We start from the raw sequence: 51,189 nt of genomic DNA, 5'->3' as shown, positions 1-51,189 counted from the left end.
TAAACTAGACAAAGAGGGAAGAGGCCTTTAAGATAGAAATTTGGTATGCAAAACAAAATTTGAAGGTGAGAAGGAACCTTGCAGGGGGGAGATGCACATGTATTGGGAATGGAGAGTGGGGAAGAAGGTGAAAGTAAATATGTCATATAAAACAGCACAGTGCCTGTCACACGTGGAATTATTAACATCACCCTTATTATTACTATTGTTACTATCATTAATTAAAACATATAGTTTGGAAGTTTCATTTCTGAACTCATTAGATCTTCCATGTGAAAGAAGAAGACTCCTTTACTCCTTCTCATCCTGTCATTAATTTGTTTTTTTCTTTTTAAAGTCAGTTTACATTAGTAGTTAATTTCCATTCATTATTTACTAGGAAGTGGTAGTTACAGGCTAGCAACTGACTGAGGCCGGGTGGGCAATTTACAGAGGACATCCAAGCTGGGTCCGAAAACGGTAGTTCTCAAGCTCAGTTGCACAGTAGAATGAGCCGGGGAGTTTTAAAAACCTTGATGTCCACAGGCTGCACCTCAGACCCATTAAATCCAAATGTCTGGGGGTAAGAGCCAAACATCAGTAGTTTTAAAGCTGTTCTTCAATAAAACAAGAAAGAAGCAAGCAGCCAAGGCTGAGAACCCTTGCGTGTCGAGGAGTCATCACGTGTTCATGGGAACAGGTGTGTAACAAAGCAAAAAGGGCAGCCACGGTAGGGTTTATCTGTGTTATCTCATTAAGCCTGACCAGGGACCTCTTCGGGTTTGCTTTATGAGTCCCATGTCACGGCGAAGGAAACTGAGGCTTGGCAAGGTTGAGCCTCATGGTCAGCCAGGGTTTGAATGCAGTGCAAGAGGCCAGTGCTCCCCACCTTTGCTCTATGATGTCCATCAGTGCGGGGACTCACAGGATGGTGTGTGGGCTGCGGGGGAGAGGCGAGGAAGCTCCTTCTGGGGTAAATCGAGTCATCTAGGCGGGAGATGACAACGCTAGGGTTAAGCAGGTGCCTGGATCACCTGTGAGCCAAAACCACCATCTGAGCCATGCCGCCTTCCTGTCGCCAGAGCCGGAGAACCAAGGCCAGCATCTGCCCCCCACCTCCAAGGATGCTGCATCTCCAGCAGTTTCAGAAATCACAATACACTGGCAGGGCAGTTTCAGAGGCAGCAACCCCTCCCCAGATCAGTGCCTTTCCCTCTTCAAGAATGCCTGGCTCTCACCAAGCAAAAGGCATAAACTCGTCAAATGTATTTTCCCTCAGGTCCTTTCAGGAGACCTATAATCTACGGCTTTATAGGTAGCAGATGTAAAAACACGGCTTAAAGATATAATCTTCAGCTTGACAAGGTGTCTTTTGGAAAGTAAATTAATGACAGACCGAGAGGCAATAAGGAGAGGCTTCTTTTCGCTTTTTCTTCTTTGAGAGAGAGGAAGATCTAAAGAGTTCACTCAATGAATCTCTTCTGAACTGTATATGCCTTTAGGGTGAAGAGAACGGACAGAGAGGAAGGATAGGCTGCAAAAACCGCGCTGCAGAAATGCAGCCGTCGGGAGTCAGGAAGGGAAGGGGATGTGATGTGTATTAGCGAAGGGCACCCCCCTTCACGAAGGCAATCAGGGCTGCTACCCCTTCGCTTGGGAAATAGGCGAAGCACCCGGAGGAGCTCAGGGTGCTAGGCCCCTTGCCAGAGATGCAGAAGTGAATCGGATGTGGTTCTGACTGCAAGAACCCCAGTCTGGTGCAGGAGGCCAGGGATGGCTATAGGTCCCGTGCCAGTGGGAAGCCCAGAGGGCTGCGGGGGCTAGCCCGGCTGGGGGAGCAGGGAGGACAGCCCGGAGGAGGAGAGGATGGCCAGTGGAGTCTAGGAAATGAGCGGGAGTTAGATAAGCAAGGAAAGGTGGAGAAAGGGCAGAGGAAACAGCATGTACAAAGTCACAGGGGTGGGAACCCATGGGGTGGGGTGGCAGGGGTGGCAATTTACTGCTCAGCTCCTTGTTTTGGATGCTGGTCCTTCTCAGGCTGGGGATTTCTGAGTTCAGACCTTTGGTTTTGTCACTGAGCCTTTCCTGAGGGCAGCTGGTGCTTGGTCCTGGGGAAATTTCTGTAGATGCCACTTCCCTGTCACTTCCCTGCTCATCTCGGGCACTCCTGGTGGTTAGTACCCCAGAGCCCAAGTGCTTTTAACTGGATTCATAAGGTTCTCTAGGATCTGATGCCAACATGCCACTCCATCTTCAGCTCCTTTTTTAGGTTCTATGAGTGACTTATACTAAAAATCTATTGCCCTTACAGGAAGTACAAAACCCTATATGTCTAGCTTTTGGCTCTCTTTGTTTTCTTCTATTTACTCCCTCCCTCGATCATGTTGCTCTAGCCACGAAAGCCTGTTTGTGGTTCCTCACACATGCCAAGCTCTCTCATGCCTCAGAACCTTTGCATCTGCTGTCCCCACTGCCTGAAATGCTCATCCACTAAATGAGCTCATCTAAGACTCATGCCCTTGTTTCATTCAAGTCTCTGCTCAAATATTACCCCTCCAAGGGCCTTACTCCTATTTATTTTTCTTGTATGGCCCTTAGCACTACCGGAGATTATAGATTTGCTTATTCTTCTATTTTTCTTGGTATGCCTCCCCCATTAATACATAAATTTTTTCATGCCTAGATCCAAGGTGCCTAGAATAGCATTTGCCCTTAATGGCAGGGGTGGGTGGGGGGGTCAACAAATATTTGTTGAATGAATGATTTCCCATTTAGTTCCTCAAACATCTCAAGCTTTTTGTCCCCTGCAGGTCTTTGCACGTACTGCCCCGAATGAAGCACCCTACCTGCCAACTCCCCCTTCTCCTAGCTCTTTGCCAGTAATCTTCAGGCTAGAGGTTAGGTGTCAACTCCGACCCCTCCCATTTGCCTGCACTTCATCAGGTGCCACTCCTTCCTATGGCTCTGTATTCCAGCACTTTCCAGTCTATCACTATGGCTTACTTGTCTGTCTCCCTCACCTAGTAGCATTTGTACTTTTGGAACCTCAGTACCTAGCATAGTGCCGGGCATGTAGGAGCTTCCTAGTCAAAGTTTATTGGATGCTGTTCTCTCTCTGTTCTGTGCTAGAAGCAAGGGCTCTGAAATGACCTTAGCATGTAAGGTTAAGAATTTGTGGGAGAGAACCCCACGGAAGATATTCTCATAGGACTTCCAGGTCCTGCAACCCTCCTGGTGTATCAGAGGAGAGCCCACACCATTCCAAGAGGCTGTGTAAACTTGAGACAGAGACCACCTTTTCAACCTTAGTGAAGAAAAGCCCATCAAATCGAGTTAAAAATTCTGCATTAGTGGCCTTGGGGGTTCTCCCCTCCCCTGGGAGAGATAAAGGAAACTGCTTCCCTTCTACATTAGCAGCTTAAAATGTGAGATAAATCCTCCCGCCTAACCAGTTTTTAACAAATGGACTTTGCTGTCCAGTGGCATGATACATGTCTGATGGATCTATTTATCCATTCTATTTCTTTAGAGATAGCAGCTAAGAAGTTTTATCTATTATTCGCCTCCCTCCTCCATTCCTATTTTCCTAACCAAGCATGTAGAGCCAGCAGTTGATGGATGGATGGTGTTTGGGATAAAAGGGACCAGAATCAGATAGTTCTCAGGATATGAACAAACTGGCTTATTAACAAGGAGGCCCGTCAGGCAGGAGGCAGTGGGGGGAAGAAGGAGTGGATACCAGACAATGGCCAGTGATGGATGAAGGAACACCTGGGGTTGCAAGGTGGAGACGCGAGATAACCGGTGGGTGCAACCACGGATAATGGCAGTGCCCGGGCGCTGCAGCGGCCTCCCGCACAGAGGTGAATGTCAGACCAGCCATTTGACTCTCTTCGACAATCCTCCAAGAATTTCCTACCGCAAATGCAATCCCTGTTTCTTCCCCTTTTCCTTTCTGTAAAATGCAACCTACATGCCCCCAAAAGAGACAGATGCTAGGCAGGGTGAGAAGAGGCAGACGGTAGACAGGGTTTGTTTGTTTAGCACCCAAGAATGGAAAGGCGGTTGAGCAGTGGCCATGTGCCACGCCCCTGGGTGATGGCCGTCCCTCTGCTCATGCCATGTCATTCAATTCTCACATTGGGCCATGAGGACGCCTGGCCCCATGTTCTTTTTTTTTTTTTTTTTAAGATTTTATTTATCCATGATAGATGAGAGAGAGAGAGAGAGAGAGAGGCAGAAACACAGGCAGAGAGAGAAGCAGGCTCCATGCAGGGAGCCCAACGCGGGACTTGATCCCAGGTCTCCAGGATCAGGCCCTAGGCCAAAGACAGGTGCTAAACCGCTGAGCCACTCTGGGATCCCCTGGCCCCATATTCTGATGAGGACACCAAGGCACACAGGATAAGTGACTTGATCATGACCACTCATCTAGGAAGTGGTGGCACTGAGTTTTATACCTCTGTCTGCCTGCAAGTCCTCCGAAACAGCTCTGCTTCCCTGCTGCAGGGAAGCCAGACTGGGGGCCTCTCTCTACCTCTTCTATGCAGTGGGCAGGTGGTCAGGCACCTGCTGCATAATGCAGCTGGGTCTGCTTCTGTTGTGGCAAGAAACTGGGGTGCAGCCATGAGACTGAGGCAGGTCTGCCACTTTGCAGCTGTGTGGTCTTGGGCAAATTGCTCAGTCTCTCCGAGGCTCCTTCTCATCACCTGTCAAAGGCAGATAATAAATCCTTCCTCTTGTAGCCATTGAGAGGATTAAGCTGGATTAGGTATGTGAAAGTTCTTTGTAGCTGGTAATGCCCTCTGCAAATATTAGTTATTATGCTGTTACATTTTCCCTTAATAACCCAGAGCTTGGGATACAAAAGCCTTCCATGTCCTTTATGAAGACATCTCCTAGGAGCTAAGTGATTTTACATCTTTCTTGTTCTCATGGTTATAGTGGGTTTAGCACTGAAATGTTTTTAGAGTAGTCTTAAATGACTTTTAAAAAACAAACCAACAAACCATCAAACCACTGCCCTTGTTGATGTTTTGAGAATCCCCAGAAACAACAACGTCAGTGACATAGCTAACTATGGAGTGCTGACTTTGTGCGCGTTCACATATGCTCCCCAAGCCCGAGGAGGTTGCTGCTGTAACCATCCCCATCTTACAGATGAAGAAATGAAAGCACGCAGATGGGTACCAAGCTTGCACCAAGCCACAAAGCTAATAAGCCGCAGAGCCAGACAATGCCTCAGAGGCAGGCAGCGCGGCACCAGAGCACACGCTCCCATAAACCAGGGCACTCGGCTTCTCTTCCTCTGTGTCTCCAGTTTGGCCCAAGAGGTTGTGCCTTTCCCTGGGCAGCTCAGTAAACTCTAAATTTCTGAATGCCTCTGTATGGAATCTGGCCTGCCATTCGTGAAAGATAGCTCGAAGAGGAAAACACTATACAGAAAAATCTGATTTTGTGACAGCAACATTGAATAAACAGGGAATCCTGAAGACTTACGGTGGGGGCTACTCCAGTGTGTGGCTGTTGGGTTTTTAGGTGCGCGTTCCAGGTTTCAAATGAATCCATAGAGGAAAAAATGAGGGGGAAGCAGAATACCAGAAGACAACATGTTGAGAGGGTTACTCTTTGTTCATTTCCCACCTCCACCACCTGCCAGGCCGGCCTTTAACCCCCTGGAGCCTTGGCTTGGCATCCACTCGAAATGTGCTTCTTAGATTCACCCCACCAATGGTTGCAGAGTTTTCTGCTCTCTTCCTCAATAAACTTGCCCTGAAGGTTTCTGGCGGTCCCCAGCGGGTGTCACTGACACCCCTACCTGAGGATCATAAGCCCCAATCTGTTTTTCTCTCTCTTCTTTTTCTAACTCTTTTATATTGCTGCCCACAAAGCTGGCTGAGGATGCCTCCCACAGCCACTGCTATGGGGGTTGTCCCTCCCCTCTGGGTTGCTGTACACCAAATTTCATGATGCTGCCGTCATGTGCCACGAATTCACTCAAGTTTCTCACCAGCCTGGGAACGTTCTGCCCTCGGCCCACTCACACTCCTATTTGTAGTTAATTAATTCATGCAACAATGATTTATTGTTGCCTGCTGTGCCAGGCACTGCGCTGGGTACTTGAGATCTCAAAGTGCAGTAGATACTATCCCTCCTTCATGGACATTATATTTGAGAAAGATTAGGAGATGGTACATGAGTAAATTATAACACAATGTCCTCAAAGCCTAGAGATGTTGGCAAGGAGACATAATGCCATTAAAGACATCTTCAATCCATAAAACAAAATAGTTCTCCACCATGAGGCTAATCAGAAGGTCCCCAGGGAGACCTGGCTGGTGTCCCAAGGGCTTTCTGCTGCAGGCTCACTCTTTCCCAAGAGCTTTTCGAATAAGTGCTTGGGAACAGGCCAAAGTCCTCTTCTTTAAAATAAAGATGGCATGTGCCTCTGGATTCAGCATCAGCAGATGCTCTTTCTCCCAACTTCAGCAGCCCACCTTGACTTCCACAGTGAGCCCATTCATGGTAAGGATCTTGCTTCCCTGTGAAGCTCTCTCTACACATCACCTGATGATTGTATTATCTCCACCCCATCAAATTCAGATAAAGATGTACTGAGATCATGCAGGTTAAAAGACTCCATAAACTGAACAGCACTGTCTAATTGGCAGCTGTTATTATTATTACTATTGTTAAAATAATTATAATAATGATTATTCCCATAGAAGTTATGTGATTAGGCCAAGGTCACACAGGGAGCAAGCAGAGGTGGAGAGCCCCCGCCCCGACATCAAGTGCACAGCATCGCTCATGGCGTTTCAGAGATTCATGCTCTTGGATGCAAAACTCTCCCACATCCAGGTATCTGGTGGCGTGTTCAAGCTTCCAGGACCACTGCCAAACTACACTGCCTGGACTGTGCCCCATGGACACTGCAGTTCTGTCTCGGGTACGCCAGCGTGAGCTACAGTTGCCGAGGGTTGCCAAAAACACAGCCTGCATTTATTTTGTTTAATTCTTACACTATGTTTCAGCCTCCTCTTAAATGCATTTGTTTGCAAAAAGAGCCACGAGGGGAAGTTCAGCCCACAAATAAGAATATAATTATTACACAGTTTAGCAGTACCTGGGCGTCACCCGGGTATTCACCGGCACTCCAAAATTCAATTGTTTCTCCTTCAAGACCGTATTTAATAGGATAAACAATTTCTGCTAAATGCAATAAACGTGAACCTGGGCTGTCATCTCCATAATCAACTTAAATTTCCCATTAGAAGCGGTGGCTGTGATTGAGATTCAGAATTTAATTTGGCAGCGCTGGCTTCAACGTGCTAGCACAGGCTTCCTGGGAGCCTCCCATCAACCAAAGACAGAACCACTCTTTCCCGTCTCTGGGGAACCTTAAAAGAAGATAGATTATAACTCAAGAAAATTATACAGCTTCGGTATAATGAAAGAGATAAAACATTATTGAATTAGCTTGTTGAAATAACAGCAGACGGCAAAGCAATAATATCAAGGCAAACAAGCCCAGGCCCATCAGCTCAGGGGCAGGGCTGTGGGGGACAAGAGAGGGGACAGGGCAGGGAACCCACATGCTTGCTGCAACAACCCCCAGAGGTCAGGACTGGGCTCCGGATTCTTCTATGGACTCGACTCCAGATGACCGGGTGGGCCAGACTGGTGGGTGGCCGTGACCCACACTTTGGTGCCATGGATGTGTGAAGGTCTTAGGCACCAGCCACATAGCCCAGAGGCAAACGGAAGCAGATGACACGGCTGAAAACAAATTGGTTGAAAAAGAATAGGATGAACCAATTCACCTTCAACCACTGTCTCCCCCGCCCCCCAGCCAATTTGATTTTGAAAACTCACATGAACTTCTGCAACCAGACAGGGAGCATCCAAACACAAACAGATCCTAAGGGCTGTTTCAGTGTGATGGAATGGATGAGAGCAAGAAAGCCTGAATGCCTCGGTGTCCATCAAAAGATGAATGGATAAAGAAGATGTGGTTTATGTATACAATGGAATATTCCTCAGCCATTAGAAACGACAAATACCCACCATTTGCCTCAACGTGGATGGAACTGGAGGGTATTATGCTGAGTGAAGTAAGTCAATCGGAGAAGGACAGACATTATATGTTCTCATTCATTTGGGGAATATAAATAATAGTGAAAGGGAATAGAAGGGAAGGGAGAAGAAATGGGTAGGAAATATCAGAAAGGGAGACAGAACATAAAGACTCCTAACTCTGGGAAACGAACTAGGGGTGGTGGAAGGGGAGGAGGGTGGGGGAGGGGGTGAATGGGTGACAGGCACTGAGGGGGGCACTTGACGGGATGAGCACTGGGTGTTATTCTGTATGTTGGTAAATTGAACATCAATAAAAAATAAATTTATTATAAAAAAAAAAAGAAAGCCTGAATGATCACCTTGACTCAGTCTAAGAAACCAAAGTATTTTGTTTTTTAGTGACTTGAACATCAACAAACTGCCCTCTTATTCTCTCTGCTCAAGTACCTCCCTCACCCAGGTGGGATTCGGACAAGCACAAGTGAGCAAAGTGAGACGTACAGAGGTCGGGGAAGGTGCACATTGCTCATTGCTCGACCCATCAAATTGAACTTTTCCTTGATGTTCCTTCTTCCAGCCACTACATCTTCCTTCCTTCCTCCTTCTTCCCTTCCTCTCTTTCTCCCTCCCTCCCCACTCTGTCCCTTCCTTCCTCCTTTCCCCATTCCTCCTTTCTCCTTCCTTCCTTCCTTCCTTCCTTCCTTCCTTCCTTCCTTCCTTCCTTCCTTCCTTCCTTCCTTCCTTCCTTCCCTCCTCTTCCATTCAGTGATCAGTATCCCTTGCTCTTTTCTCCAGCTCAGGACCTCCTCTGGGCACCCACTCACATCACAATAATTGAACTCTGTCCCAGAACTCTTGCTTCTGACATGCCCAACCTCGCCCTTCCTTTGCTCAGCCTCAACAGGAGCAGAGGAGCCAGGATCACTCTCCTCAGGACGCAGTGGGTGAAGACTGTCAATACCACACACATACACCACACACCACACACACTACTTTCTTCTACAATTTATTTCATAAAAAATTCTTTGTCAGTAAATGCCCATTTACTGAGAGGAAGGGAACATTACAGTTACAAGTCTAAACTTCCAGAGCCCAAGTGCTTGGGCTTGCAGCCCAGCTTTGCCACTTCCTAACTACACAACCCTGGACAAGCCACTTGGCTGTCCCTCAGTTCCCTCAGCTGTTGGATAGGGCCCCTACAGCAACCACCTCATAAGGCCGGCTTGAGGATGGGATGAATTAATACTGAGCAGTGTGGCTGGCATAGTAATCATTCAATATGTAGTCACCACCATTGTCACTGAATGAGACCATGTTGTCCTCAACGGAAGAACAACTGAATAGCCATTCACTGATTCACTCCTGGGTACCTACTCTGTGCCTATCACTGCTGGATAGTAGGACTTCAGTGTGAACAACTCTAGCACAGTTCCTGGCTGGTTAGTACATGGGAGAGGCATAAAACTACACACATGAGAGAAGTGAGCATTTCCAAGATTCTTAAGCCTTTAAGGAAACTGTAGTTTATGTTTAACTCATTATTTGTTCAAATCAATGTGCATTTTGCAAGTAACAGCTTTATTTCAAACACCCTGAATGGCACAGTCCTCTACCCTTGGGCTGGCCCCAGGTGGGAATTGGTATGAGGTATCTGGGCCGGAGTTCCTAAGGGCTCAGAGCTTTTGCAGTGAGCAGCCCACAGAAGTATCTACTAGAAGCTCTTCTTCCTTAACAGTTAAGTGTTTCTGAAGCAGGGCCCAAGCAGGGGCTGCCTTCATTTTGAGGAGGTGGATTGTTGCACTGCCTTTGTCTTGTTTTATGTCCTCCAGAACACGGAGACCAGTTTGACCAGCAATTCCACCTCCCATCAATGGCGACATCTAGAAGAAAGAAGATCAGCGAACATTAATTAGCCCTTGTTACACCCTGGTGCCCTATGGAGGGGTGAGGCCTGTAAGCCAAAAGTCTCTGGGAGTCAGCTCTGATCTCCCTCCCATCAGCTGTCCTTGCATACCACTGTACTTGCATGCTCCCTTCCACCACGGGGCCTTTGCAGATACTGTTTCCCTAGCCCAGAATACTCTTTCCTCCTCTGTTCATCTGGTCAATCCCATTTACCCTCCAGATCTCAGTCCTCTAACCCCCCACCAATTCTTCATATTTCAAGCTTTCGAGCATTTTATAGCAGTTACAACTAAAACTTTAAATGTATTTCAGAGGCAATTCAAATGATATAGGTCTTTTCTTTCTGAACAGCAGTCTCCATGATGATTGGATGACTGGATTTGCCCACCACTGAACCCTAGCACTTAAGCTGGCACATATGAGGCCTTTGGTAAACATCTGTTGAATGAACGGCTCTCCACTTAGTCATTTCCCAGCCACAGGATGCTGGGTAGTTTACTTCTTGTCAATGTATAACCTGGCAGCTCCGTTATCTACCTATCTATCTGTGGGCGTTGTGTGTCATATGAAATAATAACAAACAATGCATTCTCCCCTCCCTGACATTTGTCTTTACCTTGAAGATTTTTTGGTTGTTGATGAGATTGACATGTAATTGATTCCATCCACCACATATATCATGTGTCTGGCTGAGCCTCTGATGGGCAGTACAATTCCACATGCATTACTTAGTATCTCTGGGCCTACCCACTGGTAAAATGAGAAGGCTACAGTAGGAGGTGTCCAAGGTCTCCTCCAACCAGGAGAAATCCTATGGTTGTGCACCACACGCTCAGGGGGCACAGCACTGTGTGGGGCCTGGTTGCATTGTAAGGCTGGAGGTGGGTCAGGACAATCCTGAGCATTTCACTAGGGAGGAGAATAGTGCAGGCAGGAGTTGAAAGCAAAGGCTGTGACAGACCCATTGGACCTGAACCTGGGGCCCTACATTCACTGTGCAACCACTGAGGAAACTAGTTAGTGACCCACCACACCTCAGTTTCTTCATCAATACAGTGGGGATATGGATGGTACCTATTTTGCGATGATATTGTGAGGACCAAAAGGATCTGATATGTGTAAAATACAAAGTAACGCTGTTCATTTTTCCCTAAAACAAACTAACCAACACTGATTTTGCCCTTATTATGTGTTAGGCATTATTCCAAGGGTTTTATATGTTTCATGAGAAACTCAAGACAGCTCTAGGAGGTAGTTCGTATCATCATCTCCATTTTACTGATGAGGAAATTGAGGCACCAAGAGGTCACTTAAGTTGCTCAAGATCACAGTTACTGAATGATAGAGATGAAACCCCAACCCATGCTGAGTCTGAGCACTCAGCAAGGTGCCCGATACACAGTACAGTGCCTCCTTGTTTCTACTGGGTGTGTCATTTCCTTTTTTAATGGTACCACCGAAAAGAAAAGAGAAAGGGAGGGGAGGCGGGCAGAGAGAAGGGAAGGGAGGTGAGGGGAGGGGAAGGGAGGGGAGCAGAGGGGAGGGAAGGGAAGAGAAGGGAGCATGTTGAGAACTCAGATAATAAACTGGCCAAAGAATTTGAGAGCTGGAGGGGATCTTGATGATAGTCCAGTCTTTCGTTTGTTAATTCAGCAGCTACCACTGAGCAGGAACTATGCTGGGCCATGGGGACACAGAGATAAATGGAAGACGATCTCTGCTCACACACATAGGGGAGACAGACACACATAATCCAAAATATAATGTACTAAGTACTATAAAAGCATATGTTCAAAGTGCTACGGGAGCACATAGGAGGAATTCACTAATTTTACTCAGGGGCAGAGGGTTAGAACTTTTACAAAAGAAGGTGATTCTGTGCTGGATTTTGAGGGTTGAATAAAAGTTCAGTTTAAAAAAAAAAGGAAGGTAAGCATTCCAGAATGACTCAAAGAAATGACTTGTAAATGACACACATTAATAGTCCTGTGACATGAAGCACTCTTGGCTGTGAGAACAACAAAATATAAAATCAAGAGCCAGGATGTATCTCAAATGTCATAGCACCCAGGTCCCAACCTGACATCCCCAGGTTGGGGATGTCCTTCTGAATGATCCTCTGGAATTCCCTAGATTTTCCTTTTTTTGACCAACTGTCAGTCTCCTTACTTTTCTCATAGGTGACCTCGCAGGCTGGGCCCCGGGATCCAATAGGACAGATGCAGTCACAGCGTGATTCTGGAAAAGATGATGTACAGTGAGTGTGAATCATACCCTGTGAAGCACAGCTCCTGAGCTCAGCCCTCCACAGCAAAGTGGTGACACTGTGCCATTAAATTAAAGTAGGAGAAACATTTAGTTCAATGGTTTTAGTGCCAAGGATACCTCCTCCTTCCTTGAGCGCCTTTTGCTCATGAAGGGCATCTATTGCCATCATGGGGAATCACACAGCATTGTTGAGAATTACTCGTGAGCTGACATTTGACCCACCCAGCATGGTAAGTTTCTAGCATCAGAAGTGATGTGAGTGTTCACTGAGGCCCCTGATCATTGGTGCTCAAGTTCACCACGAGGCATTTAATTGTCCTGCCTCTGCTTGAACACTCCTAGTGTTGGGGTGGGGGTGGGGGGAATCTCACTGTCCTTAGATGTCTCATCCTATCTTTGGCCAATTTTGACCCTTTGGAAGTTATTCTTTATGTTAATCTGCAACAGGTCATCCTGGAGCTACTCTCATCTGGATCACACAGATTACTTTCGCAGGATTATCCTTTCTAGGCGAGGCCCATGAACACCCCAGTCTCTGCCTTCACAGTCTCCCTCATACCAGTGCACCTTCTCAGGTGGCTCCAATTCTCACACAAGGGGATTTCAGCAACCTTAGATCAAGCCCTTGGGCTGATGGGCCGATCCGACTTCTTGCTCACTTCATCCCCACTTAGGTGTCCCTATTCCAATGGCAGAACTTCCCAGCCTTAGGCTCTCACTTATGTCTGCTTTGCTCCTATCCACTCTGTCCAAGAGTCTCAGTCTCTTTTGGGAAGAGGTCTCTGTGTCCCCTCTGTTGAGCTGGCTCTGTCCACATAGGCTAAGTCCAGGTTGGACCCTCCCTGGGTGGGGATCTGCTGCATCCAATTGCTCATGACACCTTGTTTTGGCTTTATGCTGGACTGGACTCTTCCTCAGCCATCATGACAGGAGCTTAAGGTCCCAAGGCTTAGCAAATGCCAAATTTGCTGTGTCCATTGCAGTGGCCCTGGATATGGCCCTTAAGTTAGGAATCAAGTTCAAGTGGCTCATCCTTGCTGCCAATCCTCCCTCCCATCCCCCAATCTTCTCACCAGGTATTGGTCAGGACACGCACTGCCCAGGGCCTCTTATTTGGCCCAAAGAGATTTCCCACATCCATCCCCACCCCTTGTTACAGACCTCACAGTCTCAGCCTGCTCCTTTGGTTTTATGGGCTGCCCTGTGACGCACAGTGAGTGTGCATCATACCCTGTGATGTATCATACCATCTGTTTTTAGATGAGACATCTAAGGACAGATGGGTTTTACTGTGTCCCCGCGACTGGAACTTAGGTATTCTGGTGGCCAGAGCAGCAGGACCTAGTTGCCCACATTCTGTCCTCTTAGGAAATAGAATAACACTTGTTCTAAATTACACTTCAGTGTGACTCTTTGGTCAGGCCCAGCTCTCCCACTAGCTTGTAAGCTGGGGAAATCATGGATCCTGTGTGTCAGTGAATTCAGCTGTAGAGCAGCTTCTCAGCCCTGACTCTACGGTGCAATCATCTGGAAGGGTTTTTCAAAGACCAGTCCCAGTGATTCACTTTAGCTGTTCTGGGTTGAGGCCCAGGACTTTGTGTTTGTGATAAAGTTCCCCGGGTGGTTCTCACATGCAGCCTGGGCTGGGGTCTGCCTTAGAGGCACATAATGCTCTTTGCACCTGAGCTGCACCTGAGTGTGTGTGGGGGCAACTTGGTCCCATGCCACCTCATTGTGGGACTTTAGCAGTTGTGAGTCACACCCCAGCTGCAGATTAGAACTACTTGGAGATGGTTTACCCATCCTGATGAGGGGCCTTCTGGAGAGTCACACGATCCAGATGGGGCCTGAGCATCAGTAGCTCTGAAGGCATCAGGTAGTTCTAATGCTTAATGAGAGTGGAGGAGGTCAGTTTAGGAGGCTCTGAGTGGCCAGGGGGCTCTTTTTTTTCCCTCTGAGAAAATAAAGAGGGCTTTATGATAGTCCCTGGGACCCCAGATAGAGACCTTAGGACTGACCTAGAATTCTTCTGGAGATACCCTGGGCGGTATGTGGATTTGAAGACATGTTCTGGCCCCCAGCATCAGCCCCTCCAGATGATGTCTTCCACAGAGACACCAGATGCCTGGAAATGGTACCTTTCAGAACTGGGACTCCATTCCCTTGGCAAGGAGCACAGCGGCAAGAGCTGACTTCCTTCTGGAACTCCTCCAGAGCCCGCTTCATGTTCTGTCTTACTGTGCTAGAGTAGGCAAAGTCCGTGGCTGTCACCAGTTCATACAGAGGCTCTGCCTGGGGAGAGGAAAGGCATGGATTTCAACAGAAAACCTCCAACAGAAGGATGGAGCACGGTTCCAAAGGGGTGAGCAAAGGGCCGGTGCATGGAGACAAGTGGGTTGATCAGGAACTGGCTGGATGCCCCAGTATGTAGATGGATGCTCCATCCTCTAGCTGTCCCATCCCACTCAATATCCACAAATAAATTCATTCGAGTTCAGGTCAACTCTTACTGAATACCTCCTAAGTGTCAAGCATTAAGCATAAGGAATGAGTAAGATAAAATCCACACTCTCAAGAAACTCGGTATCCAGAGGGAAAGAGACACAGTAACAAGTTCTTACACCATCGCAGTTAGAGCATGAGTGCAAACTTGGAATGGGGGCAGAGGAGCAGGTGGTCAGTCTGTCTTTGATGGAGGAGAGGAAGTGATTTTCAAGCTGCTCTTTGAAACTCTTATGGAGCTTTGTCCCAACATCGCTCCCCTCTCCAAATTTGGCAAAATCATTCACATCATGCAAACACCACCATCATGAAGCCTTTCCTGAGCTCCAAAGCTCACAGAACACCTTCTCACCATGAAGTGTTCAGGATACAGTCCAGTGCTCATCTGATACAAATTCTCTTTGCTCCTTTGTGGTCATTAATTTTTTTTTTTAAATGTGTTGAAATCTCCTTGTTTCCCTTCTTGAGTTAGAAGGTAAGCTGCTGGAGATCAGGACTGTATCCTGCTCAGCCCTGTGTCTCTGGGCTCTAGCCCCAAGCTTAGTGAGAACAGCTAATAAAAGTGGATGGGAGAATGAGTGGGGGATGGGAGACCTCATCAAGGCAATAGCCGGGGGAGAGGAGCTGGACAGGAGACATGTAGACAAAGAGAGAGTGATGCTGGTCTCCCCTGGGCATGGCAGTGTTCCACAAGAGGAAGTCACAGGCCAGTGTGGTGATGTTGACAGGCTAGGAAAAGCCTGAGGCAAAGTGCAAAGAGGTAGTTAAAAATGTTCAGAGCCTCTTGGCCCTACTTTCAGCTCCAGGGCCAGGTTCCTCTCCAGATTTTGTTTGTGATCCTGCCCTAATCCAGCTCTGGAGAGTTTAGGGTCTGTCTAAATGCAGGCAATCATGCCTAATAGAAGCCTCCAGTGGGAAGAAAATTGCTTCCATTTCTTAATGCATCTGACGCTGACCTTCGCTCCAGTGGGCAAAGCAAGGTCCCTTGGTGGTCCCATTGTCTCACCGTTTTGTGGTCAATGAATTGATCCAGAGGCGGTTTGCAGAACCGTCCAGCCTGCTGGCCACACGTGGGGGAGGGATGGTAGAGAAGTGGGGGGTTTGCTGTACACCAGTGTGAGCTCCTCCAACAATCTGCATTCCCTGCCACAGCGCCTTGAAAGGCTGCCTTTAGCCCCCTAGGCATTCTCCTACCAGCACTGAGATTTGCTCCAGGACAGAGAGCAAGTCGGTGGCAAAACCAGAATAAACCTCCTACGTGAATTGTGTGCCGGCAGCTGTGCTGGTGGTTGACAAATGTGATCCCACTCCATCCTCACAAGGTAGCAATGACTAGCCTTGTTTTCAGATGGGGTTAAGTGACTTGAACAAAGTCAAAGAATTCATGCAACAGTATTGCCAAGATTCTGAACCAAAGCGTTCGTTTTTCTTACTAGTTTATAATAATTCTTGATAAAAATGGCTTAATTATTCCCATTTCCAATTTCGATGTCAGTGTTCTCCAAGTTTTGCAGACTGCAGTTTGCCTTGGGATTGAGCAGCACCTCCTAGACTCCCCAGCTGCCTTTTATTCTCAGTCAGTAGGGCATAATTGTCCCTTCATTTTCTGGGCTTTCCCTCCTTTCTTTCTCCTCTTCTCTCTCTCTCTCTCTCTCTCTCTCTCTCTTCCTTATTTCTCCCCCAACACACAGTCTTGCCTACTCATATTGACCATTGGGTCCTAAGCACACTTACCCTTGTGAAAACTTTATCATATCATGGCAAAAGGATGGTGCTCACTACTTATTAAACTCCATGCTGGTTCCCTGTAATGGACCCTGGTAATTACCATTCTTTTGCTTGGAGGGCAGAGCAGAGGGAGAGGGAGAGAGAGAGAGAATCCTCAAGTGGGCTCTACACCCAGCATGGAGCCCAATGTAGGGCTTGATCTCGTGAACCTGACTTCCTGACCCCAGATGTAATCAAGAGTCAGATGTTTAACCAACTGAGCCACCCAGGCTCCCCAGGTGATCACCATTCTTAATGATAATAACTAACCATTGCACTGGCAGCAGTTATTAGCTGCTGAACCAAGTACATACATTATCTAACTTAATCTTTACAACAATCCTATGAGGTGGTAGTCTTTTGTAGCCCCATTTTACATATGAAAAGGGTCAAACACAAAAAAGTTAAATGGATATACCAAAGGCAAACAGTCAGTAAATGGAAGAAAAGGATTCAAACTGTTAGCATTGTGGTTTGTGTCCTTTCAGGTGTATATTTTTGGATAGTTAAATGGACAGATATTTATACCAAATTGGTGGCATAAGAAAGCACAGTTTTCCATTACCTCACTTAATATCCTATTATGAGCATTTTCCCATGCCATTCAATATCCTTTGATAAAATGATTTTTTAGGGTTGGATAGAACCCTGTTGTATCAATGGACTACAATGTAGTCACCTCTTCCCCTGTTGTTATGTCTGTTTCCTTTTTTTTTTTTAAGATTTTTATTTATTTATTCATGAGAGACACACAGAGAGAGGCAGAGACACAGGCAGAAGGAGAAGCAGGCTCCATGAGGGGAGCCTGATGGGGGACTCGATCCCAGGACTCCAGGATCACAACCTGAGCCAAAGGCAGATGCTCAACCACTGAGCCACTCAGATGCCCCTGTTTCCTTTTTTTTGCTACTGCAAACAACATAAAAGAAGGCATGTTTTTATACATACATCTTTAGCAACTTTTAAAATTATTCCTTTAGGGGGATCCCTGGCTGGCTCAGCGGTTTAGTGCCTGCCTTTGGCCCAGAGGCGTGATGCTGGAGACCCGGGATTGAGTTCCGCATCGGGCTCCCTGCATGGAGACTGCTTCTCCCTCTGCCTGTGTCTCTGCCTCTCTCTCTCTCTCTGTGTGTCTGTCATGATAAATAAATAAAATCTTAAAAAAATAAAAAAAATAAAACGACTCCTTTAGTTGATTATTGCATTTAAGACTGGATCAAAAACTATAAACATTTCTAATGTTATGGGTATAATTACATTCTTTTACTAATGTGTTGTATCAACTTCTGTTCTCATTTTGTTTTATAAAAGTGCCCATCTCATCACTCTCATTGACACTGAGTATTGTAGATTTTTAATCATTATCAACTTGATAGGTAAAAAACATTATGCAGTTACTTTAATTTTTTATTCCTAGAAAAGTGAAACACTTTGCATATTTATTCACCATTGTAGTTCTGAAAGTTGTCTATTTCCTTTGAAATGTGTCTTTTGTATAAATTGTGTCATTCATTCCTTACACATTAAGGATTTCATTTGTGGCAAAATTATTTTATTTGCGTGTCATCTGCCACTTAATTATTATTCATGGTTTCCTTATTTGGAATTCAGAATTTATTTTTGGAGGTGAGATCAGTAGCCCAAGTCAGACATTATCTTAGCACGGAATGCTACCACAACATCTGTATTTTAAACCTTTTTCGGGCAGAGTAATTTGCCTTTAGAGAATCTGTGAGTACATTGCTTTAGAAAGGTATGATGGTCACATCTTTAGAAAGGTGTGATTATCACTGCTTACCAACTGATCAGCTGCTTTTCTCTCTGGGTACATAGCAGGGATGCCATTCCCTGACATCCTTAAGGGCAGGTTTACAACGTGACTTGTTTTGAGCAATGCAAAGTAAGCAGAGGGTAAAGCTTTCAGAGCAGAGTGAGGTGACATTTCCCCTTCCTTTACCACTGCTTTGGTGATTTCAGGAGCACATGATCACATAAAGCCTCCTCCATCTCCTGGATCCCTGAGGGGCAGTTCAAACAGCCCCCTCCCCAATATGCTTTGGACATGTTGTGTGATTGAGAAATAAACTTTTGTTGTATTAAATTGCTAAGATTTGGAAGTTTTCCAAATCTTAATTGCAGCATAATTGAGGCTTTCCTGGCCTCTATATGAGCACCATTCACAACTCTATCTTTTCCTTCTACCCTAGGCAAAGCCTGAGCTCTGTACAATAGCTTCTCCATCAGCTTGGACCTCAGACCACAACCTAGCCACCCTGACTACTTATAGAAATGTACCTGGATGGTAGAGTTTGTGACTAGCATTGCCAGTCAAATACAGAATGCCCCAGCTAAAGCTGAATTTTAGATAAACAACAAATAATTGTGTAGTACAAGCATTTCCCATGAAATATTTGAGGGATGCTTATACTTTAAAAGTTATCCATTGTTTGTCTAAAATTCAAATTTAACTGGACACCATGCATCTTCCTTTGCCAAATCTGGCAACTCTTTATGTGACTCCCTTACTAATTAGAAAATGTCTTTGGGATTGTTCATCCATCAGTGACCATTTCACTGGGCTATGAGTCTTTCCTTCACAATCATGATTGTCACTCCACTAGGTCTTTCAGGCATTTAGTGTTTTGAAGAATTCTAAGACCAGTACAACTTTTATTTTTGTAGGATTATATTTGTTTCTAAAAGTAAAAAAAAAAATTACAAGGATGTGCTTCAGTATTGTTTTGTTTTCCGTACTTTTGACTCCTTTTCAATGAGTTCTTCATGTTGCATTATCAGCTCAGGGAAGTCTCTCTTATTACGTCCAGGATTAATGCATCTTCAAATTTAATCTTGTCCCCTTCTCAGGAAGAAGTCCTTGAGTTTTAGATTTCTCCTTCTGTCCTCTCTTTCCATCATATTTCTTTTACATCATTGTTTTAATCTCTTTGTCTTTTGCTTCTACATTATAAGAACATTTTTATGGCACCTTCCACATCACTGACTCAATTTTCTGAAGTGTCAATTCTGTTCTTTACAGTTTCCAATGTAGGCTTTCATCATCCGCCTTTGTGCCTGTGGTTTCCTATAGTCAGCCACTTCCTTTTTCATCTGATGAGTGCTCACTATCTCAGCTTCTATTTTTTACTTCCTAACTTCTTTGTTTTCTTAAATCTCATTATCATCACTAAGCAATGCATCCTAAAATTTACTTTTATTTTTCCACTTTTCGATATAGGCTGGTCTCCTGCATCTTCAATGTAATTTCAACCTTTTGTGTTTGGGACTCTCTTTACAAGACAGTCACTGCTATTTTTTAACCCTGAGCAAAGAGCCATTTCTCTGAGTCTAGAGTTTACTAGTAAACAGTGAGAGTGGGCTCTTCGGTGCTCTTCTTTCCTGTCCACCTCGCTCTTATGGGAATCGTGCTGCAAGTCTCTACCTTCCAGAATGGTTTATGTATGTAACCTTGGCCAACACTCTATTCTGTATCTAGGAACGGCTTACCCAGTGGCCTCTGCCGTCCTGGAAAGCAATCACTCCTCCAACTACTTGGTGAGCTGACTTTGCAGAGAATTATGGTGAGATAATATGAAGCCATCTGCAGTTTTCTCTTGCCAGAAAGAGTGTGTGCAAGAGTGGGATGCCCAGAATGTGTTTCCAACTCAGGTCCGAGACTTGCAAAGGGAAGGTTTCAAAGCCTTCAGTAATCTCACCTCCCCAGCTCCTGGAAACATTTCTAATTCTTTCATGCTTTCCCCTGGATAGCCCACACAGCCCTTCACAACACTGCACTGACAGTGGCTGTGATACTTTCCACTACATCACATGCAGGCCGGGAAGTCACTGGCCTTTGGTAGAGTGTAGTATTTCTGAGGTTGTTTGCAGGTCTGATCAAGATGTTTAGCACGGTAACCTGCCCTATCTCTCTTCCTCTCTCCCTCCCTCAATCTCTCTCTCTCTCTCTCTCTCTCTCTCTCTCTCACACACACACACACACACACACACACCATATCATACCACATGCTTGGCACTTGACACTCCCAAAGCCCAGTTTGGCATATCCAACCTATTTAGGTGGGTAACCAGGGAAAACTCTCTTAAGTCTCAGTTGTAGAAAAAAGATGCAGGTAAAATATAAGTGTTAAGTAAAGGCCAGGGATCTGCTTTCCCTTGAGCTCTGTTCATTCCCATGCCCCTCTGTGATACCAAATGATGTCACCACACCAACAGCCAATCCCAGATTTCTCTGGATCTGCCTACAACCTACAGCTGACTTTATCCTCCTTGATGCTCGTTAACATAGTGACACTGACAGTGTCACTATGGAACACACAGCAGAGGAGAGAATTTGAATGGCAGCCTTCTTGTTCCATAGAAACTATGTATTTGACATACAAGTAAAGACACCATGGGCAACTGCCAGGGCTGGGAACTGCAGAGCCTTCTGTCAAGAGCTCCAGTCCCTTGTTGTCCCTCCTTGGCGGCAAGACTAAATCTCTGGGGGTGGTGGGGGGTGGATGCCAGACAACCCATGACTGTACAGATAACGACAAGAAGAAGATGGCCAAGGATGGAACACAGACACCGTGCAGAAGTTCCCATAGGCAAGGACCCACTCTTGGTGCTGTTTATGACAATCTTGTTCAAGCAAACATCTATTTAGTTTAAGGTTGCAAAACTGCTCTTGTGTGGGTGACAGGTGGTTTTTATTCACCAAACCCACAGGAAAGTCTGGAGGGGAGGCAAGAGGTCACTTGGGTCCAGACCTAATGGAGGCTCTCAAGCAGCCACAGACGGATGTATCACCTTCATGACCTTGATTTTCATCAGCCACAGAATGGAGATCAACATATGCAATCTGCAGACTCATGAGGATTAGATTGAAATAACACTTCTAAAGTCACTGGCAGAGTGTTATGAATCTAGTGGTGCTCGAAATGTTAGTGATCTCCATGAGGTATTACCCTGTCCTGTAAGACGGTTGTGCCTGGATGTGTCTTACTGCTCAGCACAGACCATATGCTTCATCCTTAGAGCTCCTTGTGTTTTCCTCCAGTGTTTTAGCTCCTGTCATATTGCAGGAACTTAACTATTTGCTGGTTGAATGAATGAATGCTAAAATAAATAAATAATGGAATGAGCAATTCTCTGATGAAATGGAAACATTATCAATTTAAGAAGCTGGAATTAGAAGCTGATGATTAATTTCTTTTAGCAAGTTGGGTGCTTGAGTAAGGCGGACTCACGGTTCTCTAGCTCATGCTGAACAGTATATTGCAATTGGTCCACTCCAGATATATTATCCACTATAATGTGTGTGCCTTGAAATTAGGGTGTGGGTCTTAGTGAGCTCTGTATCCCATACCCTGGCTCCTAGTAGCCCCTCATAAGCTGTTTTCTGAATAGAGGAAAGGGTGGGTGGAGCAGCTTCCCAGCTGTACCTTAATCTTGATGATGTCTGGGTTGTACTGCACCGCATCTCCCCACTCCTGCATCAGGTCCGCTGTTGGCAGCTCCTTATATGCCAGGGTAGTGATGTGCTCACTTGCCCCTCCTCGTACAAGGACCACCAAGTCCTCCACCATTGTGTTCCTCTTGTTTCTGTCTGGAATGGACACAGAGACCTGGCATGTCGAGGGATTCTTTGGCATTGTGGCACCTGGCATGTCAAGGGATCTACTTTGGCACAGCAACTCAACCAACAACCTCATTACCACAATATTCACTAAGCTCATTTGCAAGTGCCGGTAGACAAGATGCATTCCTGCTGTCGAGGAATTCATGGCGAGAGGAGCAAAAGGCAGCTCAGCTAATCACATAGGACACGAGTGACAAGGAAGGGAGCAGGACAAGGAAGGGGCATCTCTAAATGCCAGTCACTGAACACTGAATCTACGAAAGATAGACAGCTGATGGACAGATAAATATATATATATATATATATAGAGAGAGAGAGAGAGAGAGAGAGACAGGTGAATAGGATGATAGGGATTTGGGTTACGGATTACTTATGTGTCAGCCAGTAATCTAATTATTGTACATGTATTAACTCACTTATCTTCACTATGAAATAAGAACTATCTAATCCTCATTTTGCAGATAAGAAATCTTAGGCGCTAGGGGTGAAAGGCCTATCCAGCTAGCTCTAAGTTATAGTTCTTCTTTCTATGCAATAACAGAGGTAGGAAATTTGTAAAGGCTGAGCTTTGCATGTGATAGATATCCACTAAAGGGTGTCTAGGATAAAACGATTATTATTTTGACTTCTCACGGAGCTTCCTAGAAAGTCCTGAATCAAATCAGTGAGTGCTTCCCATTCTAATTTGTTCATGTACCCGATGCCAAAAGAAGTGGTGTCAAGTGACCATTTAGCCCTGAGCCTGCAATACCTGAGGACCATGGAGAGGGAGTCTTGTACACTGCTGACTGGGGTGTATAGTGGTACAACCATTTTAGAAAACAGCTTTGTAGGAACTAGTCCTTAAAAAGTACACATCTCCAACCCAAAATCCCACTCCTGGTGCATTACCTGAGAAACCTTTGCATGTGTGTACCAGACTGCTGCATAAGCATATTCATAGTCCCAGTGATTGCACTTGCTCAGAACAGGAACTAACCCAAATTCAACAGTGGCATGGACAAAGACAAAGAGCTACATTCATAGAATAAAATACTATGTAGCAATGGAAACTATAGTTATACACAAAAACATGATATTGGATGAAAAAAACAACCAGCCAACACCCAGAACTGAAAAGATTACATTCCATCCATATAAAGTTCAAAAACAAGCAACACTAAGCTGTATTTATTAGTGACACATACGGTGGTAAGATGGAAGGATGTGTTTAACATAGAAGCAAGGATGATGTTATCTCCCAAAGGGAGGAGGAGCTGTAGTTAGCAAGGGTTCCAGGGTCCTGGGCAATGTTTCATCTAGTGACCTGCATGGGATGTTACTTTACAAGTCTTAATTTTTTAGATTTTAAATTTTTTTAAAAAGATTTTATTTTTAAGTCATATCTCCACCCAACATGGGACTCGAACTTATAACCCCAAGATTAAGAGTTGCCTGTTCCACTGACTAAGTCAGCTAGGTGCCCCTATGAGTCTTCTTTAAAGAGCACCTATATTCTATGGACGCCTCTCTTACAGGACATATCTTGCAACCCAGCCAGAATGAACAAATAAACAATATCAACCATATATCATTCACAAAAGCAAGGGATTGTTCTAGACCAGTAGTTAAATTTTGGTTGTTTTATTTTGTTTTGTTTCAGCTCCATGTACTATCCCAGGCATAAGCTGAGTAAGTGGAACAGGTAGAGGATTGCTGCTCAGGGTGCAGCAGAGGTCAGGGACTGGGTCCCTGCTGGTTGGCCTCTCTTTCCTACTCCACTTGCTGTGTTGATTCCCAGTTCCCTTGAATGACCTCCAGGTTTCCTGCTCCCAGACACTTGGCTTTGGTACTCCCTTCCGATCTGGTCTCCCCTGCTGTGTGGGCTCTAGTACATGACTTAGGTCTTTGCCTGCTCTTCTAGTCTGTCCCCCCATTGTCTCAGGTAAGGACTAGTCTCCTCACCTGCCTCCCCCACCTCTTCCACCTGCTCCTGACCCCTACCTGTTACCTCCAGCCGGGCCAACTCTCAAGCCCCATTGTCATTTTTCTCCTGCTTTAAAAACAACCTTGCTGGGACACCTAGGTGGCACAGTGGTTGAGCATCTGCCTTTGGCTCAGGGCGTGATCTTAGAGTCCTGGAACCGAGTCCTGGATCAGGCTCCCCGCAGAGAGCCTGCTTCTCCCTCTGCCTGTGTCTCTGCCTCTCTCCTTGTGTGTCTCTCATGAATAAATAAATAAAAATCTTAAAAGAAAAGAACAAAAAACCCCACAACCTTGCTGCTTTACTCTTTGAGCAGCAATCCCAATGTTCCCTCCCTTAGGAAGCCTGTCCTGATGCTCCAGACCAGGTTTGGTGCTTATTGCTATCTCATCATGGCATCTTTAATTGTTTTCCTGCTTCAGGTGAGCACCATGAGGGTAGAAATACAATTTTATTTGTTTCTGTATGCCCAGAATATAGTAGGAGCTAAATAAGTTTTATTGAATGAATTATTATTTTAATTGAAATGCCTTAGAATAGCCAGTCTTTGGCTTAAAGAGAGACTCAGTTCTGGGGATGTTAGGAAGGGAAAGATAATGTACATAAAAGTCACAAGCCCCTGCTACTCACCTCCTATTTCCCTCAGAATATGCTCGCACGTGTCCACTGACACACCCAGGTTGACGTAGATCTTCTTAATGGCAGCACCGATTTTAAAATCATTCTGGGCACAGGTTTGGATAGCCTTAAGAGAGTAATCTGATGGAAGCAAGAAAGAGGCCCATGACCTTGGGGTAGTTCACCCTTGTCCCTTTTCCTGTCATCAACTCCAAAGGCCTTGCTCTTTCTGGATGTCATGGGGCCCCCAGGGTTGCAGGTTCAAGTGAAAGGGTGGCCAGCCTGGTGACCACAATGCAGGCATCCACTGACACCAGGGTGGAGACCTCATGAGGAATCTACACCAGCTTCCCCTTTAGGGTCCTCAGAGGCTCTGAGGCTCTTTGCTGCCCTCCAAAGAGCAGAAGTGCTCAGAGTCACTTCCTAAAAATGTGGCTCTTTATCGAACCTCTAGGGATTGATTCAGTGAATTGAATCCCCTTACCCTGACCCACTCTTTTAAAATCTTTGCTATAGAAGAGAGAGCTTGTTCATTAATTAATTGAGGTGATGCATTTAAAATGTGGGTCTAGGACCTGGCAAAGAGAAGGGGCCAATTTTCTTTCATTTCTTGGCTCCTTTCCTTCTTGTTCCTCCCTAGTCCTCCCCAAAGCATCCTCCTCTCCTGGGCTTGCTCAGAACTCAGTGTGACTTGTGGGCACTCTGAGGCCAGGCAAGCGGAGGAGAGCACTTCTGACTACTGGGCTGTCCAGTGGTATTAGTGCACATCAGTATTTCCCCCAAAGCATGTTCCTTGAAATACAAATCTCATGATAATATATCTTGTAATTTTTGTACTAGTAAGTATTATGAGAAGAAGTGCTTCTGTAGTCAAGTAAGTGTGACCAATGTTGTTTCAGAGGAGGTGGAGAGGTCATTTTATGGCAGAAGGCTTGTGGAATGCTAAAAGTGGGATCCATTATATGTTTCCCCAATTAATTTGATAACCGAGTCCCTCTGCAGGAAGCAGTTTGAGGGAAGATGAAAAGTTCTTTTGAAACCAGTGGTATGGAGGAAGCTATCCTCGACCTTAGTGAGACTGAGGCCACATGGGCTTAAATGTACATATATCAGATACCATGTATCCTCTTGCAAGTATAATGGACTTATAACTGAGCCCTGGTTCTGCCACTGTCAACTGTGTGACCCAGGTCATGTCACCTGGCAAGTGCCATGTGAGAGAACACTGGATTGGGAAGCAGGAGTCGTACCTTATGCCTGTTGTTGGTCATGAGTGGAAAGTCCTGTAATTATATGTGTAGGGAGAAGAGATTGTTGAGGTGCAATGGAAGGTGAATATTAGTTTGGAGGCTATTTTAATAATCTGTGACCTTAGACCTTGCTACTTAAAATGTGGTCTATGGATCCACAGCACTGATATCATGTCAAAGCTTGTTAGAAATGCAGAATCCTGGGTTTCACCTCAAACTTACTGATGGGACCTGCTAATTGACTGGAAGGAAAGAAATACAGTCAAGGTTGATTCCTAGGTTTTTGGCTTGAGCCACTGGCTGGATGGTGAAACCATTCTGAGATGTGGGTGAGTATGGAAGACACAACTTTGGGAAAGAAAAGCAAAAGTTGACTTTCAGGACATGGTAAAGTTATGATGGTCATTGGACATTCCAATGGTGATGTCAAGGAGACATTTGGATGTAAGCTCCTGGGTGCAGGGAAGAGAGCCAGGGTGGAAATATTGTTGAGTTTTCCATATGTTGAAGGCACTTAAAGCCATGAGGCTGGATGCTGTTGTCTAGATACAATAGCTGTAGAAAAGAGGACCCCCAGACACAGGTTTGGGTGCAGGAGGACCGACATGAACAGGTTATGACAAGGGGAGAACTGCAAGTGAAACTATAGCCAGGAAGGGAGAAGGGAACTAGGAGCAGAGCTTATAACTCTTCTCCCACCAACTAAGGGAAGCGTCTCTCCACAACCTCACAGAGCTTGTGTGTGCCCCAGCAGCAAAGCCATAGTCCCCTGGGCCGTGTACCTGCTCTCTCCATGGCTTCTTTGTTCATAATGAGCGTGTATTCATAAATGCCCCCCAGCACAGCCTCTGTGATGTAGTGGGTCCCGAAATCACGGAAGAGATCTCTGTACTCCCCATAACTGTACTCCAGGGGCAGCAGCTTGACTCTCTGAAGGAATTCGTAATGGAGCATGAGGCTTCTGGGTTTCAGCTTGTAATGTGCTACTTCAAGGTCAGAGCGCGCGTGCAGAAATGTGCTTTTCTAAATGAAATACCAACATGGGAAAACCAGACCTTTAAAGTTAGGAATCTGGAACGAGAAGATGAACTTTACAAATACCATCCAACGTTCTTGGCCTGGGGTCATCACTCTTATGATTCCTTGAGGATACTTGAGGGAAGACGGCCTCTTTGACGAGCTTTCATTTCTCATAAATATTCCGATGTCCTTTCAGCTTGGGAGAGCTTGCTCTTAACTCACTTCCTTACAATAGCAAAGAGGGAATGAGTAGGGTAGGTAGCCAGAAGCAGACATGGCGGGGAGCAGCAGGTGCACATGGGCCCACTCTGCTGGGATACAGGGTCTGCCTGCCTGCAAAGGCAGCCTCCTTGTTTATGCTCTTCAAATTCTGAAGAAAGGCATCTCAAGAAAGAGTCAAAGTGGTGCTTTAGGAAGGCCAGACATTGCAGTATGGTGGGTCAACATACTACAGCTTGCACACCAAATCAGGTGCCTGGTGTTACAGATGGAGTTTTACTGGAACGTAGCCATGCCCTTTCATTCACGCACTGGCCATACCTGCTGTCCCCCTACAATAGCAGAGCTAAGGAGCTGTGATAGAGACTCTACAAAGCCTAAATTATTTACTATCTGGCCCTTTACAGAAAAAAGTTTGGTGACCCGTGGTGTGGGGACCAGACTGAAAAGATGGTGATGCTAGGTGAAGTGCAAGCATCCAGGAGGTATGAATATAATAAGGCTTCTTATACTGGGGTGTATAAAGAAGGAGAGCTAAGAGTGAGAAATGTCCATGAGGCACATTCTGCCCCAGTCTTAAAACTTCCTGCTAGTTTGACCTACCTATTCTAGAAGGCCATGCTAGTTCCCATGGTGCCTACTGCCCAGGCCCCTCATTGCTTCCTGGCTTCCCCTCACTTCATTCTAGTCCTGCCCCAGAGACTCACAACTCTCCCTTCTTTCTTACCCTTCCAAGCTAAGCAGTGCTCTGTTCATAGTTTTTCTAAATATTGTAGGTTTCATCTCTCGCTTGGATTTTGAGAAAAGCCTTTCCACCGATCTCCTTTCTTTCTCTAGCCTGCTTTCAATGTACCAATCAGAGTTGATGTCTTAAAACCCTAAGAGTATTATGGGCATGTCTTGTCTCACTGTGCTTCATAGATACTATGTTTTTGCAACCCTGCATCAAGCAAGGCTATCGGCACCTTTTGCCAACCGCATTTGCTCACTTTGTGTCTCTGTGCCCCACGTTGGTACTTCTTGCAATACTTCAACATTTTCTTTATTGTTATTTTTGTTATGGTCATCAGTGACTATGACTTGCTGAAAGCTCAGATGATGGTTAGCATTTTCAGCAGTATTTTCAATTAAGGTACGTCCACTGTTATTTCAGACATAATGCTACTGTACATTTAAGAGACATAACTTGTGTGTGCCCTGGGAAACCAAAAAATTCATTTAGCTCACTTTATTGTGACATTCACTTCATTGTAGTGGTTTGGATCCAAGCCTGCAATATCTCTGAGGTATACCTGTATTACAATGCCCCCTGGGCTTAAAACAAAACCCTGCATTGGCTCTCTATTGTCTCCAGAATAAAATCCATTCCCTCACTGTGAACATAAGAATTCATACTCTGTCCGCTGGCAGTGAAGTATTCTTCCCATACTTTCCTATTTTCCACCACCCACACCATACATCAGCATCCGTGTAACTTCTCATTTTTCCCCAAATCTGCCATTCTCTTTGTAATATGATTTTTCACATGCTGTTCCTTCTGCTTTAAATGCTCTTTCCTCCCTTGTCTTCTTGATGCCCATCTACTTATATTTTAAACACCTGCTCAGCTACTGCTGCCTTCATGGCACCATCTCTGAATTTCCCACTCCATTCTCCAGGATGCCACTGCACTTTGCTTATATTTCCCTTAGAGCACATACCATGCTGTATTACATCAGTCCCACCCTTCATCACTATATTTCAGTCTTTCTTTTTAAAGATTTTACTTATTTATTCATGAGAGACACACACACAGAGGCAAAGACATAGGTAGAGGGAGAAGCAGGCTCCCTGTGAGGGGCCCGACGCAAACTCAATCCCAGGACCCTAGGATCATACCCTGAGCCGAAGGCAGATGCTCCACCACTCAGCCCCCAGGCGACACTATATTTCAGTCTTAAACACCTACTAAGTGCCATCGTAAGTCTAAAGATGAAAGAAACAGCCTGTGCCACCAAATGGCTCAGAGCACAGATAAGGAAAAACATGCAAAGACCATAACAATCTTGTTAAAGTTTACTACTCATTTTCTGGTGGTTGGTATTTCAGCAGCAGATATTTCTAAGCCCTTCATCACTTTTTCCTCATATGAATCATTATAGATGACTTGATTTCCTCCATGTTCCACTCAGATTAATTTTCTAACATATTGCACCCATGTTGAAAATGCTCAGGGACTAGAGAATAAAATGCATCTTCCTCACTCAAGAATTCAAGGTTCCTCAGGGCTGCCTGTCACCTGCTTCTCCAACATCATATCCCTTTACTTCCCGGTTCAATGACTCCTCTTCCACCAACTCACAGGCTTTGACCTCCATCTTAGAGGCAAGGGGGAGCAGGTGCCATGATTAGATTAGGATTGTAGAAGTGTCTTTCTGGCAGCACATAAATCTGAAGGGGCAAGTCGGGAGACAGGAGACCCCTCAGGGGGACCAAGCAAGAGGTGCAAGGATCCAGGCTAGTTAAGATATAATCAGAGTTAGATTAAGAAATATTGGAGAGTGACACTGAATGATTTGATGGCCAAAAAATGTGGAAATGAAGAGAAGAGAGAGTGAAATACTATTCAGAAATGCTTAGCCTAGAAAATTAGAAGGGAACAAATGCTATTTAACGTGGAAAATTTGGGAGGAAGAGATTGCTTTGGAATGTCCACGAGGCATCCAGGTAATGATGCCCAAAGAGTGTGCAGTGCAGGTCAGAATGTAACAGAAAGGTCAGAAGCAGCGATGAAGGTGCACAGTTTGCCCTCGTGGTGTGGGGGGTGAACAGAAGAGGTCACCTGGTATGGCTGAAGGGTAAGAAAAAGAAAAGATGGCCTCAAATTAAATAAAGAGCAGGAGAGAAGATTAGAACCCAGAAAGGGAAGTGATGAGGAGCAGCAGGCAAGCAGGGGGAACAGGTGTGTGATGGTGTGGCTGACTCTACCAGATGCCCTAAGAGGTCGGAGAAGAGGTCTTGGGTGACATTCTGGAGGGGGACTTCAGCTGAATATTTAGGATAAAAGTTAAACTGCTGGGGGTGAAATACCTCCAGAGATGATTTGGCTGGAAAAGCTACAATCTCAAGCTTAATGAAAACCATGGTGGGGTGGGGGCGCCTGGGTGGCTCAGTCAATTGAGCTCAGGTCATGATCTCAGGTCATAGGATGGAGCTCTGGGCTCATTGTGGAGTCTACTTGTCCCCCTTCTTCTGCCCCTCTGTGTGTTCTTTCTCTCTCTTAAATAAATCTTTTAAAAAAATCTTTAAAAAAAAGAAAACCATGGGATAAAGTTCACCAGAAAGGGAGAGAACATAAATATAGAAGAAGAAAGTAACTATATGCCTCAGCCTGGTCTTTCTAAAAAGTAAGTCCGTATAAGACCATGCTTTTGTGTGTGTGTGTGAGAAGATTATCAAGACCACAGAAATATACCTGGTTATGAGGCTTAGTAGTAATGGGGAACACAGACACATCTAGGCATGAAAATTCAAATGGAAAAATACATACATAATAAAAATACGTACATTAGAGAGCAGTAGAGGGTACTTACGGTGTGAGAGAATCGCTTGATTCTGCTAATAAAATGTTTGCCATTATCACTTGCCATGCTAATGCCAAATTCAAATATTTCAGGTATTTTAAAACCAAAGCTGAAACTGGATGTGCTTCTTTCTGTCTTTGTGATGTTATGTTCGAAATCTGAGTACGACTCATATGCTGTCAGTGCAAATTTGTATTTGCCTTGGGTCTAAAGGAGGAAAAAAGAGAATGTCTCATTTCATTTGACTCACATCAGTTCAATACAAGTCAACAGATCTCCACTGTACTTTTCCTGTGTGTAAGGCTCTCCAACTAGAGGCTCTGGATACAGAAACCTGAAGGCCAACTGGGGCCCCAGCCCTATGGCTCCCAATCCAGTAGGAGAGAGAGATTGTGGGAGATACTCAGAGTGGGTGCTTGATTTGAGTTTCAGCTGGTAGAAATGCAAGAGAACACTCTGGCCTGGGGACTCGGCTTAGGCAAAGTCCATTGGAAAGAAGAGGACGCATTCTACAAAGTTCAGGGATTCTAGTGTGGTTGACCCAGAAGATGCAACAGTGAGAGGAAGGGACAGGTGTTGTGAGGGTGTGTGCTGGCAAAAAAACGTTGAGGTTTCTGCATTACTAGAGGCTCTGAAATGTGGACTTAATCCAAAGATGAACCAACATAGACATAGCTGAGCCTCCAAAAGATCATTTTGGGATAACACAGAGGTTGCACTGGAAGGAATGGATCTAGGGTCAGAGAGACAGGCCAGTGTGGAGGCTATCAGGGAAGAGCAGCTGATAGTGGACGAGGCCTGGTCAAAGGGGGTGCAGCAGGGATGAAGTGGCATGGAAGGAAAGTGTCTGCCAGAGAACTTAGAAGAGCTGCTTGCTCAAAAATCAGTGTGTATTGTTCTGTGCACAGGGGAGCTGCCAAATGGCCTTGGCGGGATGGCCTTGGAGGGACCAGTCCCCACGGGTCTCCACTCATACACGTCAGCTGCCGGTTGCCTGCAGTTCCCGTAACACTCAGCTGCTGAGGAAGGGAGAAGTGATTCCCAGTGTGGCCTGGGGTAAGGTGGCCTGAAGTGGAACACGTCACCACTGTTTTCCAGTTGAGCAACCTTGGATGACCAATGTAACCTCTGTATGCCTCAATTTCTTCATGTGTAAAACAGAGATGATGATTGTTCCTCCCATTAGGCTTGTTCTGAGGATTGAATCTATGTGGATAAAACACACACAGTGCCTGACTCGACACTCCGAAACCACTGGCTCTGCAGAGGGAAGACCTACGATGTATGTCCTGCCGGGTCAGGGGCTATTTCAACTGCGATGATAAATGGCTGCGCTGAGATCCTCCCTTGAAAGTAGAGACCAAGGAGGGGAATGGCAGTGGGTACTGTAGGGCAGGCTGTGCTCGTCCCTGGGCTTTTTTTTTTTTTTTTTTTTTGCCACTAAGCATGCATGGGGAGAAGAGGAGGAGGAGGAGGCCCAGCATGGAGAAGGATCTCAGCCCAAAGTAGGCTGGAACTCACATCCTTCCTTTGGATCTCCAGCGTGTATGTGCGTTGTGTGTCCCAAACCCCACTCTCTGTGCATATTGCGTTGAAGTTTGCATGTTCATAGCAACACAGGCTTATATTGACAGAGCCAGTTTGGATTTAAGAGGCTTCGCAGAATGCTGGTTCTAATAGATGGGGACTGGCAGCAACAAGAAAGCGGTTTACATTTCCTGAGGACTCACCATGAAGCCAGGGGTTTGCTGCGTGTGTTACGCATTTTTACACGTGGTCTCACTGATCCTCGCAGAACCCTTCCAACCCTCAATGTAAAGACTGAGAAACTGAGGCTCAGAGCATGTAGGGTTACTCGGGTGCTATCCTGCACAGTCACCCAGTCTGTGAGTCTCTGAATCCGAAGCTCTACTTCTGTCTTCCAGCAGCTCTGATGCTGTTGCTCAAATAATTCTGCTGCTGCAACTCTTGCTGTTACTGTACGTGGCACGCCGGCCTCACCACTCTGCCCAGAGGAAGGAACTGTCCATTTTACATATAAAGGATGGAAGCTCAAGGAGAAGTGATACATCCACGCTCACCAGCTAGCAGGCCGCGGGGCAGAGCCTCGACTCCCGGCCAGCTGGCTCCTTAGAACACGCTCCTTCCCTTGCCCGGCAGTGGCCTCCTGGCCGTCACATACCTGTGGGGTGTAGCTTTCCACATTGTAGGGCTTCCTGAATCTCGTGTTCAGTATGTAATGGGGGGAGCATCCTCCGGCGTAATACCTGTGATCAAGTACTGGGCCCTCAAAACTGTTGGTGAACAGATTTACCCTGCAGGGAAGGCATGGAGAGGGGGGAGAGGTTAGGGTCATCGGTTTATGTAATCTTGACTGGTAGACCCTCATGATGAAACCAAATCTCCTCGGTGGAGGAGATCTGTCTCCTATACCTTCAAGATATTTGTCTCCTATACATTCAAGGTCCCCAGTATCTGGTCCAAACCAGCTTTCCAGCTTCACCTCTGGCCCTTCCCGACCACGATCACATACCCTAGTCCCAGCCATTTGGAGATGCTTAATCTTCCACCAGTGTGCTCTGCTCCTTCTCTTTTGCAGAAGTGCTGTTCCCTGTACCCAGAACGCCTTTGCAGCCACTCACTGTTTTATCTCTTTCTTGTCTTGAAAGATTGAGCTCTGTTGTTGCCTTGGACGTCCAACACTTGCTGTGCTTGCCCCCTCAAGGAGTTATCACTCTGTACTTTACCATTAGCTTAGGAGAATGGCTTAACAAAATAGCTAAGAACATGAACTCCGGGGCCAGACACCTGGAGTCAAATCCCTGTTCTGCCATTTACTAGTAATGTGACCTTGGGCAAACCAGCTAGCCTCTCTGTACCTCGGTCTCGTCATCTGTAAAATGGGCACGAGGACAATTCCTGCTTCATGGTGTGAGGATTACATACACCCACTGTGTTCAAACACTGCTTGGTCTATGATAAATGTTTGGTATTATTTGTCCCACTAGACTGTGTGCCCTCGAGGGTGGTGGTTTCCTTCTTCAATCCTCCATGATCTCCATCACAAGACACTGAATGATTATCATTTACCTAGGAGCTAACTGGAACCAGACCAGCAGTGGGTGGCTCTTTGTACGGATCACCATATATAGTGTCCCGCCATGCCCCGGGCAGCAGATATCATCATGTCTGTCTAGAATGGATGAAAATCCAGGCTGTAGCTTTATTTCTCACTGCCTCCCGAGGCAGGCCTCCATCCTGCCCAGCTATGACTGCTACTGAAAGCTCTTTTTTTGTGTGGTTGGAAGGAGTTCTGTGTTCCCTCAGCTTCTGCGCACTGGCCTCAGTTCTGTTCCTAACAGAATCATCTCAGGCTCTCTTCCCTGTGACAGAGTTTCATGCATCATAACAATGTCTATACATTTATTTTTATGAACCAGTACAATGATGTGTTTACTTTGTGGAGGCAGCTGTTGTAATCGACTTACAAATATTGGCTCATTTAATCCTTATAAGGATTAATCGTTAAGACATATCGATTATAAAAAAAAAAGACATATCGATTATGATGATGGTGCTTATTTCACAGAGGAGGAGGGTAAGGTACAGAGGGTAACTGACCTGCCCAAGGTCTTACTGCCAGTCTGCATCCTCCCCACCACATAAGCTCTTTGCTTGTCTGCTACAACCACAGTAGCTTATTTGATCCTTATAGAACTTGAGGGAAGGATATTATCGACTTCCTTCTACAGATGACAAAACTGAAGCCCCGCCTACAAACGTGCCTCCCGCAAGGTCCCAGGGCCAGTGAGCTGTCCTTCCATCTCCTCCTACGTGATCCAGTCTGGCTGACTTGGAATATCCACTCTGTTGACCTCTTAGTCATGTGAACCTAGGAACTCTCTTAACTTTTCTAGGCCTCAGTTTCCTTATTGAGGAGGTGGAGATTATAGTCACAGGTTTAGAAGTGGTCCTGAAAGCAGGTCTTCCCCATATGAGGAGTATCTCTCTCTCTGATGACAACCTTTAAGGAGTGAGATTTGATTTATGTTTAGGAAGAAAGTGAATTCCACTCAGGGTTACTGTTCTCCCCATACTGCATCATATACGATGACTTCTAGTACATGTGAGGGGAGGCTCTCACCCTTCCTCTTGGAAACTAAGAAGCTGCAGAATGTGGCAGGAAATCAGGGAAAACACCAGGCTAGCTTGGTCCCTTTTGATCTCACTCCTCTGATCTCTCTAGAGGATTAGAGCAACTCAGAGATCCCCAGAAGCTTGAAATACAGACTGCAGACCCATCTTGGAAATCCATTTCTTCACTAACAACTTAGGGGCCTAACCTCTGGGCCAGGCCCTATGCTGGGGCCTAGATATACAGAAGCAGATTAAAACCTCCCCTGAAAGCTGTCAATAGGATTTGGAGGTGATGCTTAGAAAGCACCTAACACAGTCACATAACAGGTGTTAAATAAACATTCTCCCCCGCCCAGCCCCAGGGTGAAGCCTGGATGGTCTCCACACAGCTCTGTCCCTAGTGTTCCTAGCCCAGCCCTCTGTGTGGCCTGTACCTCTCCTCAAGACATGTCCCTGGAGCTCCCTGGAGCCTTCTTCAGAGAGCGGCTACAAGCATCCACTTACACCATAATCTTTTTTCAGAAAGGTAGAAAGGAGCAACTCTGCCAAAATCAGCTCCCTTCCTCTCAAGCAGACTGACATTTGATTTTGTGCCTTCCTATCTATACGGCAGAAAGACAGTGACTTACCCACTGGCCAGACGGCCGATTGCCCAGTACTGTTCCATTTCATGCTGACATTTTTTATAAATCCTCCTACAGTTCGCTTCATCAGACTGGTCTCCACAGTCATTGTCCCCATTGCAGAGAAGTCTGCGGTTTACACACCTCCCTGTAAGGAGAAAGAGTGTTACCTATAGTCACATGGCTGCCAAGAGGGGAACAAACATGGGATGAGCACCAACTATGGCCAGACATGCTCCTGGGTCTTTCATGCCACTTTGATTAGTCCTCATGTATCAAGGTGGGTCAGTAGGGCATTAACATTCTTCCCCCCAAGAAGCCAGTATTGCATTTCCCAATGCACTTGGAGGGGAGATTATTAAGGATGGGGAAAGGGAAAGTGTGTGGGCAGGATCAAAGTGGCCAGACAGGAGGGAAGTCTAGACTTCTCTCCCTGAGGCTGGCTAGGGTCCTGCAGGGTCCTGCACATTGCTACCTGTGTGACCTTCCACAGGTTACCTGACCTCCCTGCCTCAGTTTGCTCATTTGTAAAATAGGGAGGTCATCCATTCTTAACCGCCCCCCCTTGTTGGGGGGTTTAAATGAATAAATGGAATGGTAGTGGCTCATGGTAAGTGCTAGATAAGAGTCATTCCTCTAATTACTGTTTGGGTAGGCCAAATGCCCATGGCTGGTAAATATTTGCAACAGGATTGGAAACTATGGATTTCTAATCACAAATTCTTCCCACTGAGCAACACCAACTTCAACACCATAGCCATTTAGATTATTTTTAAGCTTTAAAAGTATTTGGACTATATATTCAAGATTTGCAGCACTTTTGCTTCCTTTAAATGTCTTACCCCCCTGACTTGACTCCCTTTCTTATTTACATATTCTTGGGGGATAAAGCCTGTAAGACAGGTGACCCTGTTTCTTTAGGTGTGTCTGATCATTTATAACCAATATTAATAGTAGAAGAATATCAATCTGGTCTTCAAACATTTCTTACAAGGCACTTAAACTAAAGCCTGCCTGAATAACCATTATGACTCTGGTCAGAATCATGGAACACTGGCCATAATGAGTCCATGGACACACCTGTAAAAGTCTTTCAGATTTATTACATAGAATCCTGCATTTGCAATAAGCCCTAGAAATTCCTCTAAAAATCTCTAACTCTTTCCTGAAAAATCCTGAAGCACAGTCCACATGAGTAAAGTGACTGTAGAGAGTTGCAACAACCAATCTAGATAGTTTGGGTCAAAATACTCGGAGTTCTGTGGCAGACTTTGAGAAATAGGCACAGGTTTGCTTGAATTCATAAGATGAATGAGTTGGAAAGACAAGTGTTGACTTAGTTCTGCAGCAGATGATTATTTATTTCCTTCCCTCTGTCCATCCATCTGTCCTTTTTCTCCTTTACTTCCTTTAACCAAAAAATTTTACTGACTATATCACATATTAGGGGCCATGCTATACTTGGTTATGCAGAAATGCAAAAGTCAAGAACTATCTCTGCAAAAACTGTTCAGAGATAAATGATCTAACCACCTGTGTAACCATTGTAGGTACTGAGCCCCAAGCTGTACTGAGCCCCAAGCCTCTGAGAGAGGCAGCGCTGCAAAGAATATTCATATCCATTGTGCCACTTAATGCTTAGAGCACGCTTGTAAAGTACTAACATCACTTTCAATTTTGTTGAGAGGACCAACATGCAGAAAGATTAAGTGACTTCTCCTAGGTCACAAAGTCAAAATGAGACTTGACTCAGGATTCCTGATTCCAGCACACGTTCTTTTGGTGTCCTTCACGTCAGTGAATGTAATTTGCATCCCAAATTTCTCGCCGCAGCTCTTCTACTTACCTGCTGTATGATGTTGGGCAAGTAACTTCCCCAAGTCTCAATTTCTTCATTCATTCAGTGGAGATAATATTAACACCTACTCTATAGGGCTGTTTTTGTGAAATAATACATGTAAAGAGAGATCAAGGAGGGCAAGGAGGCCTCCCAGCCTGACATATGACCCTGACCTTGAGCACTAAGCTATGGCCAGTCCCCCCCATCATTAGGTCTCATCACTTCATTTGCTAGATTTCCCCTCCCACTCCTGCATCCCTTTATACCTGTCTGTGCGCACACAAAGCCTTCACATCGCACTTGGCTTCTGCATGGTCTGCTGGTAACACAGTCTTCAACTTCCTTGTCAGAGAAGTTACACGGTTCCCCATAGAACTGAGAGGGCCGGAGCAAGGAGGCATGTCTGTACTATGGCAGAGAGGAGCAAGGTGAACCAGGGGCAGAGGCTCGGGGACCTCAGGAACTGAGGGGTACACTCCGGGGTCCATGTTGCAATTGGCTGTTGGCTTGCCTGTTTGAACTAGACTGTGAGCTCTCTGAGGGCAGAGACCTTGCCTTTGATCTCTGCAGCTCCAGTGATCAATAAAGATTTGCTGAATGGGAGAAAAACCCTGGCTTCAGAGTCAAAGGGTGAGTAGACCAGTTCAATAGGGTGAGTAGACATAGCCAGTTCAATAATACAAAACCACAATCTCTCAGCTTGATTACTCCAGTGGGTTGATTCAAGTGGTTCTTGTTTACTTAGTATCTTATAAATGAAAAAGCAGGGGCACCTGACTCTGATACTTTGTAGTTATGTGATGTTGGCAAGTTACTTAGCCTCTGTGATCTCATTTTGTTAAATCTATAGAGTAGGGGCAATGAATTACCTAAACACACAGTTATCGAGTTTCAATTACATATATGATTTATATGTGAAATCAAATTATGTTGTCTGGTACGTAGCTGGCACACAATTTCTTATACTTATTTTTCTTTATTATTATTAATAATTTTTAGCAGTCAATATTTCTCTAACTTCCTGTTTGTTTATTCCAAAAATACTGAATTTCTAGAACATTAATTGAGCCACCCAATGTTGAAAAGGTAGGTGTTTATGCTTGTTTGTATTTTCTTTTTTACTGAAGTACAGTTGACAATGTTACATTAGTTTCAAGTGCATAACACAGTAATTCCACAACTCTATACATTACATCATGCTCACCACAAGTGTAACTACCATCTGTCACCATGCAACGCTATTATAATATCCTTGATTATATTGCCTATGTTGTACCTTTCACCCTGGGACCTGTTCATTCCGTAACTGCTTATTTATTTGGTTTTAATCATGGTCCTGGCCTCTAGCATGCTCTCAAAGAGGTTGTCACAGATGGTGGTGGTGGTGATGGTAAGCACCAGCCAGTGACAACACAGTGTGATAAGGAAAGACAGACTGCTCCTTAAACTGTTAGGGGCATCCCTGATGCAAACTCAGAGATGCAAAGAGAGTAGAGATATCAGGCAAACAGGAAGAGGTGGCATGAGGAGGGTAGAGAAGAATAATCTGGATGGAGAAAACTGCTATACCAAACCTGAGAGACTAGAGTGTGCCTTGTTTCAGAATGCAAAAAGAAATTACTCATGGCTGGAGAGAAGGGTACAAGAGGGCAGATGGCCACGGGTGGAGGGAGATATAGCCAGGGACAGGTAACGCGGGGTCTCCCAGACCTCAGTTAGGTTAGGTTCAGCATTTTACTATGAGGCAATGAGAAATAATTCCCAGGAGAAAGTAATCAGAGTTGGTGGCTTCCAAATCTTAGTTGTAGGTAAGAATCTGGTGCAACAAAAGGATACAAACCAAGGTAGCAGCCCCTTTGAAGAATGCCATGGTAACCAACCATGTTGTTAGCTAACCATGTTGGATAGTGTCTGGAAATCCTGCCCCACCCCCAAATACAGACAACCATTCACCCATGCTCTTTTGCACTTCCAGAGGGTCTTTCTTCTTGGAAGGCTGAGACTGGCAGGACAGAGATGAGGTCTGCAAAGAATATGCTAGATGACCAGCCCCAGGCTCCAAAGACAAAATGGGTTTGAGGAACGTGGAAATGATGAAAAGAGACATCTCGAAATGCCAGTAGGAAGGTTTTGATACTCCCAGCCAGTGACCCTGCAGAGAGTGATGATGTCCACTGAGGGCAAGCGCGTAACAAGCTCCGAGTGAAGAGCTCTGGCTGGCTGGCTGGCTGACTCGCACTGAGTCTTCCTGGTTTATGGGGCAGATGAAGCAATTATACAGATAATTGGATTGATGTTGATAACTTCAGCAATAAAGCTCACTTTGGGAATGGAATGATCCAGCTTGAATCTTCACAAAGCTCCAGTTAACTGTCCTGGGCTCACTTTCACAACCTCATTAGGGTCTTAGCCCATGGATGCTTTGATGTCCTGAGGAGTTGGGGAAATGGCGATTGTTCTCTCTTCTCTGACACACCTGCTCTGCCCACAGCTGGGATCCTGGGTCAGCTCTCTTAGGACAAGGGAACCTGAATAACAAATACTGCAAAGACCACGTGGTTTATTTGTTGTTGTGAGGTTGTTTTATGGGAAAACACCATGCAAGAAGCCAGAAGGCTGAGTTCAAGGCCTGTTATTTGCTACCAGGTGAATGTGACAAACCACCCGTTCTGAGTCTGTTTTACTCATCTGCCTCACGGAAAGTGTCACAACTGTCTTCCCTTTCTTACAGAGGTGTCATAAAATATCATGAAATCAAACAATATACATTTATGGAGCACCCATTATGTTCCAGAAATTTAACTGCACCGAATTCTATACAGAACTGAATAAACCTTCAACAGCTCACCATTTAACATAAAGGTAAACAATTAAGGGAAAGTAAGTGACAGGAAGAATACAGAGCTATTACAGCTCAGAGATGGCCTATCTAACTGAGCATATGGCTGAGAAGTCAAGGAGAGGCTCAGAGAGGTGGCTTATAAGAATTTCAAATCATGAGTATGTGTTAGCCAGTGATGGACATGGGGAAGGTCACTCCAGCCTGAGGAAACAGCATGAATAAAGGCAGAGAGGGCATGAGAAGTGGTCAGAGAGAGTCAAGTGTTCTGTGTGCTGGAGCAGGGGACGTTTTATGGAGATGTCATCCAGGTCTATGTTCTGGAGGCCATGAATGTCATGAGTCTGGATTTGAGCCTAAGGGCCATGTGTAGACTTCAAATGGTTTCAAGCTGGGAAAAGACAGGCCAGACTTGCATTTTTGATAGCTCCTCTGGTTGCACAATGAAGATGCATTGAGATAGCAAAGTTGGAGGCAGTAAGTCAGAGAAGGAAGCTGTTAACAAGAGCCAGGAGAGATATGCTAGGAAAATAACTGGAAGGTCGAAGAAAGGATCTACTACTTGGAAGCACAGAGGAACAGAATTCATGAATTAAATAAGCCAATATTTATCGAGGTCCTACCATGTGCCAGTCACTGTCAGCACTGCCCCAGCCAATCTCGCTGAGAGATAGGGCTTCTTGAAGCTTACAGCTCCCCCCAGGCCAGAGTACTTACCCTTTTCTTCTGACAGGGATCACACATGGTCCAGGAGGACCAGCTGGACAGTTCACAATCAATAGGCATCAGCGTGACATCCACACTCCGTGTTTGTCTGCTCTTGGCAAGGCTCTCATTGACTGCGTTTGACTCAAGAGATTGTGGCCTTTCACTTCTACAGGATCATCATGAGAAAACACAGTCAAGTGTCAGAAGGGAATTAAGTATACATGCAACCATCCCTCCCACCCACTCAGTAAATATATATTTGCTCAATTATGTGAGGCTAGTAGTTTATAATTCAAGTATAGGTTAAGTCATCCAGCAAACAGTTACTGAACAGTCCTAAGTGCTTTACATTTTGGCTAGCTATGGTTGAAAGAGTACTGAGCTCAGAGCAGAAGATCAGCAGTTGGGGGATCTTGGGGTGCTTTTTCTACCTGTGTGAGTTCCACTTTTTCTCATCTATATAACGGGAGAACTATAGATATCCCACAAGGTTTTTTCTATGATTAACTAAGAAAGCACATATGAAAGCACTTTATAAACTCTAAACTGCTATAGATATGCAGGTAATACAACCACAGCTGGATAGAGGACTTTAAGCAAATCCCCCCTCTCTGCGGGTCTTGTGTTATGCTGTAGGAAAGGAGAGGTTTGAACTAGATGGTATTTTGTTTTTTGTTTTGTTTTTTTATTTTTATTTTTTGAAGGGGAGAGGGGCAGAGGGAGACAGAGAGAGCGACTCTTAAGCAGGCTCCATGCCCAGTACAGAGTCCAATGCCAGGCTTGATCCCACTACCCGGAGATCATGACCTGAGCCCAAATCAAGAGTTGGATGCATATCAACTGCGCCATCCAGACACCCCTGGACTAGATGGTCTTTAAGGCACCCTATCATGTTAAGAGTCCATGAAACATTGGCTGAGAACAAACAACATTCAGGGTACTGAGCTACAGGGACACAGGCACATAGAGAACACAGGCTCTGCCTTCTGGAACTCTCAGTTTGTTTTAGAATGGGAAAAGAGAACCAGATCTCCTATCTTAGCTCTTTGGGACTTTATCCATTAGGCAAAGTTTTTAAGCATGCAGGCCCCATGGCCAGAGCTTTGCTTTTTAGGGGCTACAGTATGGAGCCTGGGCAGGGGTGGGGAAAGCCTGGACGTGGGACAAGCAGGTAAGAGCCTCTTGGCAGTAGCACCAACGAGTGATGCGAGCTTGAACCATGGCAGCGTCTGGGGGAGAGCACTTGGGGAGGACAGGTATATGAGGCACTGCGCAGGTGGAATAGGAAGGCATTAGAGAGGAAGGGGTTCGAGCCGATGCTTGTTTCCTGTTTAGGAGCAAAAGGGCTTGTCGGGGAAGATGTGGTTGGGACATGCTGAGTTCCAGGTGCTCATGGAACACCTGTATAGAGTATTCAGCAATTGGTTCCTACGTGGGGTTCACACTCAGAAGAGAGATTTTCACAAGAGATATGGATCTGATCGTGCAAAGCTATGGAAGAAGATGAGACTGTTCTTGAGAGGAGACAAAGGCCAAGGGTAAGTCCTTGCGGAACATCACTACCACCCGCAGACCAAGAAAGGTTGGTGCCCTGCCAGTCCTGAGCACAGGCAGCAGAGGGCAGTGGGTGGGGGCATAGGTGAGGCCAGGGTGGGTGGTGGGGAGACAGGCAGTGTCACATCTGCGGAGCAGTCAAGCGATGTGAGACCTGAAATACGCCCAGAAAGTAAGGGAACCCTTTTTGTTGAGTTCCTGGCACTCAGTGGGTCATTCCGTAGAATGAATAAATGAACGTGTCACTGAATCTGTCTAGGCCTCCAGTTTCCCTACGTGTAACATGATGGGTGTATTATTAAGATTTTGCTTTTCTTCCATCGGAGAGCATATAACACTGTAAGATCTTTGTCATCTGTGTTCCTTTCCAAGACACGAGAGATGAGAAAGGAAACAGATTTGCTGAGCACCCAGGACGTGTCAAGACGCGAGCACGGAGTTTGACCTGTGCTATCTCACGGAGTCCCCACAGCAATGTGAGAAGACACTGCCGCTTGGATAGATGAGGGAAATGCCTGAGAGTCATACAGCTGGTTCGCGGTGGTCTGAGGGTCTTAGCTGAGGTCTGTTGGACTCTAGAACCTCTGCAACCGTTTCCCCAAACCGGGAACCAGGCCAGCATCCACTCTACCGGTGCCCTCCTTCTCCGTGCAACGCTTCTTCCCTCCTTGCGTCCAAGATTGAGTCATTAGGGAGAGCATCACAGAGCTTCCACTGACTCAAATACATAGTACATCACTCCAGACAAGGTCATTAACAATACATTCTCACTTGGCAAAAGTCCTAAAAAGAGTATAATATTAACTACAGTGAAATCCATCTCCACAACCGCCCCAGAGACCAGCAAAAATCAATTGCCTAGTAAAGTTGGATCTTTAACGAAAGGTCAAAGACTCTCCTGGAAACCACAGGTGGATGCTTTAAAATGGTTACTTGAGGCAGGATGCTGCACACCAGTGGGGGGGCTCAGAATGTGCTCTTATCTACTAATTTGCCCAGGTTTGACAAAACAATACTGTCTGTGATTCGGCTTCTCCTAAGTATATATTTGACAGCTCGGCAGGGTACCTTCTTCCTGTTTCAACTCAGAAACAGTTACATTGTGTTTTCAGCAATGATCAACCCAATTCTGGGCCACAATTGAGACGGGGTGGATAAGTAACAGGAGTGCACACACACACACACACACACACACACACTATTCAGAGTCACAATTATTTTCCTCTCTAAGATTTGAAAGCCTGTTAATAGGCAAGATGATCATTTACAGAAGGAACTTGGTAAAAAGTAGTTAGAGCCACCGGATGTCTCATTTTTGTGCCCCATTTTCATTATGGAGGTGGCAATATAATGAAGTAATCAGCTGCGTAAATAGTATGTTTGTAAATTACAGCAGTTGGGATGTGTGTGGTTTATTAGCCCTACAAAACGCAAATCTGAAAGAAAGGCTGACACTAAGTCGCATCTTTAAATCCTGGCCTCTGTGTAGGGATATAGCTAACGGCTCTCACACCTATGGATTTTTACAGAAATAAACTAGATGGACTTTTGACTCGCTGAATTGACTCTGTCACTCAAAATCCTCTGTATGGGGGATGCCTGGGTGGCTCAACGGTTTAGAGCCTGCCTTCGGCCCAGGGTATGATCCTGGAGTCCTGGGATCGAGTCCCACATCGGGCTCCCTGCATGGAGCCTGCTTCTCCCTCTGCCTGTGTCTCTGCCTCTCTCTCTCTCTGTCTCTCATGAATAAATAAATAAAATCTTTTTTAAAAAAATCCTCTGTATGTTTTTAATGTTGAAAACTTAAACATGCCCAGAGAAGTACAGAAAATAAAGTAATAAACACTCATGTACTCACAACACAGGATTGGCAATTATTAACATTTTGGTATATTTCCTTCAAGTGTCTCTCATTCATTCATTCATTCATTCATTCATTCATTATTGGAGAGAGAAAGAGAGAGCATGAGCAGAGGAGTGGCAGAGGGAGAGGGAAAGGGAAAATCCTGAGCAGACTCTGATGAGCTGAGCCCAATGTGAGGGCTCCATCCCACAACCCTGAGATCATGACCTGAGCCAAAATCAAGAGTTGGATGCTTAACCAACTGAGCCACCCAGGTGCCTCTAGTCTTTCTTTTTTTAAATAAAAATGAATAACCCTATACATTTCTCATCTGCGTGTGATACCAGTCCAGTTCCATTTCCTTCTCCTCCTTTTCATAGGGAACTATTGTTAGGAATTTACACATATCCTTGAATCCTTTAAATATTTTTATGTATCTATCCATATGTGTGACATAGAACACTGTTTTTGTATGCTTTACTCTTACTGTACATCTCATTGTGTAAATTGCTTTTGTCAATCTCTATGTCTGAGCCCAATGCTCGTTTGTTCATAAAGAGATCTTTACCTAGATATCCCATCAGAGGACATAAATTGCATTCGATTTATTCTTTTTCTTTTTTGAAGGACATTTACATATTCCCACTGTTTTTCCATTGCAAATAATACTACAATAAACACCCTGCTACAGGTTCTTGGAACATATCTCTCTACATAAGGAATGGCAGGGATGTGCCTTTCCTCGAGGTGTGTGGAAAGCTACTGCCAACATCAGGACATATTTCACTGGGTCCCTGTCTCTTACTCTCTTTCTAACAGGAGTTTCTGATCAAAATAAAGATGGATCCACCGAGTAAGGCAGGATTAGGTCAGCAGTAAATTGCAAGCCATCAGCTTATATAGATGCGGTATGTCAATATATTTTGGCTTTCTGTAGAAATGTCCTGACACAACAACTTTCTTGTCACACACAATTTGTTAGGCAGCTGCATCCCCTCTGCAACCAGCATCCTTTCTCTTTGCTAGAAGGGGCAGCCTCTGGGTGGCAGATTTTCAATTTCTCCTTTCCCTGTCAGTTGCCATTGTAGGCGTGAAATTTAAAGCAACCTTTCAAGGCAACAAATGTGTGGCCCAGGGACAGAGAAGGGGCATGGAGGTCCAGTAGGTCAGATACACAACGAGAGGGGATAATGCACTTGAGAGGTAGAATGGTGCAGGGTTACACAGGAGCTCTGGAACCAGAAAAAGTCTTGGATCTGAATCCATATTCTGTTACATATGAAGTAAGTAGCCTTGTGACAATGACATTATCTCTCAATCTTAGTTTCTTTTCCTCTCGGTTACACTGTAAACAACAGCACGTACCCCAGATAACCGTGAGGGATGAGAGCTCATGTAGCTCAGTGCCTGGCACAGAGTGGCAATAAATAAGCCACCGGTCTGGTGACAGTGTGATGAGTTCATCTGGCTTGATTATAAGAAGAACTCAAGACAAGAAACCGTTCTCAGCTAATAGGAGGGAGGTCTCAGCTTCTCCTGTTTCAGAACTGAAGCCTGTTCTTCCACGCTTGACATAGGAATTCAAATACCTGCTGCTTGCAGGGCTGCCCGGTGGAAATCACGGGGAGGGGCCGAGCACCACACCTGGTTTGAGACTGACAGAGAGTGAGTGAATCTCCTCCTCTCTTTGAGGATCATTTTGCTACTCTACACCGTGTAAGTATGAGATTAATATCCACCTCTGGACATGGCTGGAGGGTTGAACAGGGCCTCTACTTACCCTCTCCTACCTCCGCTTCCTACGTCAGAGTGAACCTTCTAATGTATAAATATGATCATGTTGCTCCTTGGCTTAGAACTCTTCAATGGCTCCCTATTGCCTGGGAGGGTAAGAGTCAAGCTCCTTAGCCAGCACCCCAGTGTTCTTGGTCCTCTCTGCTCTGACCCTGCTCACTCCCACTTTGGTGGCACTCCACTGTGGCCTGTGCTCAAGGCCTCCTGAAATAGATTTGAAGCTTCAGGGACACACCAGGTTTGTCCTACTTCCATGTCTTTGTCTGTGGTGCTTCCTCTGCCTGGAGCTCCCTCCACTGCCTTGGCCGTTTGACAACACCTATTCATATATAAAGATTCAGTGCGAGTACCCTGTCTTCTAGAAGCCTTCCCACATACCCTGCATGCCCAGTAGAGCTGGTCACTCCCTCTCTTGGTTCCCACCTGTCCCTGTATCTTCTCTTGCAGCAGTACACATAGAGTGTGCTCACGTGCTGGCTTTCTCCATGAGAACACAAGCTCTCTGTGGCTTACTCATCTCTGTATCATGCAGGGGTCACTGCTGTGGGCAGGGTTGCTATGAGCCCCTTCAAACCTCCATTCCAGACACATTTCCTCGGGTCCATAACCCTTCTCTGTGTATACAGAGTGTGTGCACCTAAGGAAGGCCTTGGTAACCTTGGTTCTTCTTGGGGCCAAGTTGAGATTCTTGACAATCATAATAGTTACTATTTGTTGAGTGTGCAATGCGTAGTGAGCACTCACCGTCCTGGTCTTAGGGACAGTGCCCAGTGGCAGCTGAGTGCTAAACAGAGCTGAGACCAAGGCATGTGTCCAATGGGTACTGGTGCTCCTCACGGTAAGTGGGAGGTTGTGCTCAGGAAACATTTATGGAATGAACAAAAGGAATAGCACTAACAGTCCTTCCTCCCAGAGGGTTGCTCACAAGGTGGCCTGGGACACCTGAGTGCTTCAGCATTCATGGTAGGGACTTTTCATGTAGAGAGGATGCCCCAATTGCCAAGTCACTGGCACTTGTCTCACTGAAGCTCAAGTTTGAGCTTTCACTCAGATAATTTCTTTAGCCTGTTTTATATCCTGTTAACAAAATGATGAAATAAATCAATTAGCATTTATCTGCTGAGAACATATGGAGTGTGTGTGTATGTGTGTATGAGAGAGAGCGAGAGAGAGAGAGAGAGAACGCCAGTGGGTGAGCAAGAGCACCTGAGAACCCAAAGAGTTTGGGTTGATGAGCAGATAGAGTGAGTCCCTCCCATAAATTAAAATCATTGATGTGAATTGGCTCTTTTTTCCATACACAACAAACCTTCTTTTGCATAAAGAATCACACCGGGGCTTTGTTCAGAACACAGAACAAGTATCCTATTCTTCTCAGCGTGACAAAATACATTCAAACATGTCAGTTTCTTCTGGGCACTTTTGTTGAAGTCAGATGCTTGGTTCCACAATAATTTCAAGGGAGTTGTTGATATTTTATCAAATGCATGCAAACTGCTTCAAGAGATGTTCCTTATTCAATAGGCACTCAACAAAGAGGCGGTCAGCACTCTGTGGCTTTATACTCCCTGTCACATGATTGACTGGGGAATCATGTGTAACCGTCACTTACCTGGAGCCAGGTAAACTGAGGCAGCCCAGAGCAGCACAGAGAAGAATCAGCTCTGCCAGTGCCCTCCACCCCTGCGGCCGAGATGTCTTCATTTTCAGTATGAGACCGAGCTTCTGCCGAGGCTCCTAGGTCCATGAAAGGTCCACGCAGGGAGCACTGCTGTCAGCTTCTGTCCCCATAGAGCAAACAGGTCAGCAAAGTAAACAAAAAATCAACAGTGACCGGAAACCCCTTAGACTTTGTACAGACAGAAACTTACCTATGACTCTGGACACCAGGGAGAACAATGGAAAGTTCTACACAAGAAAGAGGCAGCCAAAAGGACAAGCTGTTAGGATGAGGGGCTCGAGGTCCAGACTGCCTGGGTTCAAATCCTTTCTCTGCCACTTGCTCGCTTTGTCACCTTTGGCAAGTTACTTTATTTTATTTTTTTAAAGATTTTATTTATTTATTCATAAGACACGCAGAGAGAGAGAGAGAGGCACAAGCAGAGACAGAAGCAGGCTCCATGCAGGGAGCCTGACATGGGACTCGATCCCGGGTCTCCAGGATCACGCCCTGGGCGGAAGGCAGCACTAAACCTCTGAGCCACCCCAGCTGACCTGGGCAAGTTACTTTACATCGAAGCCTCAGTTTCCTCAAATGCAAAGCGGTGAGGCTTAAGTAGAATAACAGAAGTAAAGTGAGTCGAACGGGCCCATGTTAAACACTCAGATATGTGAGCTGTTACTGCGACGTGGAAGGCAGGGTGGGAAGTCCAGCCGAGCTTTGCATTTTGTCTCTTTCTAGCTCTGTGACTTTGAGCAAGTTGACGAGAGGCCGTAGAGCTCTAGAGCCTATCTACCTGAGTTCCAGTTCTCTTGGTATGTTTCACTAGCTGTGTGGCCCACGGCAAATCATTAACCTCTCCGAGCTTGACTTACCCCATCTATAAAACAAGAAGAATAATAGTACCCAACTCACAGGTTGTTGTGAAATTTAAATAAATTTCAATATTTAAAACACTTTGTTTTTTTAATTTTCTTTTTTTTTTTTTTAAAGATTTTATTTATTTACTTGAGAGAGAGAGTGCACAGAGGGAGAGGGAGAAGCAGGCTCCCCACTGAGCAAGGGATCCTGATGCAGGGCTCGATCCCAGGACCCTGGGATCATGATCTGAGCCAAAGGCAGATGCTTAACTGATTGAGCCACCCAGGCGCCCCTAAAACGCTTTGAAGAGTGCCTGGCACATTCTATGTGCTCTCTCTATGAGTAAACTGATCTATTTTTATTGACTCTCTCTGACTCTCTTTCCTCATCTGTAAAATGTGGAGGACCATGCTTACTTGGCAGAGTTGAGAGAGTCAGATGGGATACTAGATATGAAAATGTTTCACAAGTAGGCATTATAAAAATGCTAACTATAAGAGAATAATTATCCAAATATGCGGTGGTGTTCCTATATAACTTACGTCGAACTTCACTGTAGCTAGGGGGAAACAGAGAGCTTCGCTGACCTCTCTGGGAAGTGAAGCAGGTGGCTGGTACTGCTAGATTTCACATGTGTCTCCCACATTTGCTAGTAACCCCCATACAAGCATGAGCGGTAGCAACCTGAAAAGAGTTCCATAAACACCACTGCTCTTCACCTATCACCTCTCCCATGTCACGGGTAGGGGGGACTCACTGTCCTCCCTGTAAGGTTGAACATGGCAAAGGCAGGTGCCATTCATGTATGGTGGACCAACCTGTTTGATTTAAGCCTAGAAGAGAGTTTCACCTTCCACTTTTCATTATTCTGAATAACACACTGATTGCCTGGTCATTTCTCTGTGGCCTCCCCCTTAAATGGGATTAAAGAAAAATGTCCCCTAAAGCTCTCTTGCCACGGCTGAATCCAAGCAAAAGTGCACCTCAACACCTCTAGGAACGATTCCCAAAGGACCCGCAAGCCGAAGGAGGATGGGTGTCTTCACCTTTGTGGTTGCAGGGTGGACACTGTGAGCCCCGCCTCTCAGCTGGAGATGGCGCCTGGCCTGCCTGTGGCAAGGAGCCCTGGAGTGGGGTTGGGAGCAGCAGAGCACAAACTCAAGGGCAATGTGCAAACGGCCAAGGCTCCCAAACACAGCTCCCTGAAAACCATCACTGACTGCCCAGAATCAACAAAGTCCAACCTGCACGGACCTGGCATCCGCAGTCCATATGGGGCTTTATAAATGTGGTGGATGACCCTCCCGTTGCTGTTAATATTGCAGGTGTAGACGAGGGGACTCGAGGTGGGGGGAGACAGGAGGGAGCCTGAGGATGGGCTGGGAGAAACTGCATTTGACTTCCTTACACAAGGTACCCAATCTCTCTGTCTTCTAATCTGAAAAATGGAGATGATAATCCATTAATATCTACTTTATGAGGTTTTGAGGTTTGAATGTATAAAATATTAAGGCTTTAACCTACCTCCTGACACAGAGGGGAGTACTCTTGAGTGCCAGCCTGCTCCCTATCCCACCACACCTGCCAGAGGAGCCCAGCTGGGGCTGGGAATGCAGATGAGGAAGATCAGCGAGGGGACAGATGGAAAGCCCCAGAGGGCGGCCATGCCTTCACATTAATTGGGTCCAGAACACAGAACACAAACTCTGCTGTCAGACCCTCCTATGTGCATCCCAGTTATCATTACCCCAAGCACAAGGCACTATCTCACTGTTGTCCCAATGGATGCAGTGACCTGAACTTTGCCACAATTGATTGTGGTAGTTAATCATTTGTAAACAAGCAGAAAATTGCATTTCAAGAAAGATCCATGTCCTCTCCCATGCCTGCCTGCATTTAAGAGAAGCCACATCCTTACAAGATAAGGCTCCCCTTCCACCTCCTCAACCTGCTGGACTCACAGAGAAACTTGCACATTTTAGAGAGCAGTGACTTGAATGACTCATGTGCCCTCTCTTGCCAGATTTTTTTTGTGTGTATGTGGATGCTTTTCCTTTTCCCCAGACTGTGTGCTACTTGGCTAAACAGGACTCATTATTTATGTTTCATACTCATGTCACTTTCTCCAGAAAGCCTTCCAAGTGACTCTCCTGGGGTTCTTTGGTTCCTAGCTGGCTCCAACAGGTCTTCTGGAATTCCCACCTCATGGCGCCCGCTAGTGGTTTCAGGTGCCGCTCACCTGAGATCAGGCCAGGAGGACGGTGCCTTCAGGTTGTGGTGATAAAACATGTTTTTCATGGGCAGGTCTTAGCATTCTAACAGTTTTTCCCATACGTCATCTTGTTTGATTTTGACAATAGGCTAAAAACAAGTGTCACCTTTCATGCCTCTGGGATAGGGTTCCATTACTGATTCCAAGGTAGCAAATCTATGGTCAGATATTTTTTTTTCCCCTGACTCCCAAACTCTTCTGTTTATAATTCCAAGACTTTACCCTCCTCTTAGGAAGTTCCAGGATGGATCTAGGCCCAGCACAATGACCACACCTCACCACTCTCT

General features: G+C 45.6%; 1 protein-coding gene across 1 annotated transcript; it reads right to left on the bottom strand.

Annotated features, from left to right (window-relative positions):
• Window positions 1–9,615: 9,615 nt before the first annotated feature.
• C8B (complement C8 beta chain) lies at window positions 9,616–47,914 on the bottom strand. Its single transcript, XM_025427777.3, has 12 exons — window positions 47,722–47,914; window positions 40,928–41,084; window positions 37,638–37,779; window positions 35,538–35,679; window positions 32,954–33,086; window positions 30,781–30,978; window positions 26,752–26,992; window positions 24,732–24,860; window positions 21,942–22,105; window positions 14,370–14,523; window positions 12,133–12,201; window positions 9,616–9,938 (listed from the first exon to the last, which is right to left on the bottom strand). The coding sequence occupies exons 1-12, from the start codon at window positions 47,811–47,813 to the stop codon at window positions 9,787–9,789; spliced, it is 1,773 nt and encodes a 590-aa protein (XP_025283562.1). The 5' UTR covers window positions 47,814–47,914; the 3' UTR covers window positions 9,616–9,786.
• Window positions 47,915–51,189: the final 3,275 nt, after the last annotated feature.

The sequence above is a fragment of the Canis lupus genome, chromosome 5 (genome assembly GCF_003254725.2).
Source record: "Canis lupus dingo isolate Sandy chromosome 5, ASM325472v2, whole genome shotgun sequence".
NCBI lineage: Eukaryota > Metazoa > Chordata > Mammalia > Carnivora > Canidae > Canis > Canis lupus.
This window is presented reverse-complemented; position numbering and strand designations above follow the sequence as displayed.

Bases quoted from the DNA above. Each gene is read 5' to 3' on its own strand.
- C8B (XM_025427777.3), bottom strand. From the start codon at position 47,813: ATGAAGACATCTCGGCCGCAGGGGTGGAGGGCACTGGCAGAGCTGATT. The intron at 37,780-40,927 runs GTAAGTACTCTG...TCTCTGCCATAG, and splicing joins ATCCCTGTCAGAAGAAAAGG to TACAGACATGCCTCCTTGCT. The intron at 14,524-21,941 runs GTACAGCTGGGA...TCCTCTCCCCAG, and splicing joins CAGACATCATCAAGATTAAG to GCAGAGCCTCTGTATGAACT.